This window comes from Quercus suber, unplaced genomic scaffold, assembly GCF_002906115.3.
Source record: "Quercus suber isolate HL8 unplaced genomic scaffold, Cork oak 2.0 scaffold_518, whole genome shotgun sequence".
Taxonomy (NCBI): domain Eukaryota; kingdom Viridiplantae; phylum Streptophyta; class Magnoliopsida; order Fagales; family Fagaceae; genus Quercus; species Quercus suber.
The window spans coordinates 102,601-174,689 of record NW_027069967.1 but is presented as its reverse complement, the minus strand read 5'-3'; the positions used below and the strand labels follow the sequence as shown (position 1 = coordinate 174,689).

The 72,089-nt window shown below is 32.9% G+C and overlaps 4 protein-coding genes and 1 long non-coding RNA gene across 8 annotated transcripts in view; all 5 read right to left on the bottom strand.

The window, feature by feature from the left end:
* Positions 1-11,995: 11,995 nt before the first annotated feature.
* Positions 11,996-14,258, bottom strand: LOC112006010 (G-type lectin S-receptor-like serine/threonine-protein kinase At1g11330). Its single transcript, XM_065763667.1, has 8 exons — positions 14,252-14,258; positions 13,910-14,026; positions 13,635-13,813; positions 13,334-13,544; positions 12,969-13,206; positions 12,658-12,808; positions 12,298-12,567; positions 11,996-12,219 (listed from the first exon to the last, which is right to left on the bottom strand). The coding sequence occupies exons 1-8, from the start codon at positions 14,256-14,258 to the stop codon at positions 12,169-12,171; spliced, it is 1,224 nt and encodes a 407-aa protein (XP_065619739.1). The 3' UTR covers positions 11,996-12,168.
* Positions 14,259-18,676: 4,418 nt separating this feature from the next.
* LOC136063374 (uncharacterized) lies at positions 18,677-27,309 on the bottom strand. Of its 2 annotated transcripts, XR_010625052.1 has the most exons (3): positions 26,851-27,091; positions 26,128-26,631; positions 18,677-18,844 (listed from the first exon to the last, which is right to left on the bottom strand). It is a non-coding gene; the product is annotated as an uncharacterized LOC136063374 (long non-coding RNA). The 2 variants fall into 2 exon arrangements; XR_010625051.1 differs by lacking the exon at positions 18,677-18,844 and having other exon boundaries at positions 25,551-26,631; positions 26,851-27,309.
* A 5,140-nt stretch (positions 27,310-32,449) lies between these two features.
* Positions 32,450-34,229, bottom strand: LOC112031968 (uncharacterized). Its single transcript, XM_024064670.2, has 3 exons — positions 33,485-34,229; positions 33,053-33,378; positions 32,450-32,956 (listed from the first exon to the last, which is right to left on the bottom strand). Exons 1-3 carry the CDS (start codon positions 34,227-34,229, stop codon positions 32,450-32,452), a joined length of 1,578 nt encoding a protein of 525 aa, XP_023920438.2.
* A 19,767-nt stretch (positions 34,230-53,996) lies between these two features.
* LOC112031994 (zinc-finger homeodomain protein 2-like) lies at positions 53,997-55,198 on the bottom strand. The gene has a single exon (XM_024064699.2). The coding sequence runs from the start codon at positions 54,942-54,944 to the stop codon at positions 54,048-54,050; it is 897 nt and encodes a 298-aa protein (XP_023920467.2). The 5' UTR covers positions 54,945-55,198; the 3' UTR covers positions 53,997-54,047.
* A 13,337-nt stretch (positions 55,199-68,535) lies between these two features.
* Positions 68,536-72,089, bottom strand: part of LOC111998036 (transcription factor IIIA) — a 3,584-nt gene continuing 30 nt past the window's right edge. Inside the window, exons 1-7 of one of the 3 annotated variants that reach the window (XM_065763687.1) lie at positions 71,952-72,089; positions 71,361-71,488; positions 70,853-70,987; positions 69,799-70,087; positions 69,347-69,582; positions 69,065-69,208; positions 68,536-68,944 (exon numbers count right to left, since the gene is read on the bottom strand). The exon at positions 71,952-72,089 is cut by the window's right edge and continues 30 nt beyond it. In XM_065763687.1, the coding sequence (XP_065619759.1) occupies positions 68,759-68,944; positions 69,065-69,208; positions 69,347-69,582; positions 69,799-70,087; positions 70,853-70,987; positions 71,361-71,488; positions 71,952-71,970 (1,137 nt within the window). In that variant the 5' untranslated portion in view covers positions 71,971-72,089 and the 3' untranslated portion in view covers positions 68,536-68,758. Of the gene's footprint in view, positions 68,945-69,064; positions 69,209-69,346; positions 69,583-69,798; positions 70,088-70,852; positions 70,988-71,360; positions 71,496-71,951 lie in introns of those variants that run through there. The other 2 variants (XM_024030157.2, XM_065763688.1) reach the window with 2 other exon arrangements.

Below are 72,089 nucleotides of genomic sequence, written 5' to 3'. Positions count from 1 at the left end.
TACTTGAGGTTGAAGAAGTTACATACAAAAGCCAGGCTGTCATAATTCATTTTATATTTGAAAATTTTATTTTATCACATTAATTCAATATTCAATTTAAAGTTCTCTATCACTTATTTGCGTCCTATAAACTTGAGCCAATAGGTTAAGATTCCAACTAAAATACAGACCATATAACCTTACCTAATAGGTTGCTGAGTCTTTTGATTAACTTATTTTTTTCATATATAGTAAACACTACAATTAAAAAAAAAAATTTACCACTTCACAAATTTTTGCTAATAATAAATAAATAAATAAATTATAATTGAAATTATATTATTTTAATCAATTAGATATAATGATGTCTATTATGAACTTACAAAAATTCGATTTATCTATCTTATATAGTTAATATTGTATATAATTTTACTACAAAATTTGACCATCTATATAATTAATAAATTTGATATTTTTTGTTTGTTTTTTTTAGAATCTACTAATTTGATATCTTATAAACTTATTTACAATTGTACATTAATCTCATGTTTGTATATATATGTTTTAAAAAATTATACATATAAACATATAATATTACATATAAATTAATCAAATCTCATAATAACTAATCTTGTTCAAGAGCACATTATTATGTTTGAGATCAACTTATTTAATAGTCGAGCTTAAACTTAATTTATTTGTTAAATAAATGAACTTAAACAAATTTATAATTTCTTTCAAACCTAGTTGAAGCTGATATTAAATAGTTCAGTTCATTTATAATCCTACTCTTATTAGAGAATTATGGGTAAAATGATTGTGAATATATTTCATGATTTAGATAAATATTATAAGAGAAAAGTACATTTTGTTTGTTTTGGCAATAGTATTTTCTAGAAAATAAGTCATTTTTTAAAAAGTATTTTACCCAAAAAAAAAAATTATCTTATTTTCCTATGTTTGGTAGCAAGTACTAAAAACCTTAACTGAGTTAAAAAAATAAAAAAATTAAAAAAAAAATCTTTTAACTTCCTTATTTAATTTGCTGTGAGATAGAGATGTTTTATAAAAAAAATTTAATGGAAAACAATCTCTAAAAATAAACTATACTTTTTTTTGTTCACCAAATATAGTTTTCTTTTAACTCATTTTTTCTAATATTACCAAATACTAGTAAACACAGAAAACTATCTTTACACAACCTTTTCCATTAAAACAAACATAGTATTAACAAACATCCTCAAAACTTTCCTAAACATGACTCATGTTACAAATCTAAATATGTATCTTGTGTCATGCCATTTAAAAATTTAAATAACATAGTAATACCATACACTACTAGATTTAGAAAAAAAAAAAAAAATTGTAATCGTTAAATGGACTCTCAACATTTTCCCAAAAAAAAAAAAAAAAAATGACACAAAAATTAAGACCTGCACTAAATTATGATTACCTTAAATTATTTTGTCCTAAAGGTTTGAAGCTCGTTTGGTATATGTGTTTAAACATATGTTTTCAGTTTTTAAACAATATTACATGTATTTCAATACGTTTTTTCATTTACACGTATTTCTAAAAAGTATAAACAAAATTACATTACTAGAATAACTTTACCAAACAGCCCCTCGGCCTTCGAAATAATTGTTGCCCTAAATCATCTTAAGGCTTTGGGTTTGCTCCGTGCACGTAAAAATGCATCTCATAACATGGCCCAAGATATGTTGTTGAAATTGGAATCTTGTCTATTGTTCTAGAAACAGAAAGAGGAAACTTACCGCTGTGAGAAAGCTTTGGAGATAGAATATAGACAAGATCTAAATATGTCAAGTCGTTTGGAACAAAGTTGGAAATATTTGTCCAAATTTTGCATCCAGTTCTATTTGCAAATAGAGAAGTATAAGCCACACAGTTACAGTTGCCCCAACAGCTAACTTTACAGTCACTGATGCCAAGATTTGTATCTGAGATATTGTAGCTCGAATCATCTTCGGACACAAAATACCACAATTAAGTTCAATTGTGTAGCCATGTTGATGGTGGTGCCTACACAGTGGCTGGTTCCACCTTTGACATCCTCCATCAATGTTGTAGCCATCACATTTATCTGCTTGGGCTATGGGTTGCGGGTCATCACCAAGTAATTGCCCTGTTGAAGTAAACAACCACCGCGATTCCTGGCTTCCATTTTTGCACATGAAAGAGAATGATTCTTCATTTCCATTTGATACGACGTTGAAATGATACGTGGATGTCACTTTTGGTGAAATATTCTCAAATTCGTTGCCTCTCAAGACCCCACTCTTCCAATAAACCACGCCGCGTCGCCGAATGATCAGTTGGTGTCCCGAATATTCAAGAGTGAAAGCCCCTGGAGCTAGGTAGTCGTCAGTTAACCATGCTATGAGTGACCAATTTTGACCAGTTTTCTGGTTTACCCCTAATTTCATACCAGGCAACAACACCTTCCCTGGATGATCAAAACTTTTCCATAACACCCGCTTCTTAGATCCATTGGAGTACATTTCATTGAAGACGAAATTGCCAGAATCCAATAAAAAAGCCACAGTGTTATTGGTAGGTTGAGGAGAAGAGGATAGCTCAATAGGATTGTCACCATGGTGCCTGATTTTCAATGATCCTGCATTGTTCTCCACGGTGAGTAGGCGCGAATCGGAAGTTCTGAAAATTGTTAAATATGTGTAGTTAGTAGTTCCAAATGCAGCAGGCCACAGGTAGAACCGCAACATGAACCTCCCATTTGGAGAATTTAGTGAACTTGAGGAATTGAGCGTATCGCCAGGTTTGAGACTATTACGAGCTGCAACACCAATTACACCAGGTACGTGTTGAGCATGTGAATCCCACAAGAAGGATGAGAAGAAGAGCAAGAGCAGAAATTTAAGGTGTACGTTGGTAGACATGATTGTCCACTGAAATGGAAAGGCAAATAGAAAATTATTTCTATTTTCATACAGAAAGGTGACTGTAGGACAGGTTGATTGTGAGTTCGGATTAGGCTTTTTGCTAGGTTTATTTGTTGAAGGTGGGGTAAAAGTATAACGGTTTAAATAACCTTTGAAAAAAATGGTTCTAGTGGGAACAAAAAATATGTTGGAAACGAATCTTATGTTTGTAATTTATTATTATTATTATTATGTGGCTGATAGCTAATGAAGTCATTGCGGACTTGGTAAGTATCGATTGTTTTATGCTCCACAAACTGAATTAAACACTGCTGTACACACTCTAATTAAAATCATGTTTTAACTTTTAAAAACAAAATTTCTTGATATAAATGTGAAAATATGAAATTATGAAATTTTGTTTTTTTAATTGTGTTCAATATACAAAATATAACTATCATGACTTAGTTTTATGAGTGAAAGGGCACAAAATCAAATATACCAAGATATAATTTATTTCATAATTGAGAGAAAATAAGATTTTTTTTTCTTTATTTTAACTGTGCAATTACCTATTTTCATTGAAATGGAAAAGTTCTTTTAGGGTCCGTTTGAGAGTTTATAAGAAATGGAATGGATTTAGTAGGGAAAAGAATAGAATGGAATGGAATGAAATGAAATTTAAAAATCTTGTTTAGATGTTACAAAATAAAATGGAATGAAAGGAAATGGAATATAAGTAATATTGTTTGAAAGTGATATTTGAAGGAATGAATGTTATTATACGCCTCATTTAAAAAACATAAAAAATAATCAATGAGAACTTATAATTGCTTTGAAATATTTAGTATTTAGAACTTATAATTCACGCATCACATATTTATTTTCAAACAAAGCCTTAGGGAATGATGAGATCAGAGGATATGCTTCAGCAGCGTGCTTCGTTTTTTTTTTTTTTTTTTTTTTTTTTTTTTTTAATTCTTTTGTCTTCTTTCTTATAGTTTCCTTGAAAGGGACAAATCTTTTGTTATATGTATACTCTAATATGAACGGTACAAAATATACAACCATGAAACTTGCAAAGTAGGAATTTTTGACATGTGTGCTTTTAAACAGTTGAGCAGAAGTTCCTATATGTATCCTGCCGCTTTTGTTTGACTAACTTCCCATTGGTCGAAAGGCTAGCTTACGGAAATGCTTAATTAAGCATGGTTTTACAAAACCGGTTGCGTTAAAAATGGTTTCAGTTTGTGATTAATTATATGTCACTTTCATATATGAAAGAAAAGATTTGGAGAAACTTCCAAGAAGTCTCTTTCAGCATTTTTCAAACGCAAAAGTATTCTCGATGCATGTCTATATGCCTTATCAGTCAGCAATTGAGCTAAACAATTCCTGTACCTAGAGATTTGAACAGGAATTGGCAATAATAGCCTCTACTCTTGGCATAACAGTCATTGATAATCTAGAGTGTATATATATAGATATATCACTTTTTCTCTATTACTTATATATAACTTACCACAATGAGTTTCTCAAAAAAAAAAAAAAAAAAAAAAAAAAAAAAAAAACTTACCACAATGAAATTGTAGCAAAGTTATAGCACAAAATAGTGTGGTCTTAAATTTTTTTCATTTGGTATCCCTTTTTGAAACTACATTTATTCTGAGTACAGTTTTTATCTTTTGGGCTTGTTTGGATTGAGGGGGAAGAGAGAGAGAGAGAGAGTAAAGTAGAGTTGGCTAAAAATAAACTAATTTTGGGCCAATGCTACTTTACCTTACTTTACTTCCTCTCAATTCAAACGGATCATTAGATTTTTCAATCACATTTATAAGTACAATCACTACCCAAAGAAAAAAAAAATTATAATTTTCAATCTATAGCTTTTTGAAACAATTAGTTCCCAACAAGCGCAAAAATAATTTATATGTACTGTAATAAGCAAGAGCATAAACGACATGTGATAAGAGCATAAACTACTTGCTATAAGCCTTTTAGCAAAATTAACCGAATCTATTTCCACGCAAAAATTTTAAAATCATTTCACCATATTCAAGAACTTACCCAAACTTTTTTTTTTTTTTTTAATACAAGAAAGAGATTTTACTCTAGCCTAATCTAAGTGTATATGTGTGTGAAGCTCCTTCTTGGAGACTTGAACTCCAGCCCTTGCCTTCTACACCCCATAAGCACTTATACTTGTAGAGTGACCATTGCACCAAAGGTGTATATGTGTGTGATGTACTTGGCTTTTGCTATATTTTGATAGTAAATTTAGCATTTTAGCAAAATGCCTCCACCAATACTAATGCTCTAATGATGAAGTAAAAAATGTCACTTAAAATTTTAACATCAATAAAAGAGGAGAGTAGTTCTAGGATTACAAATTATTCTACAATTTTTTTTGTCACAATTTTGATGTAACAGACTATAAATGATTAATCATTACTTTCACATAGACTTACCATTTTTTTCTTTACTGATTACATTCTGTCACGTCATAGTTATGACAAAAAGTTATAAAAAAATTTGTGGTCTTGAACATCTTCTAAAACACGATGACACGAAATCTTCATGACAATTAATAACTTTTTGCATCATCCTTTTCACTAATTGATGCCGAAAACTTATTGAGCATCATCAATTAGGTTGGCTCATATTGTATTGAATCCTCATTACAAAATAAATTAAAATCTAGAGATTCCGTGGAGGAGAGACAGAGAGGGCACGTACTACTTGTGCTACCACACAATCTGAAACATATTTAGAGATTTGCTACTTAATTATTATAATCAAAAGTTTAAGTAAGAGGCATAAATGTGGTTGGTAAGATTCTCGCACTATATCTTGTTCGGGGTGTTGTTTCTGGTTACAGCAAGCACTTTTGGGGTATTTGTTCGATCGGCTTTGGAGTATTTGCATCAGTGGATGTAAAAATTTTGTAAATTTTGCAAAAAAAATCTATTTTTTCTATTTTATACATCCATTTTTACAAAATGCTCACATTAATTTGTCTATTATATACATTTATTCAAATAAAATATTCATCTTCACCCACTATCAACGATCAATCCACACCCACCATCAACCCACCCAGCCAGCATCAACCCACCATCATCAAGCATCAGCATCAGCATCAGCCACCATCATCAAGCACCATCACCCCAAAATCCATTGAACAAACAAAGAATTAAAAAGATCAAAATCCCAAAACTCACTAATCAAACAAAAAATCCCTAAACTGATCCAACAAAAAATTAAAAAGGATCAAAACCCAAAAACCCACTAATCAAACAGAGCTTTAGTGACGATTGGTGGTGGCACAGCAAGAGCTTCAGCAAGTGAGCTTAAGAAATCGCATCAATGAGTGAGCTTTGGCAGCGATCACGGCAACACGACAAGAGCAAAGGTGCACGACTTGCTTCTTCGGTAGCTTGCTTCTTCGTTCATCAGTGGCGGCTTGCTTTGGAGATCAGTGAATGAGAGTGAGGGACTAGAGATAAAAAGAGAGAGAGGTGGGAGTGAGAAGCACGGAGAGAAAAAGAGAGAGTGAGGTGAAGGAGAGAGAAAAAATAGTAAAATATTAAATGCAAGAGTTACAGTAACCGTGCATATATGCACAACTTTACACCCACTAATGTGGGTGTTTTTTTATATCAAAATGTGTAAAATGAGTTACTTTTTCTATTTTGCAAGATTTTGCAACCACTATGTGGTTGCTCTTAGGCTTCTCACTTTGCTTTACTAACACCATGGGCTTTCACGTGTGATGTCTAAGCTTAGACACTTAATTTTGTACTACTTATAACTTAATCCCTTGTTCTTTGGCAACAATAGTTCAAACAAAATATATCTCATTCAAATACATACATACATACATACATATATATATATATAATTATAAAATTTTATATTCAGTAACCAAATATATTTGTGATAATTCTTTACTTTTTACTTTAAATCAATGTAACTAAAACAATTAAATAAAATTGTAACAATTATAAACAAAATTCAGTAGTTAAAATACAGTAGTATAAGCAAAATAAAACCAATTAGGATAAGGTTACTTACCTCAGCTATCTTACCACAAAAGTACTTCTTAACACTTTCTCTAAAATTCTTAGATATTACCTAAACAATTTTAAAGCATCATTTACTCAATAATCAAATAATTCAAAAAAAAAAACTTATAACGATACTCAACCAAAAGAGAGCCCACTAAAAGTATCCAATAACTATCCCAAATTCTACCTAATCATAATATTTTTCTTTATATATATATATATATATTATTATTATTATTATTATTATTTTCTACCACAACTAAAGCCCTAGAGCATTATTTACACATTTAAACATTACTTTACTACAATATTTTTAGTTTTTAGTTTTTAACAATAAGCAGTACCAAAATAAACTTAAAAAAGAAAGAAGTTGAGCACTGTCTTATTTTAATGTTTTCTCGTTGTTTTTTTTTTTTTTTTTAATTTTTTAAACACGTGGCTTTATGTCAGACCTCAAAGCATGCCTAGACTACTAGGCTTCTATATTCCCCCAATACCACTTCAGGTTCTGCTATATATCCTAAGAAGTCACATCAAGTACTATTTATCAAATAAAACCTGTGCAGAAACCTGACCATTAAAGTGTCTTGGATAGCTCAATTTTGTTCAGTTTATTTTAATATTTAGCTTATTTTTGTTACTATTTATGGGCCTTACTATACTTTTTTATACTATTTATGAGTCTCATTATACTATTTTAGTTAACTTTTTTCTTTATTTATAGTACTTTCAATAAAAAAATTTCAATTTCAACAAAATAAACAAATCCTATACAGACCCTAAGCCTAAAAGTTTGCGGCCTCTATCTATGCTTAACGTAACAAAACTATAGAAAAATATTAAATTATTGAACCTAGAAAAAATCTGTAGGTGCATCGTTCAGTTTACTGAAAAATAAATCTAACTTTTCTTAATTTGCACCATTAAAACTCTAGAATATTTAAATAGTTTAACTCCTGTCCAATATACCCATATAAAAAAATACTCTAATTTCAAATAAAGCTTAGATTTGATAAGAAAGAGATTCTTAGGCTTTTACCTCAATTGTGTAGTTAAACATTTTCTATTTGAATATTTTGGGTAGTCTCCTCTTTGAAAATATCTATCATCATACGTTAACTTAAATTAACTTATATATAGCTAGGGTTTCAACCTTATTTTCTAAAAACCTCCTTAGTAAAATTAATTATAAAATAGACCCCATAAACAAATTTACTTAAATACCCCTCCTTTTAATTTCATTTTTTCTTTGGGTATTACAAATTACTAGGTTAAGAATTGGTTAACTTTATTACTATTGGAACCTAAAACCCTAAAAAGACTATTAAGGTTACCTGTGGGGAAACCGGGGTACCCATGTCCCAAGTTTATCCCTAATCAAACCTCTTAGTTTGCTTTTCTTGGATTCTCTTTGGAGTTAATTAATTTTTAATCAACAAAAGTGTTGAAGGGGGAGATCCAAGATTCTGAAGATAAATGGGATTCCTAGTGGGCCTAAGAGGTTTTGCACCAAGGTAAAATTTTATTTTATTTTATTTTTTACATGTTTTGGTCATAGATGAAGGATTTTTCACGGACTATGCACTTCATTTCGAAAATTAAGAGAATTTCAGGGTAACACAGATGATCCAAATAGAAATATATATAAAGACAATTGTCCAGGAATGCAATATGCTCTATCTTTACCCTAGAGTTAAGTTTACTCTAGGATTGAATCGAACAGGAGAAGCAGAAGGGAAAATTCATCAATTTAAGACTGCACCGAATATTGTGAGCCCAACAACAATTACAGAGTGCATGAGGTCGCAACTGGGGCAGGTTGGCCGTATCTATTAAAACTTGAAACAGTGGATGATAAAATAAAAATAATACTTTTCTTGGAGAAATATACCTCTTTATTTGAACAAGGCTTTTGGATGACAATTTCGTGATTGACCCCAAAGACAGTCAATTTTTTGTCTATTTTCATGTGGAATTATGACTAAGATAACATAACATGAACTCCTTCGTGGAAAAGTACTATAGGAAAATACGAAGATAAATGAGGGCCCGAGCTTCTATATAATAATGATTATTACAATAAGGACATAAGAACAAAAATTAATTGAAGATTTTATAATGTTCTAGTTGTTCCACACACCACACCCCCCCCCCCCTAAAACACAAACACACACACAGAGATATATATATATATATATATATTTAGCAGGTTCTTTTTTACCCAAAGAGCGCACAACAAAGATAATCTCGGCAATAGAATAGATTAACTAAAACTGTACTTCTTCCAAATTAATTCTACCCTTTCGTTACAAGAATCAGCAGATCTCCAAAGGTGAATTTATTTCCTCCTGACAAACATACAAGATAATTAACGAAAGAAAATTGTACCATTTAACAGGCATCCATATCTAAAATGGACAAGCTGGCTGTTCACCGTATAAACTTCCGTTCTTTATTATTATTTTTTATATATATAATTTAAAAATTTTACCATAACATAATATAAATATATATGCGTGTGAAACTCACTCTTGAAGACTTAAGAGACCATCAAGAGACCCTACACTCTACAGGCACTCATACTATGTGGAATGGATGTACTCATTCTATCTCCAAGGCGGCAAGTGTGTTTGTTAGAGCATCTGTATCAGGTGTGGTAAATATGCCAAATGCCAAATGTTTGGCACATTTACCACACCAAACAAAAAAAAGAAGCTTTATGAGATGAGGCAAATCTTAAAATTTATACCACATTGCTACAGTACCGTTGCAAATTTGCAACGGTACGGACAGATGTGGCAAAATTTTTAATCTTTTTATATTCTCTTTTCTCTCTCCTCTCTCTTCATTTTTTTCTTTTCTCTTCTCTCTCACACACCGGCTCCCTCTCTCACATCAGACCCAGCTCTTCCCTTCTCTCTCACTCACCGGCTCGCCATCGTCACTCCGATTCGATCGCCACTTTGATCGGATCATCAGTCTCGCCATCGTCACTCCGATCGGCGAATCATCGGTCTTCTTTCATTGCCATCGTCAATCCGATCGGATCATCGGTCTTCTCTCATCGCCACTCCGATCGGATCATCGCCGTTGGAGGCTCAAGCGGCATGGGCGAGGCCACTCCGATCATCGCCATCGTCATCGTCGCTCCGATCATCGCCATCGTCATCGTCGCTCCGATCTCACCGATCGCTCTCTCTCTCTCTCTTTTTGTCTGTTGGTTGTTTTGATTGTTGGTGGTTGGCTGAATCTGAAGTTTGATGGTGGTAGGCTGATCGGATTGTGGGTGTGAGATTTGGGATGGGTATGAGATTTTGGTTGATGGTGGTTTTTTCTGGTGTAGGGGCTGATATTGGTTGTAGTGTTTGTTTGAGTTTTTTTTTTTTTTTGGTAGCAAGTGGCTAATATTGGTGGTCGGTGGTTGATCTGTGGGGGGTGGCCGGTGGTTGTGGGCTGTGGTGGTTGAGCTGCGGTGTGGGTTGTAGGTGCTGATGTTGATAATAATGAATTAGGGGATAATATATTATTTTAATGTGTAGGAAATATTATTTTAATGTATATGATTGAATTATAAAACATCTGATAAATGAGATGTTGTAAAATGATGTGGTAAAATAATAAAGTACGTGTTTGATGTGGTAAAATGGCAAAAATTTTGCAACATCTGATAAGGATGCTCTTAGCTTGCAATCTGGTTTGGGTCCAATATTCCAAGACATTGGACTAAACTTTTGCCCTACACTGGACTTTTTGCCCTCTAGGCATCTCATCAGGACTTATACTTCAACAGTGTTCGTGTCGATTAGTGTACGATTTTTTTTTTCCCTGATTTATTGTACAAAACATATGAAACAGGAAGTATTTGTTTAATTATCATGCTTCACGAGTCCACACTGCACAAGAGGGGACCTACAGTACACTTTTTCTCTTTTTGTGTTTTTGTTTGAGAATAAGAGGGGACCTACACTTGTAGAAAAATGATTAGGGGTCCTCCACTAGTGTCAAACGTCATGGATGACTAGAGGACCTAATAATTTGTCCTTCATTAGACTGTCCTATTATTTGTAATATCTGTATATTATTTATCCACACAACACGCACCTACTATATATGTTTCAATATATAAATGAAATCTTGGTTTCATTTCATGACAATGTTTTTTTGTCATACTTAATATATGTTTCAATAATTGAAATCGTAGTTTTATTTTATGACAATATTTTTTTTGTCATGTGTCCGTAGAAAATGACTGGACTTCTTATAAATAAATACAAAAACTTGTTGATTAGGTTATAATTTTAAAGTTATTGATTAGGTTATAATTTTAAAGTAGTGTCAAGTATTTGTCACGTGTTATCACTGACCAATTCTTATCAGTTGAGTAAAATATTTGTGGAAAACCAACTATCGTGTAATTTTAATTGGGAAAAAAAAAATTGTCATACGACGGACTTGATCTTTAGAAAGCAAACTCTAGGTTGATTTTATCATGAATGATAATACCATAAAGAATATATTTTCTCTTATTTGAGGCAGTGCTTCAGCTCTGTCCACCTTATTCTACGATTTGATTAGTTTCATTGCCTCTATCCTCTTCTAAGTTCTGTTAGATAGATACACCCAATTTTTGACCGACTCTTTCACTGCTCACTCACATGCATTTGAAAATGCTCTCGGCTGGGTACATCGATCACAACACAAAAACACAAAGAGGGTGTTAAAAATTTGGTGAATCATTCGGTGTCAAGAGACTTTTCCCTGTAATAGAAATCTTTAGATTCGTACTTTGATTATGGAGAATGTTTTTGGCTTTTAAATCTCTATGGATTACTTTCAACCTTGAATATTTATGGACATGTATCAATCCTTGAGCAATTCCTTAAATAATGTTAAAACATTTCTTCCTATCTTGTAGCTTGCTTCTATTTGAATCTGGCCAATATAAAAATTTATGTATAAACAATAATCTACTTTATATAAAGTAATCTAGATTAATATATAAATCTTTTGGAGAAAAAAAAAAAATGAAAGCTTAACAAGATTGAATGTTTTTCAAACCAAATAAAAAATAGTCTAAGTTTTTGTTTGGCATGTATTCATAGACCACTATCATTTCTTCTCCAAAATGTAACAACATAAAGCATAACAAGATATGAGTGTCAACTCATTCTTAAACTCAATTAATTCTTGTCCTGAATTTCTTGATAGTTACTTTTTGGCTATTTCTCAATCAGTTGACTGTTACTCTTCATCTCACGGTTACTCCACACCTAATACACATGCAACATAACAAAAGAAAATCATACTCTCTAGCGTGGATCCATATCAGAAATGGATATTTCATTTACCGTATGAACTTCAGATTCTTTCTTAGGAATAGTTGCCCCAACTGGTTTCCTTCCATTAGAAAAGGCTGGTTTTTTAGGCAAAGGCAATTGTGTACTTTCATTTGTCAACATAGATAGCATATCTGACATGGTAGGGCGATCAACAGCACCTTCTTCCACGCATAAGAGGCTAACATGAATGCATCTTAGCACTTGATTTGCAACAAATGAAGCACTAATTGTTGGATCAACTAGGTCTAGTCCTTTATCTTCTCTCCACAAGGCCCATGCCTAAAAAAAAAGGTAATAATTATTTAAAATGTTGGATAGACAGAACTATGAAAATGTAGATAATCCAAATTTTATATTTATATTACATACATATCCAACTAGATTGAGCACAAGATCAGACTGATTGAAGCTGTTGTTTCTTCTACCACTCACGATTTCAAGCATCAAGACACCAAAGCTATAGACATCAGATTTTATAGAGAACACACCCTCCATAGCATACTCAGGAGACATGTAACCACTACACCAAAACAAGAAACAAATATTTGCATTTCACATATGAATGAATGAGCTTAAAAGAGCGGAAATGTTTAATTAGCAGCCAAATAAATGCAAATATAGGGTTAACTTCTTCCTTTTCTTTTTCTTTTTTATTCATGAAGGATGTGTAGTTAACTTACTATGTCCCAACAATTCTATTAGTATTTGCTTCTAGTTCATTTTGTTTGAAAATTCTTGCCATGCCAAAATCAGAGATCTTCGGATTCATACTTCCATCAAGGAGTATGTTGCTAGCTTTTAAATCTCTATGAATTACTTTTAACCTTGAATACTTATGGAGATAGATCAATCCTTGAGCGATTCCTTCGATTATGTTGAAACGTTTATTCCAATCTAGTAACTTGCTTCTATATGAATCTGTTCAATATAAAAAGATATAAATGGTCAATAATATACTTTGTATAAAGTACAACAGATAATTATATATATTCATTGTGGAAAAAATAAAGTCTTCAAAAAAAAAAAAATTAATTGCTTTTCAAACCAAATAAGAAGTAGTCCAAGCTTTTATTGGGCATGTATTCATAGATTAACATCCTTTCTTCTCCAAAAATGCAACAACCCAGAAGCTTAACAAGATTAGTGTGTTGGAGTTTAGATATAAGTATCAACTCATTCTTAAACTCAATTATTCCTTGCCCTGAATTTTTTGATAGTCGCTTTACGGCTATTTCTTGACCTGTTGGTAGTTTTCCCTGTTGTGATGATCAAATAAGGTATAAGCCAATGTTAGATATAAGTTAGTTTAAACATCTCTCTTTATAGTTTTTTTTTTTAGAGATTACCTTGTAAACAGGTCCAAATCCCCCCTCTCCAAGCTTGCTTTCTAATGAGAAATTGTTTGTGGCAGTCGTTATACATTCGTAACTAAATACGCTTACATCATGTGCTTTCTTTCTATTATTTGGAATTCCATTTTCTCCCACAGATATCTCTGAACTAAGCAATTGTTTGTCATTATTACCTGTATAAATTTACATAAATTCATAACTTCCATTTGGGTAACAAATAATCAAGAAATAATAATCCAACGAGTACAATCTATATGTGAACCATCTACCTTGAAGTACAGTTATTCTCCTTCTGTGTAGATAACACAATATACAGAATAAAATTTCAAGCAGAGCAATGGTGCCGATGGCAATGGCAATGACAATCCATAGCCTCTTAGTTTTTCCTGCATTTAGTCATAAGTATATAGGCATCAATAATTATTTGAAACCACCCCCCCCCTCCCTCTCTCTCTCTCTCTCTCTCTCTCTCTCCCCTTGTGATTTTGAAAATTATATATTACTAGTTTATAACCTTATGTCCATGTACGAATATAATTAAAAACAATTGCAATTAACATGTACACACACATATATGTAATATATTTGTCCCTACCTAGTTAGCAACGAACCGTTCATATTCATAGTATTGTATAAATGAATTATAAATTCAAATTATTTTAGTTATACAAAAAAATGGTTCATAAAAGTAAAATTGTTTAAACTATCTTTTATTTTAATTTTATATATAGATTTAGATATATGATTNCGTCCGATTCCACTCCTCCCTCCCGTCCGATTCCATCTCGTTCAGCTCCATCCACATCCTCTCCCTCCACTTCCATGGGCGATGTATCACTTGGAGACATCAGACATCATGGCGTAGCTGTAGCGCATGGATGCTCGCCTTGATACACTCTCTACTGAGTTGTATCAGATGAATGTTCATGTCGGTCGTATTGCATGACGGCAGGCGACTATGGGTGGCTTTGCTCCTAAAGCTTCTCCTCCACCACCTCCTCTGGTGGCTTTTGGTTCTAATGCTGAGGATGATGATGATGATGGTGATGACGATGACGCTTCAGATGATGATGGAGATGTTAGCTCTACCGATGAGATGTCTACTTGACACTCTTACCCTTTGTCACTCGTGACAAAAAAGGGGAGTAGTTTTGGATATTGAGAGTAGTCATACTTAGGAGGAGAGTTAGTGTAGGACATTTTGTTAGGGGGAGAGTGCTGATATGAGAGATGTAGTGAGGATATGATGTATCTTTTTCTTTTCTACCTTGTTAGATACATTGTTCTTGTACATTGGGTCTTGTGACTAGTTTTTACATACATTGTACTTATTTTCTCTATATGTGGATGTATGTTTCTTTCACCTATCTCTACATGTGTTGTTTCTTTTCTATCTTTATACACATGTTTCTTATACGTGTATGCAATCTATTATTTCTATTTTACACAAAGATGCCTTGATGAGTTTTGTTTAAAGTGTTTCAGAAATACAAGTTGTCAAAGTCTACTTGCCATAAACTCTCTTCTTGCAAAGTTTTTCAAGAGTTTGTGTTAGGATAGATTTTATTGTTTTCAACAAGTGAATATGAGTTGAGTTATAACTTCTCTCATATGTTCATTTGTTTGTTGTGGTTTTGTCATGGATTACCAAAGGGGAAGATTGTTAGGACATATGTGGTTTCACTTGTTAAAGAACATATGTCATTCTTTTATATAATTGGCTCCTTTGACAAAATGCACTCAACTTGTAATTGGGTAGTTCTAGATGTTTTTAATACTTCAAGAAACAAGGTTTCAAGATCAAGTATTGAAGTCATCAAGTCTGTCAAAAAAACAAGCTGAAGAAGCGCTGGATCATTAAAGCTCGACATCTTGCTCGATAGCCGCTCAACAGCTTCTATTTGTCGAGATTTATAAAATCAGATTTTCTGATATGATTTCTTGGGATCCGTGGATGTGTTTTTGGGCCTTCTTTTCTTCTAAATCTTGGCATATAAAAGGATTGTTTAAAGGCCGTCAAAGTGTTCACAAGTTGCACAAGCATTGAGCAAACTCTGTTCAAGCAAATTGTGATCGGAGACAAAGTTTTGCCCTAGTTCATCTCTTCTGAAGAATTTGTTGTGTATGTGCACTTTTGGGTTTGTGACCAAGCATCTTCTTGATCTTTATCGTGGATGAACTGAAGAACTTTGCAGCCAACAGCTCTTTCTAGTTGGTGATTGAAGTCGTGTACTGGGATCCATGCAATTGGTTAGTCACGTACTTGGGAGCCGTGCATGAAAAGGGTAACTGTCACTACAGAACAAGTCCAATTGGGTATTGGGTAAGTGTTCAACTGTAAGTTAGTAAGGTACTTGGGATTCCTTTACTTGTAACCGCTTATTATGATATAGTGGAGTTTGGAAAGTGATGACCTGAAAATCACCGGTGGGGTTTTTACCGTCAGGTTTTTCCCCATTCATAAACAAATCACCATGTCATTTATTTTCCGCTGCATAATTAGTTTATTGGTGATTTGTTTGTGCTACCACGCATTGCATGTTAAATTGATTAATTAATAATTTGGCTAATTAATTATTGGTTTAATCACAAGGGTCAATACGTTTTGTCCTATCATAAAATGATGGGCTAGTAAAAAAAAAATGTTAAGAATTGAGTTTATATGTAATTATCTTTTAAAAAATGTATGCACTTAAATGTTCAGTAGTTATTATAATTTTTACTCACCTAAAACCGTTCACCAAATATGGAAGTCATCACTCATCGATCAGTACAATGACTATAAATATGTATTAGTAGCTTTGAAACACCATTTTTATTTTTCTATATACGGTTGTCCAATCCTTCATTCTTTCTTTCTTTCTTTATTTTTTTTTTTTATTTTTTTTCCATTTGTTTAGTCATTGCACTCATACAACTATTCTTCAAAAAGGAAGACACTATAAATATGGAAGTTATCAATCCCACCATTTTTTGTAATAATGATTATTTCTCACTTTAATTCACCTAAAACTGTTCATCATATACGGAAGTCATCAACCATTATTGCCTATAACTTGCATTATAAATATTGAAATTATCAATTGTTTTTAGGGTTTAGTTTACCTGCAATAATTTTTTAACTGAAATTTCTTTTATTTTAATGAGAAATTGCAACATCACTCACTAACTAAATAAAATGTGGAGATTAAAACCCACTACCACTTGTCATAGTGTATTTAAAACAAAATGAGACATCTAGTTAAAAAAGTACTGAAAATAAGTCAAACCCTTGTTTTTAAACATAACTAGTCATTAACCTGTGCGATGCACGGGATAGTTAAATAAAATTATAATTAACTAACCTCACGTTAAAAAAAAAAAAAGCTAAAAGAATTCGTGAAAGACTGATTTGCCCACCAAGAATTTAAAAGAAAAAAAGATTGAGAAAGAAAAAGAATGTGTAATGTTACGTTAAAAGTGTAATGTTGGAAACTAAAGCAACATTAAAGACAATGGAGAAACTATTTGCAAAGAGGATTGCAACCTTTGTATGTTTACTTGGCTCAAGGCCAAAATTCAATTCAATTTTGCAAAAAAAAAAAAAAAAAAAAAAAAAAAAACATACAACAGCCTCACTACACAAGTCCACTTTTTGCTCTAATTTATTTTGCAAATCATACACTATCAATAATTTCAATAAACACTATTGCTAAATCTACTGTTTACTGAAACAAACTTGATGTAAAGCTTGATGTAAAGCCAAACATTAGGCTTTCTAGGGGTTCAACAAATACATTTTTAGCATTTTGAAAAGATGATTGACAATAGCTTTTGAAACTTGAACATTTGTTTTTATAAAGAATATGCACAAATTGTGAATGGTTTTCATGTATATAGCTAATTTAAAAAGAAAAAAAAAGAGTGTGAACAATCAAATTATTATTAAGTAATTGTTTGTATTTATCTCAAAAGTCATACCCTTGTATAAATACATTAACCATTTTATATATACATATATATTATAGCCTATTATATACTATATAGATTATATATAACATTCTTTCTCTCAACAACACGGTAAAACTTTTCAAAAAAAAAAAAAAAAAACACGGTAAAACTTTAAACTTTTTTTTTTTTTTTAATACCAGACAAAGAGCTTACAACACAAAATTTGGAGTGTTGTCTTGCTATCATATTAGCAAGTTCCTTGCATTAAGTTAGTACATAGTCTGAAGCTTTCAAAAAAAAAAAAAACACAGTAAAACTTTAAACTTGATAGCCACAAGTTTATTTTTATTTTTTTAATGAAATCAATAGACAGCCACACGTTTAGAAGTCAAGTAACTTAAATTGTTAAAGTAGAGCAATAAGTTTATATAGCATACAGTTTCTCAAAAGTCAAAAGAAAGACAACAAAAACAGTAGTCCACTTAACAGTAACTAAACAAAGCGTGAGAGAGAGATATACCAATGGTGCTGGCTTGGACTGGAGCTGGAGTTGAGAGGAGGACATGCGGTGAGCAATTGGCGGTGCGAGTGCACAGCATAGACATAGTAATATAGTTTAATTTGTTTTTTTTTTTTTTTTTTTTAAAATATGATCTAGGATGATTTAGAATGTATTAGCTAGGGTTTTTTGTGTGTTAGTATTTAGATGTAGAGGGCCATGGATTGAAGGATTTACCAAATGCATTGGGGTTTTTCTAAAACTATCGGGATGAAGTTAAACAGAGAGATTGGCAAAGATACAAACTTGATGGCTATGGTGGCCGATAGTGACGGCAACGAACAACGGTGGCTATGTCATGGGTGGGAAAAAGAGAAGAAAATTGGGGAGGGTGTTTGGGGTTTTCAATATTTTTCCGGAAGAGATTTGTTTTTGTGTTTCATAGAAAACCTATAGGCTATAGTCGGGTTTGTCAAAGGTTTCGTGTAGTATTTACTATCTAGTTTAAAAAATTAAATTTTTTTTATAAATTAAAATGATGATGTGAAAATTGTGAGAGTTTCAAAGGTTTCGGTTTTATATATATATATATATATATAGATAACTGATGACTAATACTTGATATATATGATCAGCCATTACAATTGCTTGATCTCCCTAAATGTACATGCTTTCTCATTCTCCCATATCACTAAGATACGTATCCAACACTTCATTACCATCTCCATCTCAAAGGCCGTGAAAGATAAAGCATGAAAACAAGATCTCTGGTCATCTAAAAATGGAAGTCGAAGTGGTATTGGTCATGCAATATATGAGATTGGTCTTGTTGAAGAAGAAGAAGAAGAAGAAGAAGGTGAAATTGATTGTTCATATAAACTTTTATTTTATAATTGTTCTTTTTTTGTTTTTTTTTTCAATCTTTTGTTCTTATCCCCCAATTACAATTACTGCTTAATTCGTTGCTCTTAAAACCAGTTTTTTTTTTTTTTTTTTTTTTTTTTTTTTTTTTTTTTTTTTTTTTTTTTAAATTTCCGAATCCTTTGATTTTAACATGCGATACGAGGTCACTGAATAAATTTCCTATAGAGATCATAACTTACAAAGTTAAACGGCAAAAACCAAAAGTTAGAATGCTGTAATTAATTGTAAATTGATTATCCAAAAGCAATTTTTGAGAAAATCGAGATTCCAATCATGGTCATTAATCATTGAAAGATGTACGCACTTTCTATATGTATACAAATTAAAAGACAACTCTATGTTATAGCAAGTCATTTTTCTCACACAATTCTACCCCTAGGCTTTTTTTTGGGTACATTTGAGAATTGTCGTTCTATTTTATTTTTTAGGCTGTGTTTGTGTCGTAAAACGTTTTCCGGAAAATATGTATTTTCCGGAAATGTTATTTTCCGGAAAAGGAAAATAATTTTAAGTGTTTGGGTGTATTATGAAAATTGTTGTGGAAAATATTTTTATGTGTTTGGTTATATTAGGAAAATGCTATTTTCCGGGCAAATTCCGGCAACAACACAACGACGACGACAACAACAACAACAGCAAATTCCAAATTCCAGCAACAACAACACCAACGACAACAATCAGTTCATCCAAAAAAACAATAACAACAATCAAATTAAAAAAAAAAAAAACAACAACAACAACAATCAAATTAAAAAAAAAAAAAAAAAAAAAAACTGAGAGATCGAGGAAGAGAGAGCTCCAGGTGCGATGGCGCGATCGAGGGTCTGGGTCTGGGTCGAGCGGCGTTGGAGCGATGGCGCGATGAAGGAGGCGATGGGTCTGGGTCGACGACGAGGTGCGATGGCGCGATCGAGGTGCGATGGCGATGGCGCGATGGCGCGATCAGCGCGGTGCGATGGCGAGGTGCGAGACCGGAGCTCGAGGTGCGATGGCGAGGTGCTGCGATCGGAGCTCGAGGTGCGATGGCGCGGTTCGTCGGTTCGTCGGTTCGTGGCGCCGGCGAAGTCGAAGGCTCGTGAACGGACTGCGTTGGATCGGTCCGTTTGTTCTGGGTTTCTCTTTTTCTTTGTTCTGGGTTTCTCTTTTTTTTTTGCGTTCTTGGCTCCTGTGGTGCGTTCTCTCTCTTTTCCGGAAATCATTTGAAGGTAAAATAAGGACTTCAAATGATTTCCGGGTCAAGGGTGAAAATTCGGTCAAAGTGTAAGCATATTTTCCGGAAAATGAATTTTCCGTTGCCAGCCAAACGCATGGGTCAGGTGGTAAATGATTTCCTGAAATCATTTACCACCGATTCAAACGCAGCCTTAATACACAATTTTTTTTTCTTAAATATTTTATATGCTTTAGGTTTTTTCTTTACTTACAAATTCTTTGTTTGATCACCAAATTATAACTTAAGTATCTTGGTCAAACCAAATCTAATTTCAAATTTCAATTTCAATTTTATATTTTAGATACCATTTTGGCATGCTCTTCATTAGCAATGGAGAAATTGTGAGCCATCTCTCACTTCTTCTTTTTTGTGCCTTTTTTGCCCCTTGCCCCGCTCTCTTTATTTTGTGTTAATCAAAAGAGAGGTGTTATATCCACAACATTTTCACAATAAATCATAGGTGATTAGTTGTTATTGGTTCAAATTTGAACCTAATACTAAAATTACTTTTTTGTCCCAACAATAACAACCAATAACAACTTGCCACTTAGGATTTGTTGTAAAAATGTTGTGGACATATCATTTTTCTAATCAAAGTCAGGCCATATTTATTTTATGATTTCTTACAATTTTTTAAACAATTTTAGTTTCATATGGAGATTTGAGTTGCGTAATGTGTAAGGGATTTGAGTGGAGTTAGTAAAATTCTATATGGAGAATTTTTCATTTTATTTTTGTTTATGTATCGAGTTCGTACATTATGTGTTGAACTCTGCATTTTGGTAAATTAGTAAGATGAGAATCATATAATACTTAACACAAATCTTCAGAGTGTTTCACTTACAATATGCAAACACTTTGTTACAAGTAATTACAAATGTTGTTGTGAGACAGTCAATATATTAGATTAGAATTATAAAAGTTAACAACTTAACATCATATTAGAATTATAAATTTATATAATTATGCTCATTACATTAGTTATTTCTCCTCAAATAAATTACATATTCTATAATTTTCTGACCTAATTTCATGATCAAAATCATGCAAGTTTTACATCTTTGTTCAAGATTTAAATTAAAATTTATGAACATATATTATCTTGAATAATATTTAAAAAAATATTTAAAAGAAAGTCAAAGGAATATACAACATCGAATCAGATGAAATTATCCATTGTCTTGTCTATTACCAAGACTTTGAATAATTGTTTGGTCTTTTGATTATTTATTATAATTTATGTTTAGATTTAGTAAAGTTTACAAATTACACATGTTTACCTTAGGTAATTCAATGCATAATTAATATTTTCTTAAAACAATAAAAACTCAAAAAGTTCAAAAAAATTTAATTAACAATCATAAATTCACAAAGATTCACATAATTGATCATTCATATAATTATTATTTATCAAATAAAATTTATATTTTTTATGTTTCTGATTAAAACCGTGTAATGCATGGATTTTTAAGTAGTATTAATAAAAATAAAATATAATATAAAAGAACTGCCTCATTGTTGTATTATTATATTTAGTATAGCAAGTATACAGTCCAATATTGGACCGCCCCCCTTGTTGTCATGTCAAATGCTTTAGAATCATATCCTAACGAATAGTTACAATATAGATCTAGTAATTCAATGCAAATGGTAGTTTAAATTCAGTGGAAATAATGTTTTTAGTAGCAATTACCTGTCCTCTAAAGACCATCCAGAAAGATTGGAGACATCTGTCAAAGCAGCTCGCCACGTGTGAACTTTTTTTAAATTCTTATTGAAAGGTTTTTCATGTTCAGCAAATGCTTGTGCATAAGTTTCTGTCTGTTTTCACACCACAGATGGTTCCACATCATAAAAAATAGGCAGAACTATTAGTCTCATATTTTTCCTGCAATCCATGATCTTCACAAGTTCTTCCAAATACCATGTCGAGGATGCATAGTTTTTTGAGATAACGACAATAGCAAATAGTGAGTCTTCTATTGCTTTTAAAAGCACATGTGAAATAGGTTCTCCTCTCTCAAGTTTTTCATCATCTCTAAAGGTGTAGACACCCTTTTGATTCAAGGCAGCATATAAATGGTTTGTAAAATTGTTGCGTGTATCCTCACCTCTAAAACTTAGAAATACATGATATTTCCACTGATGGGAAGAAGAAGAGGAAGAAGATGGGCTTACTGTATCCATGAAAGCCAATCTAAGTTTACAAATAAATCTTGAATCACAATACAGAATTATAGATACTCACCAAAATTTCATTCAATTAGATTTCAAGTAAAAATAAATAAATAAGGGGTAAAAGGAAACGATATTGAAATTAGAGAGTAAAACTAAAGAGAGGAAATAAAAGAGCACGTACAAGTGAGAACGTACAGATACTAACACAAAAAATTAAAAATAAAAAGTACTAAGAACTTACAGATTTTGGAGAATAGCAGTAATAATTCTATCGTCGGTGAAGCTCTTATATTGTGTAATTGCTGGTTTAAATAGAGGAATTTGCAGCGTGTTGTGCGAGAGAGAGAGAGAGAGAGAGAGTCTTCCGTTTATAGTCAAGTCTATATTTGTGTAATTGCTGGTTCAAACAGAAGAATTTGCAGTGTGTTGTGCGTGAGAGAGAGAGAGTCTTCCGTTTATAGTCAGGTCTTTTTTTTTTCTTTTCTTTTTTTAACTTTTGACTTGACTCAATTTATTAAAATCTAGGTTAAGAATAGAGTAAACAAAGCTGACGACTTTACATTCTTGAGTAATGAATACTCATCGATCATCAGCCTAACAGACTCAGCTAGGCATGCACGCTTAGGCAGTACTGTTTTTATTATATTCAAGACTGGCTTGGCCAACATGACAAATCAATCATATATAGCATACATGAACATGGTACGCCAATGACCAAGCAAGCTCAATCTCTAATTAACAAGCATGTAAACCCCGCAGTACATGTTCCATATCTCCGAGCTAATCAATATCCGCAAAATCCAATATTGTCAATCAGTGAACCCAACTAATATCTACTCCAAATCTGTCTCTCTTCTTTTTAATGCATCATTCAGTCCCATACAAGAAAACAAGCCCTCCAATAGTCCATTCATAAAAAATGAACCCAACAGTTTATGAATAGTTCAAGCTTAACTTAAAAATATATTTGTTTATGTTTGTTTATTTAGTGAATGAGTTCATAATTATGTATTTGTAAACAAACTAACAAGTATAAAACATAATTTAAGTAAGTGTGTGTGTATAACATTCTTATATAGACTTCATTTTAGATTGTATAATTAGTCTATTAAATATGCTAAGGACATAATTTTATGTAATTGTCATATCTTTTGACAAAACGTACTTTACTTGTATTTAGGTAAATCTAAGCATGGTTTTCAGACCCGGACCGTTTATTGAACTGTAAAAAAGAGAGGTTCAAGGTTTTTAAGGTCGAACAGTGATGATGTCATAATTAATTTTATAATTATTTAAATATATTAAATTAGTATAAATAGAAAAATTAAATTAAATAACCTAATTAAATATAAAAATCTATCTTTCAAATGTATTTTTTCATATCATAACTTTCACAGTTATGTTACAAAACCATGCTTAAGTTATGATGTAACTTAAATTATGATATTTTTTCATTTTAACCCATTATTATATCTTGGATATTTTTTCCCAACCAGAGTCTCTTGTTTCGGTGGGCAGACAAACCAATAAAGCAAATAAAGAAAATTAAAGAGTATTAATATAAAATGAAAGTGCTCAACTTCCAAGAATTCGTTGGCAGCACCTCCTCCACGTAAAGTGCTTCAAAGTTGGCATTGTACAGTTCAAAACCTCTCTTTACTTCTTTCTTTGAAAGTTTTAGATGCAGTGCTCAAGACCTTAAGTGAATTTCTATTCTTCTCTTCACTTGAGCATCCTCCGCTGTGTGCTTGTGAATTTCTGTTCTTTTCTTCCTTCCTTTTTTTTTTTTTTTTTTTTTTTTTTTAATTTTCCCAATCCTTTGTTTTTAACATGTGATACGAGGCCACTGAATAAATTTCCTATAGAGATCATAGCTTACAAAGTTAAGAGGCAAAACACCCTAAAAAAAAAAAAAAAAAGAGGCAAAAGCAAAAAGTTAGAATGCTGTTATTCAAATTTTGTAATTAATTGTAAATTGATTATCTAAAAGCAATTATGAAGAAAATCGAGATTGTAATCATGATCATTAATCATGGAAAGACGTACGCACTTTCTATATGTATACAAATTTAAAGACCACTCTAGATATAGCGAGTCATTTTTCTCACACAATTCTACCTCTAGGCATTTTTTTTTTTTTTTTTTGGGTACATTTGAGAATTGTCGTTTGATTTTATTTTTTAATAAACAATTTTTTTTTCTTAAATATTTTATATGCTTTATGTTTATTCTTTACTTACAAATTCTTTATTTGATCACCAAATTATAACTTAAATATCTTGGTCAAACCAAATCAAATTTCAAATTTCAATTTCAATTTTATATTTGAGATACCAATCTAGCACAAAACTTAAGTACAGTACAGTACTTAGGTGCTATTCCTCAGGCTTCCCGCTTAAGATTCTGTTTAAAATTCTGCCATGTGATTTTTTTATCATAAAATGAAAGTGTATTTTTTTTCTTAAATAGTCCCATGACAGAATCCTAAGTGATAATCCTAAAAAACAACACTTAAAATACTGTACTTAAATTTTGTCCATTTTGGCATGCTCTTCATTAGCAATGGAGAAATTGTGAGCTATCTCTCTCTTCTTTTTTTCTACCTTGTTGCCCCTTGCTCCCCTCTCTTTTATTTCGTGTTAATCAAAGTCAGGCCATATTTATTTTATGATTTCTTACAATTTTTTAAACAATTTTAGTTTCTATGGAGATTTTAGTTGTGTAATGTGTAATGGATTTGAGTGATGGAGTTAGTAAAATTCATTATGGAGAGTTTTGCATTTTATTTTTGTTTATGTATCGAGTTCATACATTATTTGTTGAACTCTGCATTCTGGTAAATTAGTAAGATGAGAATCATATAATACTTAACACAAATCTTCGGAGTGTTTCACTTACAATATGCAAACACTTTGTTACAAGTAATTACAAATGTTGTTGTGAGACCGTCAATATATTAGATTAGAATTAAAAAAGTTAACATTATATTAGAATTATGAAGTTATATAATTATGCTCATTACATTAGTTATTTCTCCTCAAATAAATTACATATTCTATAATTTTCTGACCTAATTTCATGATCAAAATGGTGCAAGTTTTACATCTTTGTTCAAGATTTAAATTAAAATTTATGAACATATATTATCTTTATTTTTATATTTAAAAAAAATATTAAAAGAAAGTCAAAGGAATATACAACATCGAATCAGATGAAATTATCCATTATCTTATCTATTACCAAGACTTCGAATAATTGTTTGGTCTTTTGATTATTTATTATAATTTATGTTTTGATTTACTAAAATTTACAAATTACACATTGGGTTTACCCTAGGTGATTCAATGCATAATTAATATTTTCTTAAAACAATAAAAACTCAAAAAGTTCAAAAAATTTAACAAACAAATATAAATTCACAAAGATTTACATAATTGATCATTCATATAATTATTATTTATCAAATAAAATTTATATTTTATATGTTTATGATTAAAACCGTGTAATGCATGGATTTTTAAGTAGTATTAATCAAAATAAAATATAATATAAAAGAACTGCCCCATCGTTGTATTATTATAATTATTATAGCAAGTATACAGTCCAATATTGGACCGCCCCCCTTGTTGTCATGTCAAATGCTTTAGAATCATATCCTAACGAATAGTTACAATATAGATCTAGTAATTCGATGCAAATGGTAATTTAAATTCAGTGGAAATAATGTTTTTGGTAGCAATTACCTGTCCTTCAAAGACCATCCAGAGAGATTGGAGACATCTGTCAAAGCAGCTCGCCACATGTGAACTTTTTTTAAATTCTCATTGGAAGGTTTTTCATGTTCAGCAAATGCTTGTGCATAAGTTTCTGTTTGTTTTCGCACCACAGATGGTTCCACGTCATAAAAAATAGGCAGAACTATTAGCCCCATATTTTTCCTGCAATCCATGATCTTCACAAGTTCATCCAAATACCATGATGAGGATGCATAGTTTTTTGAGAGAACGACAATAACAAATAGTGAGTCTTCTATTGCTTTTAAAAGCACAGGTGAAATAGGTTCTCCTCTCTCAAGTTTTTCATCATCCCTAAAGGTGTAGACACCCTTTTGATTCAAGGCAGCATATAGATGGTCTGTAAAATTGTTGCGCGTATCCTCACCTCTAAAACTTAGAAATACATGATATTTCCACTGATGGGTAGAAGAAGAGGAAGAAGATGGGCTTATTGTATCCATGAAAGCCAATCTAAGTTTACAAAAAAATCTTGAATCACAATACAGAATTATAGACACTCACCAAAATTTCATTCAATTAGATTTCAAGTAAAAATAAATATATAAGGGGTAAAAGGAAACGATATTGAAATTAAAGAGTAAAACTAAAGAGAAGAAATAAAAGAGCACGTACAAGTGAGAACTTACAGATACTTATACGAAAAATTAAAAGTAAAAAGTAAGAACTTACAGATTTTGGAGAATAGCAGTAATAATTGTATCGTCGGTGAAGCTCTTATATTGTGTAATTGCTGGTTTAAATAGAGGAATTTGCAGCGTGTTGTGCGAAAGAGAGAGAGAGAGAGGGAGTCTTCCGTTTATAGTCAAGTCTATATTTGCGTAATTGCTGGTTTAAACAGAGGAATTTGCAGTGTTGTGCTGGAGAGGGAGAGAGTCTTCCGTTTATAGTCAAGTTTTTTTTTTTTTTAACTTTTGACTTACTTAACTCAATTTATTAAAGTCTAGGTCTATTATGTGGCCCTTGGTATAGGATGGAATGGAGAAAATTTCTTGAACTTTGCCTTGGAGATTCTCACGCGGACTGAAGGTGGGATCCACATGTTGGTTTAGTTTTAGTTTTGCGGCCTGCTTTCCTGTTATGGTGCGTGTGAGAGCGGTTTAGTTTTAGTTTTAGGATGCTCCCAATAACAAATGCTGGTGCTTCATCATGAACAAAGGCCTTAAGAATAGAGTAAACAAAGCTGACGAAGTTACATGTTCCATATCTCCGAGCTAATCAATATCCGCAAAATCCAATATTGTCAATAAGTGAACCCAACTAATATCTACTCCGAATCTCTCTCTCTCTCTTCCTTTTAATGCATCATTCAATCCCATACAAGAAAACAAGCCCTCCAATAGGAGTCCAAATCCTCTGTCTCATCAATTGTGCTCCACTTCATGCTCCATCAATAAAATTTGGACAACTAGCATCTCTCATTAAATGAGATATCTCATTAAATGAGACAACTAGCCTCTCTCATTAAAGTCAGAGTTATCTCATTTAATGAGAGAGGCTTGTTGTCCAAATTTTATTGGTGGAGCATGAAGTGGAGCACAATTGATGAGACAGAAGATTTGGACTCCTCCAATAGTCCATTCATAAAAAATGAACCCAACAATTTAGGAATAGTTCAAGCTTAACTCAAAAATATATTTGTTTATGTTTGTTTATTTAGCAAATGAGTTCATAATTATGTATTTGTAAACAAACTCGCAAGTATAAAACTTAATTTAAGTAAGTGTGTGTGTGTAGAACATTCTTATAGAGACTTCATTTTAGATTGCATAATTAGTCTATTAAATTTGTTAAGGACATAATTTTACATAATTGGCATATCCTTTGACAAAACACACTTTACTTGTATTTGGGTAAATCTAAGAAGGTCCAAGATGATCATTACAAGTGGTTAAATTGAAGACATGAAGATTACTCAAGAACTGTTCAAGAAAAATGCAATTTGCAAGTCTCGATACCTCCTCAACAGAAGCTCAATCTGTCGAGATTCATTAAATCTTGACACATGTCTCGATCTATCGAGCTTACAGGATTCAGACTATAGCCAACAACGTTTTTATTCTAAAATACTATTTGTTTATGAGTTTATATAATCCTTATAGGACTAGGAAAACCCAAGATTTATGAGTTTGTATAATCCTTATTGGACTAGGAAAGCCCAAGGTTTGTATAAACCTATTTGGAGTAGAAGAGCCCATTAAGCTCCTATTTAAAGGAGGTGGAAAAAGAAAAATCTAACCCTAGAGAGCTTCATAAGATTTTCTTTTTGAAACCCTAGCCCCCTCCTACAAAAGAAAAAGTTCTTGATACGTTTCTTGTACGCTTTTGGGTTCTGTAACCAAGCAAAGTCTTAAAAGGCTATTTGTTTATGGGTTTGTATAATCCTTATAGGACTAGGAAAACCCAAGGTTTGTGGGTTTGTATAATCCTTATTGGACTAAGAAAGCTCAAGGTTTGTATGAACCTATTAGGAATAGGAGAGCCCATTAAGCCCCTATTTAAAAGAGGTGGAAAAAGAAAAACCTAACCCTAGAGAGCTTCATAAGATTTTCTTTTTGAAACCCTAGCCTCCTCCTACAGAAGAAAGAGTTCTTGCTGCGTTTCTTATGCGTCTTTGGGTTCTGTAACCAAGCAAAACCTCTTGCACCAACATTGAAGATCTTATTGGTGTTTCTATGTAAAGCTGTTGCAAATCAACTACATCAATCAAAGGGTTACTGTGGAGTTAGTTACTTACTAGGATCTGTGCATCATTGGTTAGTCACGTACTAGGATTCATGCATTGAAAGGAGAGATTGTCGTTACATCATAAGTCCAATTGGGTATTGGAGTAAAGATTCAACTGTAGGTTGGTATTAGATATTGAGATTCCTTTTACTTGTAACCGCTTGTTTTGATAGTAGTGAATTATCTGGAGTGGTGACCTTAAATTCACCCATTGGGGTTTTGCCTCTGTGGTTTTCCCCATTTGTAAACAAATCACCTGTGTTAAATTTATTTTCAGCTGCATTTAACTTAGTTGGTAATTTGTTTGTGCTACCACGCTTATTGCATGTAATTGAATCTAATTAATTCACTTGGCTAATTAATTGATCAATTTTATCAAAGGGGTCAATACATTCTTAGCCTATCAAAATATAGTCCATTTTATTGTAATAATTATAAAAGGTTAATATAAATCTAATTTCTATGAGCTTCTTAATGAAGATAATTCTATCTAATTAACTCAAATAATTTGATTTCAAATATAATTTAGCCAATAATTATTAGCATAGATTTCTAAATGGCTAAAAAAATAAGGAGTAAAAGGAAACAAAATAGAAACAAATTAAAGAGTGAAACTAAAAGTAATGGAAATAAAAGAGAAAGATGTACATAACAAGTGAAAACTTACAGATTATGGAGAATTGCAGTATTTTTCGTAAAGCTACCTATCATGTGATTGCTCGTTTAAAAGGAATATGCAACATTTTGAGAGAGAGAGAGAGAGAGAGAGAGAGAGAGTCATTCGTTTATGGTCCAAGCAAGAATTTTTTTTTTATTATATATTTTTTAGGAATAGAATTCATTTTACTTTACTTACGTAACTCACTTTATTAAAGAGTGTACAAGGGAACCCCTTTCACCAAAAATTTCCAGCGTTTTGCCCCATTTCTCAAACTATATAGGGATATACCCCTGTTTTGAAACTCAATAATGTGAGACTCGATTTTTGTATAAAAACTCGATTACCCTATAAGCGAGTTACTAAAAAAATCGATATTCATATAGTCGAGTTAGTATGAGCTTTGTGTCACGCTGGCAAAGAAGACGTGGCTTTTTCCAATAAAAAAAAATGCTCGTGTATACATGCATAACTCAGTAACTAGAAAATTGAGTTTGCTTTAACAATTTGAAAACCTAACGTCTCACAACGCCTGTTCACTCTCTCCCTCTACACTCTCCCTTGCTCTCTACAATCACTCTTCCTTACTCTCCCCCACTCTCCAGCAGTCTCACTCTCCCTATCCAATCTCTTTCACCCTCTTCAATCAGTTGCCGTTGTAAGAACCCTAGTGCTTCCATCGAACCCTCACTGTACTTGCCGCCATTTATTACAGGTACATTGTTTTGCCGTTGATTACTGTTTTGTGCTGCATTTGTTTTTTGGGAAATGGATGATTATCAATTTGACAGAAGATTAATTCTTGGTGTCTAATGTAGACTAATGTGGGTTTTCTAAGTTAATTCTGATTTATTGGATTGGTTTATTTTCATATAGTATGTGTTTTGAGATGAATTTTTTTTGTACTTTTTATACTGATACGACCCATGGTGCATTTTATTATTGAAAGTTATTGGGTGCATTCAGTCCTAGTCTTTTTAATGCCTTGTATGTTAGTGTCTCTTTTTTTTTGCCATGATTATTTCAATGTGGGTTTTAACTTTTGAGTTAGTTCTGAGCTGATTGAGATTGCTTTTTGTATAAGAGTTTACACTTGGTTAGCATCTTGGGTATGTTTGGAACAAGAATACTAAGCAACAATCAGGCCGATGGTTTGGACCTTTGTTTTTTTTTTTTGATAGTTTGTACGGATTTAGTTCGTGGTGCCAAGGACAAGCTCTTGAGGGTTAAAGGCCCAGTGAGAATCCCCACTAAGGTTCTACACATCACCACTAGGAAGTCCCCTTGCAGTGAAGGTATATTTTCTATATCTTACTATAGGATTCCATTTATTGAGTGCGATCGTACTACATATTAGTTATTGGGCTTGAGATTAAGCAAGCTCAAGTAATTAATAATTAGGGTTTCTTTATGCATTTTATTGTTAGCTATTTAAGCACTTTTTCTGATTATTGTAAGACAGCTTTTTGAGAATTATTAAAAAAACGTGTGTTTTCTTTTTATTGGTGACAACTCCAGTTTTGCTTGGTGCTGACTCCAAGTAGCCCTTTGGTGCTAACTCCTAAGGTTTATTCTTTTGTTCTATTGTTGTTTAATTGCTCCATTGAAATAGTGTGGTTGTCCTACATTAGTTTTGGTATCAAAGCCAGGTTTTTGGTCCATACAACACAACTGTAGACAACCACTTGAAAGCAAAACCATCAAAAGAGCAAGCCAACCAAAGATGACAGTACCTTTCAAGTTTTTGCCCCATGAGATCTTGCATAAGCCCAAACCAACCCCTGCAATCCGTATATTCCCCCAAGCCCCACATGAGTTATTCACACCCAAGCCAACAATGCCTCCCAAGCCGATGACCACAATCCGTGAGCGCCTCTAATCACAGAACCCACAACCCACAAACCACCAAAAAAAAAAAAAAAACAAAAGAACCCACGCAAGCCATCAGCCACCAGCCGCCGAGCCCCACAAATCAACCCTCAGCCACTACAGACCCGTCAGCCACTAGCCAATGACACCATCTTCACCCCTAACCACCGCCGCTGAGGAAGTCGGCCACCGCCGATGCAAGACCCAAGACCAGCAGCTACCACTCCGCCGTAGTCTTCCCCATCTCGCACCACCACAGTTGTCGACCACTAGCATCGCCATCCATCGCCGAGCCGATTATGTTGTCTCTTTTAGTTTTTGTGGTTTTCTTTTTAAGTCTGTACTTGAGTTCCTTTTAAATTCCTTCATTTGAATTTCTTTTTAGTCCGTGTCTATTGCTTTTTATTATTTTGCAAAAAAAAAAAAAAAAAAAAAAGACTTACTATAGACGAGGATGTCATCAAAGTACACAACTAAGAATTTCCTTATAAAAGGCTTGAGCACTTGAGTCATCACTCTCATAAAGGTACTAGGAGCATTGGACAATCTAAATGGCATGACCATCCACTCATATAAACCATCCTTCATCTTGAAGGTAGTTTTCCACTCATCACCAGAATGAACTCTAATTTGATGATAGCCACTTTTCAAGTCTATCTTGGAGAAGATTGTTGCTCCAGCCATCATATCCAACATGTCATCCAACTGAGAGATAGGAAAACAATATTTCACAGTGATCTTGTTGATGGCACGACTATCAACACACATCCTCCAAGTTCCATCTTTCTTTGGGGTTAAGAGTGCAAGGACTACACAAGGACTCATGCTTTCACGAACAAAACCCTTCCTAAGTAGTTCTTCTACTTGCCTTTGCAACTCGGCATGCTCTGTAGGGCTCATCCTATATTGAGGCAAGTTAGGTAGGGTCGCTTTGGGCACAAAATCTATGGCATGTTGTATGTCACGCATGGGCGGTAAATGATCAGGGAGTTCCTTAGGGAAAACGTCCTTAAATTCCTAGAGCACTGACTTCACTTCTTCAGGTTGCTCCTCACGGGTCTCTCTATGAAGTTCCCTGGCAACTAAGACAAACACAATGGATTCTTGAATTGCTATCCTTTCAAATGCCTTTGGGCTTAAGATGTTCAGGCCTTTCACTTTTGGTGATTCTGTCTTCTTGCTCATGTCGATTGGCCTGGGTTTCAAAGGATTGAGCACAATCTTCTTACCTTCAAACATAAATGAGCAAGAATTGGATCGCCCATGAAGGGCGACATCTAGATCATAAAGCCAAGGCCTACCTAAGATAATATGCCCTACATCCATAGGAATTACGTCACACCATATTTCAGCCTTGTAAGTGAGGAATTGAAGTGGGACACACACTCTTTCTTTTATGGCTATGGAGGAAGTATCCACCCAAGAAACTTTATATGGGTTAGGGTGAGGGGTCAATTTCAAGTCTAGGCGGGAAACAACGTTAGAGGACACCGCATTAATGCAACTCCCACTATTTATAATAACCTGGCAAGTTTTGTCTCCACACTTAGTGTAAGTTTGGAAGATGGCACTCCTTCGCCAATCATCAGTGTCTCTCTACTCTGTCGAAGCACATCTTACCACATTCACTCTAGGGACACCAAAGTCCTTGAAGTCATCAACCCAGGGAGAAATGGCTCTAATGCATGCAAGGTAGTTAGGATCATCTTCCCATTTTGCCTCAACATTTTGGGTTTCTTCAACATTTGGATCATACACCAACTCCTCAACATCTTTTACCCTTTCATCATCCTCTTGAATGACAAGGGTCCTAGAGGGACATCTAGCTGCGATGTGTCCAACCCCATTGCATTTGAAGCATTGGAAGCAAAAGCCTAACCTTAAAGACTCATTGACCACACCTTTTCCCTTGTCCTCTTTTTCTATTAGGGTGCTATTGGGTTGACCTTGGGGGTAAGGAAAGTCTAGATTTGCTACCAAAAGGTTAAGGGTTGGTGGGAACACTCCGGAGTTCAGAACGTCACCAAAAGATAGATTTGGATGCTAACTCACAATTCCTAGCAAGGTCATATGCTTCTACTAAGGTAGTGACTCCTTGGGTGATAATCTCGCCTAGTAGGTTAGCATTTAAACCTTTCTTGAACCTATTGAGCGTGACAACCTCTTCCTCGACTATTTGAATTTGTCTCTTGAACTCCTTGAACTTCTCTATATATTCAGCCACAGGAGCAGTGTCTTGCTTTAGGCAATCCCATTCCTCAAGAAGGGAGCTCCTATAAGTTGGAGGAAGACAATTCCTCGAGAGTGCATCCTTCATCTCAAGCCAATCAGTAATAAGAGGCTCATGTTGTCGCCTAAGGGTTTCCTCAAGGTCCTCCCAGAAAAGGTTGGCTCTTCCAATTAACTTCATCCTAGCATACCTCACTTTCTTATTCTCAGCCCAATGGTAATAGTTAAAGAATTTCTCCATTTGACGCAACCAATCAGTGAAAACCCATGGGTCGAGGCAGCCATCAAAGGTGGGTGCTTCTATCTTTTCCTTGGACATCCTATCATCATAATCCCTAGGGCCATTATGATTATAGTGATCATGTTCAAAGTTTGGAGCCCTATTAAAGTAATCGTGGTTATTTTGCCTAAGCATGTTATCTCCTTCATGGTTAATGGTCTTTCTTTGAGATGCTTCAATTCGCTTTACCCTATCCAGTAAATTATGGACACTCTTTGCTAGGTCTTCTATGGTTTGCTCTAAGGAGGACCTAGGCTTGTAAGTGGATTGATGTTCAGGGTTTGACATGATGCGACTACCATGTAGATGCATGCAACACTATATTTATGAATGCAATTGAGATTCCCAAAAATTCAAGTAACCAATTCTCAATGTAAAATTAAGGTCAAGCAAGAGTGCATGTAGAGACTAGATCAACGAATCAAATGAATAAATTGCAGTCAAGTAATGACAGTGTCCACAATATTGAGAGATAGCCCGAATAAAAGTCAAATTCCAATAAGCTCCACAATTAATAATGAGAATTAGATATTTCAAAGAAACTTGTTTTTTTTTTTTTTTGGAATTTTAGAATGGGTATTGAAAGAAAGCACAAATAATAAAATAGCTAGCTTGAGCACAAAATGGGTAGGCTAGTGGGGAATGGTGGGATATGCACATAAAAAATATAAAGATAATATTTTTCAATGAGACAAAATTGAACCCACCAAAAGAGAGTAAGTGTTGCACCCTAGTCAATGGCCAACTTATTGCACTAGATAGTCACGGGCTTGGCTCCTCACATGAATGGATCTGACTTGGACAAATGGACCTGTGGAGAACTATTTAAGGCCCAATACATACAATGGGTTGTCACAGTAACAATAATTTATTTCCTTTTTTTTTTTTTTTTTTTTGCAAAATAATAAAAAGCAATAGACACGGACTAAAAAGAAACTCAAATGAAGGAATTTAAAAGGAACTCAAGTACAGACTTAAAAAGAAAACCACAAAAACTAAAAGAGACAACATAATCGGCTCGGCGATGGATGGCGGTGCTAGTGGTCGACAACTGTGGTGGCGCGAGATAGGGAAGACTGCGGCGGAGTGGTAGTTGCTGGTCTTGGGTCTTGCATCGGCGGTGGCCGACTTCCTCAGCGGCGGTGGTTAGGGGTGAAGATGGTGTTAGTGGCTAGTGGCTGATGGGTCTGTAGTGGCTGAGTGTTGATTTGTGGGGCTCGGCGGCTGGTGGCTGATGGCTTGCGTGGGTTCTTTTGTTTTTTTTTTTTTTTTGGTGGTTTGTGGGNACCCCGTCGAGTGGAAATTTGAAGAGCTCTGATAGTACTCCAGCAAGTCAAGATCCAGTCGTTGTAACTCATCTTGAGTAATCATGTGCAATAAGAATCTGGTCGCCCTCGCCACCGAACTAGGAAACGGTGAACTCCTCCATCTATGGTAGAAACAATCTGCTCATCTAAATAGCATCAATAGATTCTTTATGTGCATAGGGCAGATTTAAAGGTAAAGAGGTAGGGAATAGGGCATCAAATAGAATCAGTAATGCTCATCAAAAGGGGTATACGGGAATAGCTGTGGGTTTTATAAGCACTAGATCCTCAATATTAAAGGAGGAGCTAATACCATAATCATGAGGAAGGTCAATGACATATGCATTTAGGCCCATTCGTTTCAATACCTTGAATGGACCGGCACTACGTCTTGCAATTTCTTAACGTCCTCGAGGAAACCGTTCAGGGTCAAATCCGAATCATGACATAATTCTCTACTTGAAACTTTGTGCATGAACACCGATGAGTATCAACATGAATTTTATATTGAGAATACTTACTTGAATTTTTTTGCGAATCTCATTATGAAAATCATGAATATGTTGTGCAAATGCCTCAGCATATTCAGAAATCCTAACATGTGGGGACATGACAAAGATCTAGGGCTTCCTAGGTGTATATCCATTGCAACCTCAAAAGGACTAGCACTATAAACCTATTGATAGAGCTATTATATGCAAGTTGGGCTATAGGCAGAATTGAATCCCAATTCCGATTGGCTCCACCCATTAGACATCGAAGGAGGTTGCCTAGACTACAATTAACTACCTCAGTTTGACCATCAGTTTGAGGATGAAATGCCGTTGGAAAATTTCAATTTGGCTGCCTACTAAAGCCACAGGTTTTCCAAAAATATTTCCACTCGACGGGGTCGAGTTCTTCTCACCCAGGGGGAGTTGGTGCGGACACAAGGTACAAGCCCCTAATTATATGCATGTATGGGAGGAAGAGAAAAAAGAAGATGGCCCAACCTGTGGCCTTATGGATGGAGCCTATTAGTTATTGGGCTTGAGATTAAGCAAGCCCGAGCATTTAATAATTAGGGTTTCTTTATAAATTTTTTTGTTAGCTATTTAAGCACTTTTTCTTATTATTGTAAGACAGTTTTTTGAGAATTATTAAAAAAACGTGTGTTTTCTTTTCACTGATGCCGACTCTAATTTTGTTTGGTGTTGACTCCAAGCAGGCCTTAGGTGCTAACTCCTAGGGTTTATCCTTTTGTTCTATTGTTGTTTAATTGCCATTGAAATAGTGTGGTTGTCCTATGTCAGCCCCCCTAGCTTTTTGAAAATTTCATTTCTAGCCGACAAAATTCAAAATTTCATAGTAGCTAGATAATTTTCACATGGTAGGACATAGAAGTAGGGCAGGAACTATGAGGTTGGGGTTGATACAATGGTAGGAGATAAAAAAATAATTGAGTACTCCTTTATCAAAAAAACTGAAGAAAAAAAAAGAGAGAGAGGCAGTTGAGTACTCAATTACAAACTTAAGCTTTAAATAAAAAACTTTAATAATTTATTGAGCTTTTACTTTATTTAAACTAGTAAGTTGCTCGTGCAATGCACGGATAATTTTGTAATATTTTATATAAGACTGTTTTGGATAGTGTTGTACATATATTATAAAGAAAAAGTAAACTAAATTAGAGTAAAGAAACATATATATTTTGAGATATTAAAAATTAGTTTAGTAGTTTCATTGAATATTTATAGCTTCTCAAGGTAAGATTAATTTAAAAAAAAAAATCATGAAACCAAAAATAAATGCAAAAGAATAACGGGACTATGAAAATCAACTAATTAGTATTGTGTTCACATATTTCATACTATGAAATGAAATTATGTCCAACTCTCTCACTGTCTTCCACTCATCGATAATGCAACAATAGGATATGGTGTGTGCAAGTGTGTATGCATGTATCTTATAGATGCTTTAAAACTATAGTAGAATATGGTTTTACATTACGTACTAAATATTCTTCCTACTTATACACCCAAAACAAAAATTATCCAACCAAATTACCCAAACCTAAATCATATTTAATCATCTAATTTAAAAAGAAGAAAAAAAATACCTGCAGGGGTTTTGGCGTCTGATGCTAGTGGGAGGCCAATATGATGGAGGCGGCAGTCCCTCAAATTTCTCTTTCTCACTGTTTCAAATGTTTTGTCAGTCTCAAGTCTTTTATAATGAAACAATGCATTTTGATTTTGTAGTGAAACAATGCATTTTATTTAATAGTCCACAACATTTTTGTGTCTTTCTACTTCTCTCCAAGACCTTATCTGGTTAGTTATTACTTAGTCCTTAATTATTATTATTTTGCTTTTTTTAAAATATAAAATGGTGGGCATGCTAAAAGATATAAAAAGAGAGAGTGTGTGATCTAAGCTTAGGCAATTAATGAGAGACTAATGAGATAACAGTAAAATAAGTAATGTAAACTTTTGGGTAACAGTAAAAAAAAACTTAATGAAAGAAGTAAAAAATGCTAAATGCAAACTTAGAGCGTCACTTAGCAAAACCTCATGCACTCCCGCATGAGGTCTCTGCTTATATATAATATATATATATATATATATATAAATATATATATATATATAATATTATATATATATATATATATGATGTTTATTCATTTATAACTCCTAATCACTAATCAGCATACGTGCAAAATAAGCATAGATTTTTTTTTTTTTATCTTTATTTAAAAAAAGAAAAAGAAAAAGGATATTGCTATTGTGTTCATCCTTATAAGAATTTAAAGCATAGATTAAATTTTCATATATTTTAAAAATTTTCTTTGATTTTTTATAATTTAATATCGTGTTGGTTTAAATAAATTTTTTCTCAAGCTTTCAGAGGATGGACTTTAGATAAGAGAANATTGCGTTCACCTTTATAAGAATTTAAGCATAGATTTTTTTTTTTTTATCTTTATTTAAAAAGAAAAAGAAAAAGGATATTGCTATTGTGTTCATCCTTATAAGAATTTAAAGCATAGATTAAATTTTCATTATTTTTAAAAAATTTCTTTGATTTTTTATAATTTATATATGTGTTGGTTTAAATAATTTTTTCTCAAGCTTTCAGAGGATGGACTTTAGATAAGATGTTCAACTTTTACACACGAAGCATTGATTGTAAGTGTTGTACATGGAAAAATAGAAATAAGAAATTAAGAATATGGTCCATTTTGGTCGGCCTTAGCTTGATTTGTCTAGACATCAATTTTCTCTCTTGCCAAAAGTCTTACTTATTTTAGGTGGAAGTTTCCTGGATTATTACTTGTATACAAATTCCAAGATCATTAAATTGGAATAGGTCCCTTACTCACCTAACCAATTGGAATATGATGAAATTTCTTCCCATCCACACTAAACGTTGTGTATACTCCAAATTTATTCTGCATCTCATAATGATACATTGTTAATAGGTATCATCCAAGTTCAACATGATTGAGAGTTGTAATTGAGACTATAGCCCAGAAGTTTTACTATTCAATACTTTGAGAGAAAAATTAAACTCTCATTTGATGTAACACGAGACTAAGGAATTTGACACTGTATACACTGGGGTTTGTTCTTGATGTTGTGAAATTGCTGTAGGTACTAAAATCTAGTTTGATAAGTTGGCAAGTCATTTTCTTTAAGTGTGAAAATGAAAAGTCTATAATGGAAAACTTTTATGTTCCTACAATAAATGTTTTGGAGAGAAAATTGTTAGCCCTCTTATCCCATTGGGACCCCCTATTTATACAAAGGAAAAGGGGTCCAATATTCCTGAGTGTGACTTAGTTACATGAAATTTTGTGTAATTGTGCCTATATTTCTTTTAAAAATTTAATTATAATTTTAGACTCTAATTTGGTGATTTTTATATGATTTTTGTGGTTTGATTTTGATTTAGTAAGACATATTAGCCAAAGAAACAAAGGTAGAGCTATTAAAGAAATCTTTACTTTTAGATTAGCAATTACAAATGGCTAATGTTGCATTGTCATTTGTGGTTGTGGTATGAATAAGTGGTATGTTGTTTGGGCACTGATTGAGGCAAAGCAATTAACCATATTAAAAGGGGTTAGCAACTTTTTCTTCCTCCTTTACCATTTGTGGTATGTATATGCCTTTTTCACATATGCTCACGAACCTCTCCCTTAGAAGGTATTGTCCGCTTTGGGTGAAGGATTTGCTCAATCCCATATCGAGGAGAGACGCCTCCCACCTTCAGCTTATAAGCGTTGGAGGCGTCTCTCCCCGATGTGGGATTGAGCAAATCCGTGAGGGTCTTCACCCAAAGTGGACAATACTTCTAACGAAGAGGTTCGTCCCTCCACAACTATATTCATTAAAAAATAAATTTTTTTTTTTTTTAAAAAAAAGAGAGAGAGAGAGAGAGAGAGAGAGAGAGGTATTTGCTATAGTTTTTTTTTTTTTTTTAAGAATTGATCTTTTTTTTTTTTTTTTACATAAAGTAAATTAATTGAGTAATTTATTTTTTGTCCACAAATAGGGATTTGAACTTAAAATTAAGCATGACTTTGGTGGTTGTCTACTTGTCTTCTTTGAGGGCATTTTCTGCATGTGAAGTTTTCTCCAACTTGTTGGAAGATCCATCTTAGATTGTTTATTTTTGCTTCATATTTGAGAGCCTAAAAAATATAATATAGAAAAAAATCAAAAGGAAGCTATAAAATCTATGTATCAAGAGTCAAGAGCTGCACTGCACTCAAATTCTAGTGTTTCATCATGAACAGGGACGGAACCAGGATTCATACCTGAGGGGGGCCAAAGCTTAAAACCAAAAAAAAAGTTATGAAAATAAAAACTAACATCTATTTCATATTCAACAAAATACTACATACAAAATAAGTATTTCTTAAATATTTATATTATAAAACACATCAACAAAGTATAACATACAAAATAAGTATTTTTTATTTTGTGTACGATTTTGTTTAGTCCATATTATTTTTATTTATTTATTATTTTGTTTTTGTAGTTGAAGGGGCATAAATTTTATTTTTTATATTTTCTTGTAAGTCAATATCTAAATATTTTAGAAAATGAGAGACAAATATATATATATATATAAGAGCAAATCTTAATTTTTTTTATACTTTTTAAAAAAAAAAAAAAATTTGTGTGTGTGTGTGTGTTTTTGGGGGGGTGGGGGTGGGGGGTGGCAATGGCCCCCCTCTGCCCTAGTGTAGGTCCGCCTCTGATCATGAACAAAGGCCTTAAGAATGGAGTAAATAAGCTAACAGACTCAGGTGGGCATGCATGCATGCTTGGGCGATGTTTTTATTATATTCAAGCCTAGATTGAGCCTTGACCCACATGAGAAATCAATCATATATATATATATATATAGCATACATGGTAAAGCTAAGAACGTTGATGGTTGTCTACTGGTCTTCTTCCAAGGGTATTTCTGTGAAGTTCTTTCCAACCTTGTTGGAAGATTTGTCTTAAATGTTAGGTAAATTACGAGTTTGGTCCCCCTAATATTTAGATTGTGTCAATTTGGTTTCTAACATTTTAAATGTATTAATTTAATCTTTGATCTATTGGTATTGTACGAAAATGCTAATTGCTAAAGTGATGGACGAAAAATGGTTCCTACCCCTTTGGTAGGAAAATATTTCTTTTCAAATTAATTTGAAAAGAAACCCTTCAAACCCTTTAAACTCCTCCTATATTTTTTTTATTGGTGTGAATTTTGAAAATTTAATCTTTGGATTGCATGTTCTTATTATATCCTCAATGCCTCCAAAATATTAAGAAGATAAAAAAATCAATAACTATGTTATCAATAAAATGTTTAAAATTCAAGTTTTTGTAATTTAAAATTATGTATAAAAAATATATTTATTAATCAAATAATAGATAATATTTAATTTGAACAAAATTTGACATGTATATTAAGAATATAAAAAAAAAAATCTAATAGTTTAAATTTTTAAAATTCACCCAATAAAAAAATATAAAAAAATTTAAAGAATTTCTTTAATTTTGAGAGAAACGTTTTCTTTAATTTCTTTAATTTGCCTTCTTCGTTTTTAGTCAAGTCAAGAACTCGTACTTTTTAAAACAGGAGAAGTCAAGTCAAGTCAGTCAACAACAACTACAGGCACAGACACAGTCAACAACAACAACTCTAGTGTAGGTCCAAAGTGTGGCCCCTGCTTTTTAAAGAATCTTTAGACTTTAGACTTTGGTAGAGTATGGACTATGGAGTGTTTCCCTCGGAGATTCTCACGCGGACTGAAGGTGATCCACACTTTGATTCTTGGCTTCTTGCTACTAAAGGCGAAGCTAAATAAAATGCAAATGCGAGTAAAATGAAGGCGAAATGAGATATAGTTGCTATAGTTTATTTTTTTATTTACTTATCTAATTCAAACAAATATATATGCTTTTTTTACAAAAGAATTTATAAATTTTTTTTGTACATAAAATAAATAAATTGAGTTCAGTAATTTATTTTATGGCTAAATGGGGATTCAAACTCAAAATTAAGAATGTCTTTGGTGGTTGTCTACTTGTCTTCTTTGAGGGTATTTTTTGTGAAGTTTTTTCAAAACATTTTGGGAATTCAACTTTAGATTTTTTGTTTTTCTTTCATCTTTTTTAAGCCTAAAAATTAAAATTAAGAAGGAAAAAAAAAACCAAATAAACAAACAAAAATTAAAGCTAAACCGATCTCACATATACCATCAGAAAAAAAACAGGCCCATAAAGGCGCATTCATCAAATTATGAGCTACTTCTAATAAGTAATAGAGTAATAGAGGACACTACAATAGGCCCGAAAGGTAAGCCCATCTAACAACTAAACTTCCCACAGAACTTTTCGGACTGCGTTACACTAAGCCCTGTATCTTTGTACCAATTGTGTAAGCCCAACATGTCACACAAAAGGGCTATGAAATCTACTTATCAAGGGCTGCCCTTGACGCAAATGGTGGTGCTATCATGAACAAAGGCCTTAAGAATGGAGTAAACAAAGCTGATGATACATCCTTGTGTAATGAATACTAATCAGCATAACATAGTTCAGCTAGGGCATGGCTAGGCAGTGTTTATAAATGTTGAAGCCAGGATATTGAGACTTGACCCACATGACAAATCAATCATAGAATACATATATGGTACACCAATGACCAAGCATGCTCAATGTCACGACCCAAATCCATGGAATATGAATTTAGATGCATGACTACTTGCTGATCTTGCATATCTCAATAAACGTAATTAATTTAAAAATTAAGAAAACTCCAAATAAACAATGCTTTTAATAAACCTCTTATAATATCTAAACTCCACAATTTAAAAATAATCTCCAAATACTGTAAAATCTTAAGCGAAAAAATAACTAAAAATCCTATAAGGCTCCAAGCATTATTGAAGTCGCCTAAAAACTCCCACGCTCTACCTTGCACCTTACGAAGCAATCCAAAGGTTCAATTTCCCAACTAAACTTTAATCTGAAAATTGTAATTAATGGGATGAGCCACACATCAAGTAAGCAATTATGCACAATACACAACAAGATAGAGTCAAGCAAAGCATGAGTATTTAGATTTCACAAATTCACTCAAAGATATCAAATATAGTTTTCCAAACATATAATAAGCCACTTAATACAAAAGTAATCAAATCTTAAAATCATTAGAAAACACATACATATAATTTATCAGAGCACAATGTCACATATACACATATCACATATTCTCACATACAATCCTGTGAGTGGATACCAACATCTACCCTTTGCTAGTGAAATATCAACATTTATTCTCTTGTACAACCCCGTGAGCGGGCTTACACATATATCTGATCAATTTTAAAAACACTTAATGAGTCACATATCACAAAAGCGAAGTTTATACAACGTAGAATAATTTATTTAATTGTAACAATCATTCCAAATATAGAGGCTTATTGAAGATCACAATATTGAATTGAACATAAATCAAAGGATGCTTGACTCTCTTGGGAAATGAGTAGGAACTAAGGAGTTTATACAAGTATTTTACAATTCTTGAGTAAATCTGAAAATTCAATTTGCTAAAAGAAACATTTTAAATACCANAAAAAAAAAAAAAAAATCTATTAGCAATCAGTGAAACCCAACTAATATCTACCCAAAATATAATCTATGGTGAACCACTCAAACAAAGATGCTAAACTTTCAACATCTTGTTGTATATTCTTTTTCTTGCATGCTTTGATGGTTTTCCCTTCCAACCAGCATGCTGAATAAAAACGAAACTGCTAGCTTTCTTGCTACCATAGATGCAAATGCATAAATGCACTTTACATGGAAAAGAGGTATCCATATCAAGTTGACATAGGCATTATGTATATATCTTTGCATATCCTTCTCTTTCTATAACTCAAAAGTCCTTTAATTTTGTCATGCATTTTTATCTATTGTTGCTTTTGCCTTTTGTCGATTCATCACTAGATTTTAGTATGATCTTAACCTACTCAGCAATCCTCTCTTATCTATGTTATACTAATTAATTACAAACACAGATACGTGATCAACATTGATTAGTTTCTTAAAAATCCAAAGCATTCAAAATTTTGAGATAAGACTTAATCATTGACATTGTATGCCTTTTCTACCCACCATGTAAAAACTCCTCTCTTTAGATTCCTTTCTCAGTTTCAGACCATGCAAACCTAAAAATATGGTCTTGTCAGTCCAATGATCCAAGTTTTCACGTTCCATGGAAGAGGTCGTTCTTGGCCATCCAGGGTCTTCAGGTAGTATGTATGATCCTTCTCTGGAATGACGAATTACTTCGTAGGGTCTCTCCCATGCTGGCCCTAATTTCCTTAGGGATGGGTCATTTGTTGCCTGCGAGACTTTTCTAAGGATGAGGTCGCCTATGTCAAATATTCTCACCTTCACCTTCTTGTTGTAGTATCTGGCCATTGCTCCCTTATACTTTGCCATTTGCTTCATAGCTTCGTCTCTTACCTCGTCGATCAGATCTAGATTATTGTTGAGTTCTTATTGGTTCCTCTGCTCTTCATAATTTTTTATCCGGATGCTCGTCAACCCTACTTCCACTAGTATAATGGCTTCAGTTCCAAACATCAGTCTTAATGGTGTTTCCCCCGTTGACACTCTTGTGGTTGTCCTGTACTCCCATAAAAATTTTGACAGTTCTTTATGCCATATACCCTTTGCCCCCCCCAAGCAGAATTTTGATAATTTTTAGTAGGCTTCTATTCATTACTTCCGTTTGACCATTAGCTTAAAGGTGTCTTGGGGAGGAGTAGTGGTTCTTAATGCCTAAGTCTTTGCAAATTTTTTGAAACTTAGGATTATCAAATTGCCTCCCATTTTCCAATATGATTATGTTAGGAATCCTGAATCTGCAAACTATGTTTTTCCATACAAAGCTGGTGATCTTTGCTTCTGTGATCGTCGATGTTTGCTCAGCTTCCACCCACTTTGTGAAGTAATCAATTACGACGATTAGGAACTTGAATTGCTTCATTCCTATAGGGAGTGGTCCATTATGCTGATCCCCCATTAAGTGAAAGGCCAAGGTGCAATTATCAACGTTATTGGCTCCCCTAGTAATGTTTGGACATTCACAAGGCGTTGGCACTGGTCGCATGCCTTAAGGAGGTTATGTGCATCCTTCTGTAGTGTTGGCCAGTAATAACCTGCCCTGAGTGTTTTTCTTGTCAGAGACCTTGCTCCTGTGTGGTTATCGCAAATTCCTTCGTGTATCTCTCGCAACACATAGTCGGCCTCTTCCTTGTTAGCACATCGGATATAGGGGAGGGAGTGTCCTCGTCTGTATAAGACATTGTTAATAATGACGAAGCGACTAGCTCTGATCTGTACCTTTCTGGGAGTCATCCTTCTTTCAAGTAACGAATGATGGGAGTCATCTATTCGTCATATACCTGTACCTTCATCACCTGCTCTTCTTCCATACTAGGTTATTGTAGACACCGCATTTTATACCACTTACAACTCGAACCGTCATTCCCCAATGATGTGCAAACTCTGAAGCCCAAAGCCTGTTTAGAGAGGAGTGCTAAAATGGATAATATAACTTTAAATGAGCAAAAATCTATTTTTGGAAATAAAATGACTAAAGAGGCCCTCGGCCCATGTACGTGGGCAGTAGCCTGTGTACGCGGGCCAAAGCATGCATATGCAAGCACACTCCTGCGTACGCAGCTAGGGTTTCAGAAGTATGAAAAAGACAAGTTTTCTGCAATAATGGCTAAGGTTTGGAATGAATCCCACATCATCTAGGAACCATTCCAAAACCCTTTTTTTTCACTATAAAAAGCCTTAGGTGATACATTTTCAAAACACATACAAAAATCCCACTGGAAAAATACAAGATTCACTAGAAAATAGTGAATCAAAAAAGAGTTTTTCACAAAACACCTTCAAGTCTTTTTTATTTGATTGGGACCTTCTCTAGCCCCAATCCTTTGAGTTTAAGATTTTTAATTGCTTATTTAATGACTTGTGATAGATTTGATTGAGAGAAATGGTCAAAATCAAGCTTGTAAAGCTTCTCATTTGAGGTATTGAGTTCAACCTTTTCTTTTTTATTTCTGCTTTTCTTTCTGTGTTTTAATCTTGTTTTCTGCGTAGCTTATGTTTGTGTATGCCTGTTTAGGTTAGTTTTATAGTTCTTTTCATGTTTTATGCGTGTTAGGTTGTTAGATTTTCGTTTTAAAGTTCTAATTTGTTTTTGTATTTTTAGGTTTTCTCGGCAATAGACTGTGTACGCATAATCTTGCCTGCGCACGCAAGCTTGATTATGCACATACAGACATGTTCTTACGTGCGCAAGCTACAACCCAAAAACCCTAATTTTATTTGTTTTTTGCTTTTGTTTTCACATGTTTATGTTGTTTAAGCTTCTTTTCATATGTTTTTTGCTCCATAAATTTCTGTTTGCTTTGTTCATATGCTTGTTCATCTTTAACATGCCTAGATTAGGGTTTTATACTTGTTTCTTGCTTTGATGTCATGAACATGCATTCACATGCCGATTAATGACGCCATAGGTGCTGAGGTGCTACAAGGTAAGTAAGGTAAGTCATGCATTCATCTAAACATACGTTTGGTTGATTTAATCTTTTCTCGATGAATATACCATGCTCTTATTTAATAATGTGATGTTGCTTGCTGCCATGATTGGTTGGTATGCATGATAGGGTTTCACATGTTAGATGTATGCTAGGGTTTATTTATTTGGGTGTGGGTTTGGCTCCTTATTGCTTTATGGATAGATATGACATGTTATTTTGGGATGATGATGCCATATTGTATGCTTAGATGTATGCTAGTATGTGTGTGTGTGTGTGTGTGTGTGTGTGAGTATAGATACAAATATTGAAAATGTTTTTAATGAGGTTAAAACGTAAGACACAATGATGGGAAACCAAACCTTAGAGTTGGGCGATCTTGGGTGCCTAATACCTTCCCAAAAGCATACCTAAACTCCAAACTCATATCTCTGGTAGTAAGACCAAAAGATCATTCCTCAAGAGGACACTATATATATAATTCCTAGACCATCGCAAAAACTAGGTGGCGACTCCAAAAACCCCTTATGCCCATAATTGTCCCCTTGTTTCCATGCATAATTCAAGAGATAGGCCATGGTCGTCTGACAAGGCTAATCGTGCCAAGAAATCTACTTCAACATTCTTTACTCGAGGCATCTGCTTCAAATACTTCTTCATTCTTTCTTCCTTTGCTTCATAATCTCGTCTTACCTGCTCAACTACAAGCTGAGAGTAGGCTTGGACGAGGATGGTCTTGGCTCTTGGAACTCTTGCAAGACTCAACCCTATTAGAAGTGCTTCATACTCAGCTTTGTTATTTGTTGCTAGAAACTGCAATTTGACCGCATACTTCAGGATTTCTCCTTCTAGTCATATGAGGACTACACCTATTCCTCTAGCTTTCTTGGTGGCGAACCCATCTGTTTGAACCGTCCATGTCTTCTTTTGGGGCTTTTCTTCTTCTTAAGGGTAAGTGAACTCTGCAATGAAATCAGCGTGGACCTGGGCTTCAATTGTGACCCGGGGCCGATATTCTATATCAAACTAGCCAAGCTTTATGGCCCATTGGAGGAGGCGCCCTGCTGCATCTATCTTCTTCATCGTTTTCCTTATCGGTTGGTTTGTCATGACGATGATGGGATGTACCTAAAAGTAGTGGCGAAGTATTCTGGAGGCAATTAGGGCAAAAGCAATCTTTTTTAGCCTTGGGTAAATCACTTCAACTCCTTGGAATACTTGGTTGGTATAGTACACCGATCTCTGCATGTCCTTCTCTTCCCTAATCAATGTCAAGCTTACCGCTGCACTAGATACTGCCAGATAAAGATGTAGCTTCTTTCTTGTTATTGAAGGGCTTAACAATGGCAGCTGTGTCAAGTACTCCTTTAGATTCATCAAGGCTTCTTCACTTTCATCTACTTTGCATTGGAGAAAATCATTATCTAAAAAAAAAAAAAAAAAAAAATTTGACCTGAAACTTAATAATAATTTGACCCGAAACAGAGTTAGTGTATGTATGCGTGGTGTTAGATGCAAACCAAGACAACAAACCCGTGTGTTTTAAAGGCAATTTGTAAAGCACAAATTTTCACTACATGAAATGGGCTCAAAAACCCCAACTATTCTTCTTCACTTCACAGAATTGGCTCAATAGCCTAGATCTTCTCCACTTCATGAATTGTACTTGAAAGTTGAAACCTGTGATTCTAGGCCGAATTTGAAATCATGAAGATTATTGGGCAAATACCCTGCAATGGCTTTTTCATCAAATTGTAACAAAAATTAAAGTCATACAAGGGCAAATTATGCAATGGTGTAATTTCTTTAATTTTTTATAAAATTATTTTAATTTACCTCACAAATAAACAGGTTCCTATGCAAAGTACAAGTTAGCTACTAGTTTCTTTAATTTGCTTTCTTCGTTTTTAGTCCAGTCAAGTCAAGTCAAGAACTCATTTAACATGACTTGACTCACTTTATTGAAGTGTAGGTCCAAAGTGTAGCCCTTACTTTTTAAAGAATCTTTAGACTTTAGACTTAGGTAGAGTATGGAGGACAAAATTGGCCTTTGCCCCTTTCTATTAAACAATCAAAATTAAAGTCATACAAGGGCAAATTATGCAATGGTGTAATTTCTTTAATTTTTTATAAAATTATTTTAATTTACCTCACAAATAAACAGGTTCCTATGCAAAGTACAAGTTAGCTACTAGTTTCTTTAATTTGCTTTCTTCGTTTTTAGTCCAGTCAAGTCAAGTCAAGAACTCATTTAACATGACTTGACTCACTTTATTGAAGTGTAGGTCCAAAGTGTAGCCCTTACTTTTTAAAGAATCTTTAGACTTTAGACTTAGGTAGAGTATGGAGGACAAAATTGGCCTTTGCCCCTTTCTATTAAACAATCAAGCATTTTGCCCCATTTTCCAAACTAATTAGGAAAATGCTCGTCTTTTGAAATTCAATTTTCTCAAAATCGAGTTAAGCCCTATAGTGGCATTTTTAAGGAGCCTATAGTGACGTTTTAAGGACTTTTAATGGCGTTTTGGAACTCGAGCTCCATGAACTTGAGTTATAGGTAAAAAAAAAATTGCCTATAACTCGAGTTCATGGAGCTCAAGTTCTAAAATGCCACTATAGGCTCCTTCAAACGCCACTATAGAGCTCCAGAATTTTATAGTGGCATTTTCAAGGAGCCTATAGTGACGTTTTAAGGACCTATAATGGCGTTTTGGAACTCGAACTCCATGAACTTGAGTTATAGGTAAAAAAAAATTGCCTATAACTTGAGTTCATGGAGCTCGAGTTCTAAAATGTCATTATAGGCTCCTTCAAACGCCACTGTAGAGCTCCAGAATTTTTTTTTTTTTAACTCGATTTTGAGAAAATCGAGTTTCAAAAGAGGGATATTTCCCTAATTAGTTTGGAAAATGTGGCAAACTGCTGGATTGTTTGATAGAAATTGGGCAAAAGCCAATTTTGTCCATAGTATGGACTACAGAGTGTTTCCCTCGGAGATTCTCATGTGGACTGAAGGTGGAATCCACACGTTGGTTCCTGCTACTAAAGACAAAGCTAAATAAATTGCAAGTGCGAGCAAAATGAAGGCGAAATGAGATAATACTAGTTGCTATAGTTTATTTTTTATTTACTTATATAATTCAAACAAATATATATGCTTTGTTTTTTAAAAGAATTTATAAAAAAAAAAATTTGTACATAAAATAAATAAATTGAGTTCAGTAATTTATTTTGTGGGTAAATGGGGATTCAAACTCAAAATTAAGAATGTCTCTTCTTCATGGTATGCGTGTATTTTCTGTGAAGTTTTTTCAAAACATGTTGGAAATTCATCTTTAGATTGCTTATTTTTCTTTCATCATTTTATAGCCTAAAAATTAAAATTAAGAAGAAAAAAAAAAACCAAATAAACAAATAAAAACTAAAACTAAACCGATCTCACATGCACCATCACAAAAAAGCTGGCCCATAAAGGCCCATTCATCAAATTATGAGCTACTCCTAATAACTAATAGAGTAATAGAGGACACTACAACAGGCCCGAAAGGTAAGCCCATCCAACAACTAAACTTCCAGCTGAACTTTTCGGACTGCGTTACCCTAAGCCTTGTGTAAGCCCAACAGGTCACACAAAAGGGCTACGAAATCTATGTATCAAGGGCTGCCCTTGACGCAAATGGTGGTTCTATCATGTACAAGGGCCTTAAGAAGAAAAAAAAAAAAACCAAATAAACAAATAAAAACTAAAACTAAACCGATCTCACATGTACCATCACAAAAAAGCTGGCCCATAAAGGCCCATTCATCAAATTATGAGCTACTCCTAATAACTACTAGAGTAATAGAGGACACTACAACAGGCCCGAAAGGTAAGCCCGTCCAACAACTAAACTTCCAGCTGAACTTTTCGGACTGCGTTGCCCTAAGCCTTGCGTAAGCCCAACAGGTCACACAAAAGGGCTACGAAATCTATTTATCAAGGGCTGCCCTTGACGCAAATGGTGGTTCTATCATGTACAAGGGCCTTAAGAATGGAGTAAACAAAGCTGATGATACATCCTTGAGTAATGAATACTAATCAGCATAACATAGTTCAGCTAGGGCATGGCTAGGCAGTGTTTATAAATGTTCAAGCCAGGATATTGAGACTTGACCCACATGACAAATCAATAATAGAATACATATATGGTACACCAATGATTAAGCATGCTCAATGTCACGACCCAAATCCATGGAATTCAAATTTAGATTCATGACTAACATGCTGATCTTGCATATCTCAATAAACGTAATTAATTTAAAAATTAAGAAAACTCCAAATAAACAATCTCTTAATAAACCTCTTACAATATCTAAACTCTCCGATTTAAAAAATAATCTCCAAATACTGTAAAATCTTAAGCGAAAAAATAACTAAAAATCCTATAAGGCTTCAAGCATTATTGAAGTTGCCTAAAAACTCCCATGCTCTACCTTGCTCCTTACGAAGCGATCCAAAGGTTTTGTTTCCCAACTAAACTTTAATTTGAAAATTGTAATTAATGGGGTGAGTCACACATCTAATAAGCAATTATGCACAATACACAACAAAATAGAGTCAAGCAAAGTATGAGTATTTAGATTTCACAAATTCACTCAAAGATATCGAATATAGTTTTCCAAACATATAATGAGCCACTTAATACAAATGTAATCAAATCTAAAAATCATTAGAAAACACATACGTATAATTGATCAGAGCATAGTGTCACATATACATATATCACGTATTCTTATATATAATTCTGTGAGCGGATAACAACATTTAACCCTTGCTGGTGAGGGATCAACACTTATTCTCATGTACAACCCTATGAGCGGGCTTATACATATATTTGATCAATTTTAAAACATTTAATGAGTCACAAATCACAAAAGCAAAGTTTATACAAAGTAGAATCATTTATTTAATAGTAACAATCATTCCAAGTATAAAGGCTTATTGAAGATCACAATATTGAATTGAAAATAAATCAAAGGATGCTTGACTCTCATGGGAAATGAGTAGGAACTGAGGAGTTTATACAAGTTTTTTACACTTTTTGAGTAAATCTGAAAATTTAATTTGATAAAAGAAACGTTTTAAATACCATTTGAAAAATAGGAATATGACTTTGAAATCACTTGGTTTTAAACCAATTTAAAGAGCAAGAACCTTTTTAGAAAACTTACATTAAAGCTGAATTCTTTTCTAAAAATAGTTTAGTTTAGAAATCATCTTTTAAATGAGATTCAAACATTCAAAACATTATTTAAAAATTTGGAGTTTCTCTTTCAATGAAGTAAAAATTCTTTTGATAAACTTTAGAAAACGTAAGGTTAAAAACATAACTTTTGAAAACTTTTGACTTTTAAGAACCTAATAAACAAAACTTATGCATATTATGCATAATTACTTACCTCTCTTGCTAATATATCTGAACACAGCTAAACACTTTAATCTTCCGTAAGCTCTAAACAAAAGAATTCTTTAATTAGTAAGCCTGAAATCTAATTGTTAGAAACCTTTCTTTCCTACTGTCCTACAGAAATCAAGTATGAAAACTACTTTCGTATATACCATTGAATTAAGCAAATTAATATTCCTTATCAAAGTCCCACTGCAACAATATTTCCCAAAACTAATATGTACCACTATAGTTCAAAAAAATTTCTATAACCACAATTGATATTCTAGGCCACCGTGAAATATCCTATCACATCAAAATATGTATATATAGCATCCATAGAAAATCTCTACCCGTAGGACTTGGCAACCTATAGCATGTATTGACTAAAATTTTTGAAACTTGAAACAATATTATAGATAACAATAAGGGTCAAGAATTTAGCACTACTCCAAAGTTGCGTTAACTCTAGGAACAAAACTTCTAAAAGCTTATCACCTATTCATGCGTTCATAAAGAATAGTCATGTAAACCTATTAAAATTCATTAGGATGGTAGGTCATTCCCATATATCTTTGAGAGAGAGAGAGATATACCTAACCATACGACCACACAGATGTAGAAGTAGAACTTCGTTTCTTGTATTTTCGCAGTCTTTCTCTACCTTTCACCCAAGAAACCCTATGACTACTCTTTACCTGTTAAATATGCTTCCTACTTAACACCCACTAAAACTGATTTCTTTAGTCTCCAAGAAGCTCATAAAACTTAAATATACTTCCAAAACTTTAATTCTCAATTAACCTCAAATTAAGGTTTATTTGTTTAGATAAGCCAAAATTCCAAAGGATTCCAATAACTTTTAAACTTCTAATCCAAATAGGTTTTAATTCTCTAATCATTTTCCTTAATTGATAAGGAGATCAAAAGTTTTATATGAATAACCCACAAAGTAAAACTCTCCATTACATCTTCCTCTTTTATTTATTTATTTATTTATTATTTTAATTGCCGTACTAAATTGTATGCACTAAAACTTTAATTTTTTTCATCTATTTTGTAGCATCACAAAATTGTCTACTCTTATCTTACTATTTACACACGTATAGTACCTTGACTCTATAATAATAATGACGATGACGATGATAATCATAAAATAAATTCGGGGTATTACACTCAATATCTAACAAGTATGTAAACACGGCAATACATGTTCCATATCTCAGAGGTAATCAATTGCAGGAAAAAAAATCTATTAGCAATCAGTGAAACCCAACTAATATCTACCCTAAATATAATCTATGGTGAACCACTCAAACAAAGATGCTAAACTTTCAACATCTTGTTGTATATTCTTTTTCTGGCATGCTTTGATGATTTTCCCTTCCAACCAGCATGCTAAATAAAAACGAAATTGTTAGCTTTCTTGCTACCATAGGTGAAAATGCATAAATGCTCTTTACATGGAAAAGAGTTATCCATATCAAGTTGACATTGGCGTTATGTATATATCTTTGCATATCCTTCTCTTTCTATAACTCAAAGTCCTTTAATTTTGTCATGCTTTTTTACCTATAGTTGCTTTTGCCCTTTGTGGATTCATCACTAGATTTTAGTATGATCTTAACCTACTCTGCAATCCTCTCTTATCTATGTTATACTAATTAATTACAAAAACAGATATGTGATCAACATTGATTAGTTTCTTACAAATCCAAAAGCATTCAAAATTTTGAGATAAGACTTAATCATTGACATTGTATGCCTTTTCTACCCACCATGTAAAAACTCCTCTCTTTAGATTCCTTTCTCAGTTTCAGACCATGCAAACCTAAAAATATGGTCTTGTCAGTCCAATGATCCAAGTTTTCACAAAGCGCAAAACATCATAATGCCCCCTACTCAAAACCAGAATTTCACGTATTCTACTGTTCCTAAAATGTCAGAACTGCACCAACATTGTTGAACTTAGAATCATTAAAAGTAACAAAAACCAAACCAAAACCCACAATTATTTCACCTGTACACACTCCTACAAACTCTTCTTCAAGAAAAAAAGCCCATTTCACTATTCATTAGTCATTACACAAAACTAAAAAGATAAAAATTAAACACAAAAAAAAAAAAAATTTATAATAATAATAAAACATAAATAAATAAAAAAAAGTCAAATATTTATTAGTTAATTAATCATTATAATAATAATAAAACATAAATAAATAAAAAAAAGTCAAATATTTATTAGTTAATTAATCACTTAGACTCATGATCCAATAGGTTGTTGTTCTTCTTGTTGTTGTGGTGGTTCCGAAGGTGAGTCATCGGGCCCTGACTCTCTACGGCGGTGAGCATTCTTGTTATTGTGCATCCACACTTTGAGCACATTGCGTTTGACACCAATTTCCGAACAGAACTGGTTGAGCGCCACGTCATCGTGCCTCTGTATCCTCCACCCAATCCTCTCAGCGAACTCTAGCATTTTCTCCCTCTGCTCCTGCGTGAACTTAGTCCTAAACCTCTTCGCACTAGTAGTGTTATTAGTACTACCACTCCTCGTGATCGTCACGGGTCCCACTACTCTCTCCGGCGTCTCTGACCGTCCACGATCGTGATGATCACCACCGTGATGTTGATGATACTGATGATGATGATGGTGATGAGGATGAGGATGTCCACGTGGCACAGTAGCGGGGCCACCGTTGTACAACGCAAACATTGGTGGCGGAGAGTGCAGGTGCACGGGATGGTGATGCGGCGGCTCACCACCGAATACTTCCCTCCTGTGAAAATTGCGGTGACAGCCACATGCGGCGCACGTGAGCGAGTCCTCATGCTGCTGATCTTTAACAACGTTGTTGTTGTTGATGTTGTTGTTGGTGGTGACACGTGGCATGAACTCGCCGCAGCCGTCGTTGGCGTGACCACCTAGAGAGGCCGCGTGGTTCCGCATGCACTCCTTGTACACAACGGTAATAACGGTATTATTAACGGTCTTACTCGACGGGTTCATAACTACCGGTTCACGATCAGCTACATCATTGTTGTTGTTGTTGTTGTTGTTGTTATGGTGGTTATTGGTGTTGTTGTTCTTCTTAACGTCGTCGTTTCCGTTCTCGGTCTTGGGGGTGTGGTTGTTGTAAGGTACGACGGTTAAGTCCATGAAAATAAGAGAGGATTGGGTTGGGTTTGGTTTGGTTTGTTTTGGGTGTCTTGGCTTTTTTTTAAGGTAAAATGGGATTAGATTTAGAGGAAAAAGAAAAGAGTAGGGAGTTGAGACAAAAAGTTAAGGTAGAAGAATGGGGTTTTGTGGGTTTGGTTTTGTTTTTAAGGATGGAGGAATTGTGATTCCAAAGCTGAGGTTGTCATAGTCATCATGACGATAATAATCGTTAGGTAATTCAGTGAAGATGAGGCGTGAAATGCATTTAAGACAAGCGTCGCTAGGGAAGAACAAAGATGGAATAGAATAGGTTATAGGTCTGTTAACTTACACGTGTCGGTTTTTTTTTTTTTTTTCTCTTCTACTTTGTTTACATTTTTCTTGTAGAATCTAATTATGTTTTGGTTCATGCTTATTGCTGTTTATTCTAGACTTTCTAGTGTGAGCACAGTTCGAATTAATGTCTCTTATTTCATGACTTTATTGGTTGAAAAGAGATTAAGAGACTTTGTTCATATTATGATAGGTCCTCATTTATTTTGGAAAAGTTTTTATGAATAATTAAAAAAGTTACCAAAACAACTAATTACTTTTTTATTTTTTCATAAAAAATTTCTTAAAATAATTTACTAATATGTGCTTTAAAGGTATACATTAGTAAATTCCTATTATGATTTATAATTTTCAAGGATTAAGAATGTATCTAGTGTTGTGTTATTATAAATTTAGTTACACCAAATAAGAAACAAGGCTTTTTTTTTCTTTAAGTATAGTGGGGGAGAGAAAATTGAACCTTAGATATTTTCTTTAAAAATACCAAGAGGTGTTAACAACTTAACCTAGTGAGCTACAACCTATTGACAAATAAAAAATAATAAATGATTTTGCATGACATGGGCATTACATATACCCTTAAATCCATAATAATTAAATTTTGATCATAAAATGGAATATCTTGTTTTCATAAACATATAGAGAAGATTATTTTCCTGAGTAAAATTGCAAAAGATGGTAATTTGGAAACTTTGGAATGAAAGCTGAAACAAATTCTTGTTAATAGAATCTCTTTTTCTTTTTTTCCTTAAAGTATTAAATTTGTTAGTCTAGATAATTTTTGTTGTAAAGTTGAGATGTAAATGCTTTGTTTAAAATGGATAAAATCAGTTGATTGATATGAGTTGTTTGTTAGATACTTAACCATGTTGTTTCAACTTTAATTGAATTTTATCAATTTCCCAATAATTTATTTAATCTTTCAGAGGTGATTAATCCTTGGGAATTTGGGACATTGTTATAATAAATCTTGAATTAAAATATCGAATATATAAAAAAGCCATTAAATTGGAATGCATTTCCAACTTGAATTTCTGATGGTGTCCTTGGCCAAAGTTTTCCTAGCTATTCCTATTTCCTAAGTTGAATTAAGATTTCATTGTAGAAAAAAAAACTAAAAAGAAAGAACCCAAAATTCATAAAATCTTTACCAGTCTTCAAAACCATGATTGTTTTAAAACTGTTTTCAAATAGGACAATACCATATCTGCTCAAAAGGCTGAGATATGTCTAAAACCATGATTGTGTTACAACTTATATGCACACATTCAAGACATCATCAAGTGTTACAAACATTAAAACCGTGCACAAAATGAAAAAAATAATATATATTCGAGAAAAAAAATGCATAAAATTACAAGAACTTTATATATACAACTTTATAAATTATTGATAAGTGTATTCTTAACTCACGCTATTATTTATTTATTTATTTCATTTATTTATTTGGATGTGAGATTTATAAGTTGTGAGAGAAAGATATAAGTTTTGCATACATTAAGAATTTTTTTTTTTTTTTTTTTTTTAAGTTTTAACCTTAGCATCCAATGATTGCGTTTTACCATCAACTTTCTTTTTTTTTTTGTAAGTAAGAATCAAACTGTAAATTTCTTATTTTACTATAAGAAATTTTAACAACTGCGTTACGTCTGATAATTACTTCTTATCACTTTTTTTTTTAAGAGAATTTCAATTTACAGCATCCTCTCTTGATAATATCTTTTTATTATTAAACTAAGATATCAATCAATTTTTAATGTAAGTGAGATTAAATTTCAAATCTTTTATTCAACTATCAAAGACTTTACCAATTGAATTAACTGAAATTCACTTCAAAGATGAGAAACTTTAGCTAACTATAATCCAAATATATTCATGAAAAAATCATCCGATTAATATATCCCCTTAAAGTACATATTAACCATCCATTTTAAAAAAGCTTTTATGAAAAATTAAAAAAAAAAAAAATTGTCATAATAACTAATTAATTTTTTGTTTTTTCATAAAAAAATTCTTAAAATAGTTTACTAATACGTGCGCACATTAACAAATCTCATCAAGAAAATTAACATTCAACCGGGTGGTGTCAGTCACAGGAATTTAGAGTGACAAGGCAAAAAACGTGAATACTGATTACCGTAAAACACACACTGTCTGTCACAAACAACCACGTAAGAATTCCATAGAACAAAACCAGAACAGCAAAAAAAGAAAAGAAAAACACAAGAACGGAATATAGTACTGTAAATGCCACACACACACACGTGTCCGTACGCGATTGGTCCAATCACAAAAACGTCCTGCCACAGAGAGCCCGTGAAAGGTCGACGTCTCATTATCAACAAAACGTGGGACCCACCACGTGGGTTTCTGCTAAAATCCGATCAGAGAGGATCGGACGGCCCAGATTGCACTTTAAGCGCTGACGAGATCTTTGCACTGTGTGGGGTACTATATAATAATATCTAATATGATATTATTTTTTATATTTCATTAATGAAGGTTTTGTTTTTTTTTTTTTCTTTCCTGCACTTCACGCTTTTCCCGCCATGCTGTGTGGGGTTCACAGAAAATTGTGACACAGTTTAAGAGAGAGAAAGAGAGAGATAATGAGAGTGAGAGAGAGAGAGAGAGCGTGGCTTCCAAGGTACCAGACGAAAACAGAAGCCCACCACCACCGTCCAATAGGGGCTGTAGTTACTGACACTTTCTCTGCCACACGTAATAATCCCAAGGAATCCCAAATTTCATTGTTTAATCCAAAATAATATATTATAAGATTGATTGAATTTTGCATCTAATTTCATTACAGGATGTCTTTTGTAATCAATGAATCTAAAGTGCCGTTGAGGCTCAGAATACTTCATTCAAAAGGTTTAGGCTCATTCAAAAGGTTTAGGTTTTAGTTTTGTTGTCAACAGTCTACTTTGGTAGGCTATTTGTAAGTCCTTTACAAGACCTGTCACTTTTCTAGACCTTATTATAGGGTAGTCTTCTCTCATCTAAACTTTTATTTATAAAAAAAAAAAAAAAAAAAATCTAAAGTAATGGTGACCATTACAGGTTAAGAGTTATTGCAGCACTTTACATGATATTCGGTAGAAGTTAAATGTTTCAAGTAGTACCAATTCGGTGAATATGTTGTGTCCATAATGGTATAGATCAATTAAGACCCTAATAATAGACATTATATTATTCATTATCATCACATGAAATGAGATTAATGAGTTGAGTGGTTCAAGACTTCAAGTAGAAACTCTTTAGTGAATACTCTACGATAATAGTTTGATATGAGGTCAATGAGTCTACACTAAAAAAATCTCTCTTTTATTCAACAAAAATACAAAAGTAAAGGTGCATATAAACAATAGTGGGAATTGCACATAAAATATTAACTACTCACAATTAACCACATCTACCGTATTATAAAAATGGATAAAATGAAATGAGTGCATTCCTAATATTATTGTTTTTAAATACTAGAGTAGTGTTTTTTTTTTTTTTTGGAATTATTTGATTATGGAAAAGCTAGCTTATTAGTTCTGACGGGGTTGTTGTTCTTGTTAAATGTTCATACTTGCTTGCCTGCTCAATGCTCCCAAGTCCCAAAAAAAAGAAGGTTCATACTTGCTGATCATGGCTGTTGATACTTGATTGTGTTTGACTTTTTACTGCCATCAAATTCAGATCCTCGAGTGCTAAAGAGATGAAACTAATTTTAAAATGTTTGTAGCTCGAAGATTCATGCGAAAAAAATATATATAATGGAATGACATGCATTATTACTTATAGTTGAACAGTACGCTAGGGCTAATTTGATATTTTTTTTTCATAATTTAATAAACGTGATTTAAAATATATAAAAAAAAAATTATTGTTAATAGTAAGTGTATACACACATAATAAAAATTTGTCTATTTCAAATATTTGTCTTCCAAAAACTTTATAATAGAAAAAATATTTCAAGAATCAAATATACATATCATCAATTTCACAACATGTGAATCTTACATGACTATGAGACCTACACTATAAGAAAGAATAAAGCATTTAGAAAATGAATAATATAATTATTACCACGGTTGACATTTAGGCATTTTTTTCCACACCCAAAATTCTCATAATCTTAAAAGGAGATTGTGGACTATTTTAATATGTTTTTAGCTCAAGGATGTATCTAAAGGATAGCCGTTTTTTTTAAAATAAAAATAAAAATTGTTTGGTTGCTCAATATGCTAAAAGAATTCCTTCCAAATAAAATAGTAGTAAAAGAATATTCTTGGAATGAGAAAAATACTAATATAAAGACATGTAGTTGTTAGGCATACCCAAAATCTCTCAAAAAATATTACATCCACAACAAATTTTATAATTTTTTGAGTTGGTATAAATTATGCTTAATACATCATTTTCACAAAACAGTAATATTATTTTTATTATACACCAATTATAAAATGTAATTAGCAATGATAAAAGAATTATAAAATTTATAATATCATTATATTTATTGCTCTAAACATAAGAAAACTCATGAAAACTGCCGGGATAGTCCATTTGGACCTATACCGGTGGTTTTTTGGTGCTGTAGCCGCAGTTTAAAAATGCTACTATGCTTGCGTCTGGATAGCAATTTTTCATACTCAAAGTAAAGTTGCGTTTTGTGTTTTTTTTTTTTTCCCAGCTTTTTTGATTTTGGGTGACAAAATTTACTGTGCATGTACTGTGCGTACACTGTTTACACACTGTTCATGCACTGTTTACACATTAAAAATATTAAAAATGGGTCCCATGGTACTATTTATATATTTAAAAATTATTTTGCTACAGTGTTTTCAGCAACAATCAATTTTTAGCAACTTTCAGTAACAATAAGTGCTATCCAAACAGAGCCTATAGCCTTTTGTAGTGTTCCTTACAAGTCGGTCGACCCTTAAGTCCTGTGAACAAAGGAAAATTTGGCTCCTACTCCTGCATGCAATATAGGTAGGCATTAGGGGGAATGAAATTCGGAAATTGTATTGATGAATAAATGAGGAAAACTTGTGCATTTTGTCTTCGTACAAAAGTAAAAGCTAGTAAAATGGAGAACATATTTATTAGCTTTATAGCATACAGAAGACAAAGCTGAAAAGCACTGTGGTGTTGATAGCGTAGCAGTAGGGTTTAGCATTATTTAAGAATCAACCATGCAGGATTCCAAGTAAGGGTTTCAGGAGTAGCTATAGGTTGTTGCCTGTTAGTTAATACAGAACAGATACACACCTAACCCTAACCTGTGTTTGGATTTAATATATAGGTATAATTCTGGAAAATTCTGTGTTCTTAGACTTATTGTTAATAAACTTATCTAAAAAAAAAAAAAAAACTAGAGTAGTTTTTTTTTTTTTTTTTTTTTTTTGAACTATTTGATTACGGAAAAGCTAGCTTATTACTTCTGACGGGGTTGTTGTTCTTGTTAAATGTTCATACTTGCTTGCCTGCTCAGTGCTCCCAAGTCCCAAAAAAAAGAAGGTTCATACTTGCTGATCATGGCTGTTGATACTTGATTGTGTTTGACTTTTTACTGCCATCAAATTCAGATCCTCGAGTGCTAAAGAGATGAAACTAATTTTAAAATGTTTGTAGCTCGAGGATTCATGCGAAAAAAATATATATAATGGAATGACATGCATTATTACTTATAGTTGGACAGTACGCTAGGGCTAATTTGATATTTTTTTTCATAATTTAATAAACGTGATCTAAAATATATAAAAAAAATTATTGTTAATAGTAAGTGTATACACACATAATAAAAATTTGTCTATTTCAAATATTTGTCTTCCAAAAACTTTATAATAGAAAAAATATTTCAAGAATCAAATATATATATTATCAATTTCACAACATGTGAATCTTACATGACTATGAGACCTACACTATAAGAAAGAATAAAGCATTTAGAAAATGAATAATATAATTATTACCACGGTTGACATTTAGACATTTTTTTCCACACCCAAAATTCTCATAATCTTAAAAGGAGAATGTGGACTATTTTAATATGTTTTTAGCTCAAGGATGTATCTAAAGGATAGCCGTTTTTTTTTAAATAAAAATAAAAATTGTTTGGTTGCTCAATATGCTAAAAGAATTCCTTCCAAATAAAATAGTAGTAAAAGAATATTCTTGGAATGAGAAAAATACTAATATAAAGACATGTAGTTGTTAGGCATACCCAAAATCTCTCAAAAAATATTACATCCACAACAAATTTTATAATTTTTTGAGTTGGTATAAATTATGCTTAATACATCATTTTCACAAAACAGTAATATTATTTTTATTATACACCAATTATAAGATGTCATTAACAATGATAAAAGAATTATAAAATTTATAATATTATTATATTTATTGCTCAAAATATAAGAAAACTCATGAAAACTGCCGCGATAGTCCATTTGGACCTATACCGGTGGTTTTTGGTGCTGTAGCCGCAGTTTAAAAATGCTACTATAGCCTTTTGTAGTATTCCTCACAAGTCGGTCGACCCTTAAGTCCTGTGAACAAAGGAAAATTTGGCCCCTACTCCTGCATGCAATATAGGTAGGCATTAGGGGGAATGAAATTCGGAAATTGTATTGATGAATAAATGAGGAAAACTTGTGCATTTTGTCTTCGTACAAAAGTAAAAGCTAGTAAAATGGAGAACATATTTATTAGCTTTATAGCATACAGAAGACAAAGCTGAAAAGCTCTGTGGTGTTGATAGCATAGCAGTAGGGTTTAGCATTATTTAAGAATCAACCATGCAGGATTCCAAGTAAGGGTTTCAGGAGTAGCTATAGGTTGTTGCCTGTTAGTTAATACAGAACAGATACACACCTAACCCTAACCTGTGTTTGGATTTAATATATAGGTATAATTGTGGAAAATTCTGTGTTCTTAGACTTATTGTTAATAAACTTATCTAAAAAAAAAAAAATGGTTATCCCTACTTTTATACACTAATCAAAACAAACCATCTTAACAATTGTGAAAAAATAATTATAAATTTTTTTTTTATCTCTAAGCATATTGAAATTTTATGTCACAAAATCTAACAAATAATTATTCTAAGTTGATCATTAATTAATCAACTGAAAAATCCATTCATTCCATGTGATTTTATTTTATTTATTTATGCTCAGCCAAAATGCACATTAATTTTCCTATATTGCACTCATTTTGGGGTTTATTGAAGCCCAAAAATTAAGCACAAAGTCTCATAGAAAGAAGAATTCTTCCCTCTTGGAATCATAGTAGCTAATATCTATCTTTTTGCTAAGAATTTTATTACTCAATGATATAGCCTAGTTTTTTTAACAAAGATATCCAAAACTTGAATCCCTTTTTAACTGCATAAAATGTGTGTGTGCGCGTATATATATAGAAAAATGTGTTTTTTTATTTTTTTTTTGTATTTTTATATGTATGATTTTAAATTAGGGGTTGAATTTGAAAAGCTAACACTACACTATATAATATGTGCGTGTGTACTTTTTTTTATTGGAGCCTAAGAAGCTACAAGAATTTTGTGCTGTAAAATATTGCTCAGACAAGCTTTGCATCTAATTGAATTTGCACGCATCCCATATTTATCTGGATTAATATCAACTTTATTGATTTTATTATTATTATTATTATTATTAGGACATAAATTCCATTCTTAACTTTGTAATTGGCTTATTTAAGCTACTTAGACTTGTGCTTAAAACAAAAGCAAGCGTATTTAATAAACAGATTTGCAAGAAATCAATTGGCGGAAAAGATTTTGCAAGAAAGCTCCCATGGTATCTACCACAACTATAAATCAATTCAGGGGACCACACTTTTGTCACTTCTAATTTGTTTCAATGAAAGCTTTTTGGTTCTATGCCATAATATTTCAACTTATGAGTTATGACATCTATTCCATGAAAATTACTCGTAATCATTAAACAAAGACATAAATTAGTTTTTTTGTGTGTAGGCGATGTTTGAATGCTAGATCTTTTATTTGACGACAAATAACTTTACAACTAATTGAAACTTACGTCTTTACTAAAAATATCATAACGGGTATTTGTGTGATTCACTTAGAAGCAATGTGCAAATTACAAAATATCAAAAAAAAAAAGAAAGAAATGGGGTTTATCCCCAATAGAAAACTTAGTGACCTTACAAAGTACTTTATTTGTCTCTTTTCGAAAATAAAGCTCATCTTACACCCACCCAGCCACCCCAAAATGCTCTTATTGTTGGGAACTTGGAAATGTTGTTACAACTTACAAAAACTTTAATTTGATTGTACTATACATAAATTAAATGTCAACAACACGCATGTTTGATCAAATATTCACCGTAAAATTAGTTATCATTCATTGGTGTTGAAATGAACATAATTTTGACCCTTTAAAATCACAATGTCAGTCAATTATTACTGTCAGATTTTAAGCAATACGTATAGCTAACACTTGGACCACATCATCCATCCAGTTCGGCCAATCTTTTCACCATGTCACCAGCTCAAATCGACCACAAACTCATGAGAGAGATAGCTCAGGTTGGGAAAGTCCAGAAGAAATGAGCATGATCTCACCTTAGCTCAACCAAAAACTGGTTAGCTTCAATACTAAATACTTTTTCAGAACCGTACTAGCAGTTAAAAGTTACAACCATTATCTAAAATTAACCACAACAATCAAAGATTCAAGAAAGCAAATAACCATAAAGCACAATAAAAACTCTCTATATACGAAAATCAAATCATTCATTTAGGTTATCAAAATCCACTTACATTAAAAATTAATTGTTATCTTGTCTAATAATAAAGAGAAATTATTATAAACCAAACAATATCATAACTTAAAATTTTATCGTATCTATAAAAAACAAAGTTATCAAAAATTAAAATAACATATTGCTTTTTAAAAAGAAATATCCACTAACTAAAACATTAGAGGGTTTGTGACCGACACCATACCAATGTCTTTCTAATATATATATATATATATATATTTTGTGGACAGATTTTAATTGTTTACTCACTCATACAGTCAACTAATTTATCGGTTTGATATGGCCAAGAAAAAGTCCGTAATTACAATAACAATTTGGGCTAACTAATCTTATTTTTAATTTTGGTTAATAATCACTTGTCGATTACACAATAGTATAGTTTGAAACTTTGACATCTCTTCCTCCATCACAAATTCACTCATAGTCTATAAAGCCGGTTATCAATTAGTAAACAGGATCTAAGCACAGGAGGCAAATTATTATAGTTTGACGTATATAGTTAGTGGTCATTCGCAAAAATCTCCTGCATTATTGGCTTTTTTATAATATAATTTTCAAAGATGAATCATTACAAGCGTAGTCCATAATTCATTGAAACAGTGGTCTTGTTGACATCTTTAAATTACTGTGTTATTGTGAAATGATTGCCAAAGGAAATCTTCTTCTATTTTCATCTTTTATTCTTGATTTACAGTTTGCAATTTTCCTAAGAAAGGTGAAAGTGCTTCTATGACGTTAATCCACAATCAATATCATCAGAGCCCAATTATGTGAACCACGTTGAGTTAATTGACAATGATCAATTCAGCACAAAAAAAAAATTACAAACTAAAGTGATAATTAATATAATTTTTGTCACTTCAATAACATAATAAATAAATATCTCTTTTATTTTTCATTTTTTTGTTTTCAAAGAGTTTCTATTATTTTTTAATAATTAATGATATTTCAACTTGAAAGATTTATATAATAAAATCTATAATATCTTTAACATCATGTTTTTCATATACATGATAAATATATGAATATGAAATCATCACTTATATGAGAGAGGGCATAATGAAAAATGAGTCTTAAATAGTTAACACCTATTATGTAAGAAAATTTGAGGTGTTACGTACAAAGCAAACATCTCTAATAACCTTGTTTTTACTTACAAGATAAAATTAGTTGGGAAATAATCAAAAACGGAACTAGATTATAAATTAGATGTCAATTAGTAAACAAATGATAACATAAGTAATCATGACATCTTCGAAAACCAATAATCTTATAATTAAGTTAAGTAATACTTTTTTTTACTGTAAAAAATATAGAGTTTTTTTTTTTTTTTTTTGTTTTTGTTTTGAGATAACAGATTTGGGTTTTAAATATTTATAAATACTTATTTTTGTGATCAAAGCTATTCTATATATTTTATATATAAAAATAAATAAATAAATAAAAACATGTAAAAACAAGTTACATCTCAATCAAGTATCAAATTAAGATTTGATATAGATTCTATCATTCTTATCAAAAAAGATATAGATACTGTATATGATTCATACCTAGCATGTGAAAAGTGAAAAACATATATACCATAGCAATTACAAAACAAGGGGAAAAGAAATATGAAAAGCTATGAAGAACAATCTTGATTCTTGAATAATACTAATATTCAGTGGTCCTCAAAGCATGTCAACCTACCCCGCCTGTCGGTGCAGAAGCAAGGACCCACTGGAATGGTTTAGTTTAAATGCAGTGACCTAGACCTAAATTGATTGATTCTAGTAGAATGCTTAATTGCCCAAAGTTAGCTTCTAAAGCAATCTATATTTTTGGCTATGTTGGGAGATATAGGCTTTTTCTTTAAGAGGTCTCTAGGTATGTTGACTTGACATAACATTATCATTATCATTAGTTCTTAGTTACGTCAAATTGGTGGAGACATAAGTCTTTGTCTTTGCTTCCAGAACTTGACTTAATATAACACATTTGAATTTAGAATACAATGTGAAAAGGAAGGTTTCCAATGTAACATTTACATTTTGGAAAATTTAGTACTTAACATTTAATAATATGGTGCTACTCCAATAGTGGAGCCAAGCTATGAAATACATTAACTATAAATTAAAACTTTATTAGTTCATACATTATTAAAGATGCGTAATTTTGAGGTTCAAGTGATAGTCTGGTGTTTACTTTAAAAAAAAAAAAGTGATAATCTAATGATAATGGGATCATTTATAGTACTTTATATATATGTGATTTATGCTCTATTTTTCCTCATCCCACTATCTACCTATCTCAAAAGAGAGAAGCGTAATATTTTTGAGTGACAATATATTGTTTCTCCCACTTCAATATGACAATTCAATCGATTTTTAACTGTATTGAATCTATTGATGATTTGGTTTATATTATTCAATGGAAAAATATAAAACTAAATATAAAATTGTAATTTGATTTTTTTTTTCAACCTTAAATTTAACACAGATTTTTGAACAATTGTTTGCATCACAAATATTGTCTGCATAAATTTGTATTCAGAACTTAGACACTTCAAATAGAGAAGAATTATGGTAAAACTGAAAGAAGCATGTAACAAACCAATACCAACTATTCTATAAGGGAAGTAATTTGTGTGTGTGTGTGTGTGTGTGTGTGGATAATTTAAAGATAAAGCATTTTATTTTAACTTCATGGTAGAATAAATAATGTTTGGTCTGGAATTCCAAAATTCCATGACAAAGTATTCAAAGTTTTTAAAATGGTTTTGGCCATTCATATTAACAGCTAATATGTAGTGAATTCAAAACTCTATCTATATCAAAAACCAATTAATCTTGACCATATATGAAACCTAGCTAAAAGCACTTGGACCCTGAAGGCGTAAATGCAGAAATAAAGAGAATCATATGGGCAAACTTTTGTGAATCACACATCAGGGGGATCAGATTAGCAATGGCCCACTTTGTGTTTTAAAATCATTACTGACAGTGACGAACCAGAGAAGGAAAGCAATGAATAATACTGAGAATAGATTCAAATAATGCATGTTCATCGGCTTCCTTTAGCAACAAACTAAGGAAACATCCAACTAACATAAATTAGATTATAGAAACGGTAAATCTAAACCACATAATATGCTGATGATCCAACAAGAACTCCATGTGGACCAAGTACATGTTGAAAAACGTTTGGCACAACTACCATTGCAGGGTTGTCTCACACAACAAGACATGCAGACCAAGAGTTAAAGGTCTAGAACCTCGACTCTGAATCACTACCTGAGTTGGAAAACGACTTATCTTTATGACCCTTTGTGCTAGTTGCTACTGACAGTAGGACATGCCACACTATCTTGGTCCACTAAGACAATCCTGCCTGATCCTCCTTTCAGCGAGACATTCATCACAATCCCCCACAAGGGGTGTGGTGCTTTCTTCCAAAGTCTTGCTGAGGACTTCTCGATCTAGGCTAAGCTGTTACTCTTTTCTTTGCCCAAATAGCACTTCTTATTGGTAAACAACACGCTTCTTATCGGTAAGCAACACGCATTTAGTGTCTTAAACCCACAACCTCACCCTCCATCTATTATTATTATTATTATTATTATTATTATTATTATTGTTATTATTATTGTTATTATTATTTTGACATAAAAGAACTTTGCTCAAATTAATTACAAGTCACAAAGCATACTAAACAATTGACCTCATTGTTACTTAATCAAACTCCCACGGACAACTTACCCTAATCAAACTAAGCAGATAATCCTCGTCTATTATGAGAGTGCGCTGTAGCTCATTGTCAATCTTCACATGCATGCCAAAGGAAACATCTATTTAATGAAAACCAAAAACCATGACACTAATGGCAGCAAATCCACCTGCATTGGTTCTTTCTTAGCTCTTTACTTTTCCAGCAGAGCAACTAGGGAAAAGGAAAAAGAAAAACACATCTTCAAATTTTCTTTGCTGGGCCATATGCAATTATGCATTGTTATTCAAAATTTCAAACATGGGCTCCATTAATTTTCCAGCCTCAGATTTAAAGCTACACAATTTTTTATTGAGTCCTTTCATAGTCTTGCAAATAATTCTCTTTGCTAAAACACTTTCAATAGAGCAGAAACTTCTTCCCCCCCCAGACTCAGATTTAAAGCTACACAATTTTTTATTGAGTCCTTTCATAGTCTTGCAAATAATTCTGTTTGCTAAAACACTTTCAATAGAGCAGAAACTTCTTCCCCCCAAAAGAAAAAAAAGAAAAGAAAAGAAAAAGAACAAGGTATGTTGATGGAACCGGATGCTACATTTATATTTCACTCAGATTTAAAGCTACACAATTTTTTATTGAGTCCTTTCATAGTCTTGCAAATAATTCTGTTTGCTAAAACACTTTCAATAGAGCAGAAACTTCTTCCCCCCAAAAGAAAAAAAAGAAAAGAAAAGAAAAAGAACAAGGTATGTTGATGGAACCGGATGCTACATTTATATTTCATTAACAAGTGTAATACACTGATAAGGGAACCCATAAAGAATAAAATTTACTTCTAACAATTGAGGAACAGACCTAGATTGTAAATGGCTGCTAATAACCTATATATACATATCATCCTTCTAAAGACCCAAACTTCTATATATTTAAAGTGGGAGACCCCATTCATATCGTGTGAAACTATAGGCTATGATTTACAGCTCGTTGCCAGTCCTCTGTGAGTGCAACCAACCAAGGTAGTCAGACTCTTCATCTGATTGACTTGGTGGACTTGGTGGAGTAATCCTCTTCCGGATCAGCATTTCTACGGTTGGGCACTTTCTCTTCCGGCCACCCCTAATCCTGGATTGAAATTGATTGTCCGACTCTTCAAAATCACCCTGAACCCAAAGCAGTATGATCTCAGTCATGAATTTCATTTTCTAACTTTGTCATTAAAGGATGTCTACCCAGATGAATACCAAAGATAGTGTCAGATGATCCAAGCATAAAATACTTACGAATGTATGAACATGGCACCCTGTCTTCTCATGCTTGTCTCTCACATGCTTGTGTGCAAATCTCATGCCACAACCAGAAAAGCTACAGGCAAAAGGTTTAAGTTCAAGGTGCACAGCCTTGATATGCTGATGGAGATTTGATTTCTGAAAACATATAACCAAGTGAGCAAACATCACCCAAAAAGGCAAATAAATTTGTTTTGACATGAGTAATATACTAATTCAAACATTTAGCAAAGCAAGTGAAAAAAAGTAAACTCCTAAAAAAGTGCAGTATCTTACAGTTGAAAATGTGTGAAGACAACCGTCATAGTGGCATTTGACTCTCTCCAATGAAACTGTGTCTTCATGTATTTGTAGATGCCGCTTAATGTTCCTTCTCAGTTGCTTGGTGCCGCATATCTCACAAGTAATATGTTGGTGGCAGGACTGGATGTGAGACTTAAGGCATTCCTCGTTAGAAAAATATTTCATACAGCCAGGTTCACAGCAGAGTGCCTCCACTGAGTCTAATTTAACTGCATCAGTAATTGCATTTGTCAGAGTTTGCAACAGATAAAATTTCCAAAATTTACTAAGAATACTTTTTTTCTCATTTCAAGAACAATGTTACTAGATAATCTACAACACCAACTAAAGAACTATGTTACTGGATCATCTACAATACAAACTAAAGAAGACAAAGAAATGTCCAAAAACAAAATTAAAAGTAGTTGGAAAGCAGAGAAACTTGCCATGGGATTCCTCATGCTTTCGCAATTTTGATGCAAATTTGAAAACCTTTCCACACCCTATTTCCTGGCAGACAAATTGCTTCTGGGGTTCAGCATTAATTGGAGGGCAATCCTTGCTATGGAATTCTTTCACATGCCGTGTCATGTTGCCTTGGTAAGAAAATTCATGGCCACAGTTCTCAATTGGACACTTAAAGAGTTTTCCTTGGTGCTGAAGCAGATGCCGACTCAAGTGGTCCTTTCTTCTATAGCTGGAATGGCAATCATCAACCGGACAAGTGTACAGCCTCTGCAACAAAGTCAAAAGTATCAAACATATGTACACTGGAAAATATTATTAACAACTATATGTACATATACACGAACAAGAATCCTTCAAACCTCAACTTGGAACATCGCGTGATTGAGGCTCGCTTGATGGAGCTTCTCAGGAGGTCTCCCCACCTGATACTAGTCCATTCAAGTCAGAAGATGCAGCCTCACGCATTTTGGAGTTCTTTTGTATGGGATCCAATGCTTCACACTTTCAAATTTCAACATCCATGAGATTTTTTTTTCTCAAATAATTAACAATCCCTGCAAAATAATTCACCTTCAATTGACACCAAAACTAAATAAATGTCAAAGACGCAAACAGCCATAGACACAATTAGCAATTAGGAAATAAAGCAGAAGCATTTGAGCAATGTCTTCAAACATGCACACCCACCACTTGTAAACCCCACATTTGCTAGGAGGTAACTGGCAGCTTACAATTCAAATGTACCACTCATGAATTCAAACTATGTATGTTCTACAAAAATTTAAATTCTCAGCTAAAAGTGCAAATAAGTTTCCAGAACAAAATCCACCACATGAGGTTATACTTTAAAACAGAACAACCATTTATATATCAGCTACATTTTGTACACGAAGCAACTCACAGTCTGTCAAGACATTTGAACTTGTGGACCGACATAGTTACACAGAAATCTTGTGCCCAAATCAAAATAGCTCATAAGCATCAAATACCAACACATAATCTTGTCAAATAAGCCACGTAAAAGAAAGATACCTCAACCGAATGACTTAGCATGTGTTGCTTCAAATATGCGGGTTTTGTGAATTTCGCACCACATTCTTGACACGTATTGGACTTTTTTCCTTCTTTTTCCTCTTCCCCATTAACCCGATTCTTTTCCATCTCCTCCTGAACAAAAGGAAAACGCTAAAAACTAAGTACAAAATTCAATAAAACAGATTTACAATCACATATCTTCCTCTAAAAGTTGTCACATAAAAAAAATCCCACATTTTACATGTCATCGTACTAAGATCTTTTTTTTTTTTTAATTTGGTTTTTAGAGTTACAAACAGTGCTACGATAAAACTATCCAACACCAACAAATTTGTGATTAATTAAAATTGGGTTTAATCTTCTCTAAACAAATTCTAATTCAATTAAGGCTTGTTCTTTTCTATGATTCTCTAATTTGAAATGTTATTTATTAATACGCACTGATCATATATGTACCTCATAAAACAATTAATCAAAATTCACTACTATAAAGAAAGATGCAGACCTTGTGGTGAGTGAGCATATGAGAAGTAACAAGAGACTTCTTGGACCTGCAAATGCCACAGTACTCACAGTAATAACGTCTTATGTCTCTGAATATTGGCTTCTCAATCTCACCCATCTCATCCATCTCTGCCATTCAAACGTGAACATATTAAATATATTAACTTTATCACTTTTTTTTCTTTTTGCAATAAGTAAAAAAATTAAAAAAAAAAAAAAAAAAAACTCAACCCAGCTGAGCTTGTAAATTTTAAGCTGAACCCAATTGTTTTTAAGCTCAAATGGGTCGTTGAGTACGTGAACATGCTACAAATCTGTACTTTTGTTCTTATTATTATTTTTTTTTTGCAGTAATAAAATAACAAGTACATAAATTTAATTATAAAAAAAAAAAAAAAAAAAAAAAAGCGAACTCAACCCAATTGAGATTAAGAAATTTTAAGCGGAACCCATTTGATTTTAAGCTCAGATGGATTAAGTTTCGTCTTTTTAGTTCCCACTTTCTGATAAAAATATGTGCTTTTTATGTTTGTGTGTGTGTGTGTTTAGAGAGAGATACAAACAGAGAGAGAGAGAGAGAGAGAGAGAGTACCTGATAACAGATCGGACATAGTTGGAGTGCCAAAGCGAAGCCGAATTTTGTGAGCGGTGTTGGTTGTTGTGGTTATAGATTGAGGGTTTGAGAATTGGTGGTGGTGCAAAATGTGAGAGGCGGCGAGTCAACGAGAGA

Bases quoted from the DNA above. Each gene is read 5' to 3' on its own strand.
- LOC112031994 (XM_024064699.2), bottom strand. From the start codon at position 54,944: ATGGACTTAACCGTCGTACCTTACAACAACCACACCCCCAAGACCGAG.
- LOC112031968 (XM_024064670.2), bottom strand. From the start codon at position 34,229: ATGTCAAACCCTGAACATCAATCCACTTACAAGCCTAGGTCCTCCTTA. The intron at 33,379-33,484 runs GTGAGTTAGCAT...CTTACCCCCAAG, and splicing joins ATATGACCTTGCTAGGAATT to GTCAACCCAATAGCACCCTA. The intron at 32,957-33,052 runs GTAAGATGTGCT...AAAACTTGCCAG, and splicing joins GTGTCCCTAGAGTGAATGTG to GTTATTATAAATAGTGGGAG.
- LOC112006010 (XM_065763667.1), bottom strand. The intron at 13,814-13,909 runs GTAGATGGTTCA...AAATTTATACAG, and splicing joins GAGAATAACTGTACTTCAAG to GTAATAATGACAAACAATTG. The intron at 12,809-12,968 runs GTAAGTTAACTA...GTTTTGGTGTAG, and splicing joins AATAGAATTGTTGGGACATA to TGGTTACATGTCTCCTGAGT.